Here is a 68,738-nt window from a genome sequence, read left to right as displayed (position 1 = left end):
GATTCAACCATCACTCACCAAATAAAAGTTAATCATTAGTCTTCTTCTTCCTTCTGTCAAATAACATGATTACCCCACACACACACCTCATGCAAGCACACATACACACATGTGTAATTCTTGAGTTCACTACCTCTGATAAGGGTAAGTATAGTTCCTTTGTAGACGCTGCGGATCCCCTGCTCCTTATAGAGACTTATGGCACAGTCAAGTGGACCTGAATAGCGAGGATGGGCGCTACTGGCCTGCACCTGGAACACACACACACACACATGCAAACACACACTCATACAGATTAAATCAAATTCAGCAAATAGAAATATTTAAAATCATGAACATATCACATTTTCTTTTAAAATCGCTGTCAAAGAAGAACACACACCAACAAACTAACAATACCTGTAGTAAGCATTTGATCCTCTCCCCTGGAGCCACTATCACTGTGGTAAACACCCCTGCTAGACAGCCAGAAAGGAATATTTGTGTGTGCCTGGACAGAGAAAAATCTGAATTATCTTGTGTGTGTGCATTATAGAGCTAAAACATTCTCCCAAGCAGACAGCAGAGGGCGTGAAAGACGGACGGCTTCTTGTTCTTGCTTATTCCCTCTCTAGTAATAGAAAACAAATGCACATTCCAGGATTGTACATTTGTTTGATTGTGTGCCAGAAGCATTTCCAGGAAACACGCCTCCTCTTTGCAACAGAATCCTGCTACAGTCTGGTTAGTTCTGTTTACACTACAATGTTTCTGAATGAAATAGACAACACTGTGCCTATACATGGAGTAACAACATGTGGTAGCTTTATGAAGCAGAGAGGGTCAAAGGTGATAGAGGGGCTGTCAGGAGACATGATGGGAAGTGGCGTGGTAATACGAGGAAAGAGGTGTGGAGGTGTGGACGAATGGCGGCTGAGGGGAGGTAAACATAGAGCTCATTTATATATAGAACTCATAGCTATCACGGACACCTTGACAGGAACTCATACAAAGACACAAGCAAAAGCCCTTGGAGCCCCTTGGTGCTTTGGTGCTGAACCCTTCATCTAGTTTTAATACAATCTCTGTAAACACTTATCCCTTTGCAGGCCAGTCTGACTTTATTTATTTATTTTCTGGCTCGATTCCTCTTACAGTTAGAGTGACAGTCAGCTTTCAATGTTGACAGCTGTCGGTACAGATTGTTTTACTCACGTCAGGGGTTTGCCAGTGTCCTTCTGTTGGAGTTGTTTTCCAAGACCGAATCCAAAGAAACTGATGGCCATCATAGGAGCCACACCAGCCAGGGGAGCCCCCATACCTTTATACAGACCAAGTACACCCTGAACACAAACACACACATACACACACACAGTTTAAAATGAAAATTGTGACATGAAGTGACCCCTCAAGGATCTGCAGGCATTGTGTGTGTTTCTGTGTGTGTATGTTCACCTCTTTGGTGACTGTCTTGCGGAAACAGTCATATGTTCCTGTATAGAGCACATATCGACTGCGGGAGGCTTTGGGCTGCGTCTGTAGTCTCACCTACAACAAAGGGTTTAATTATCAAGCTGCTTCACACACACACACACACACACACACACACACACACACACACACACACACACACACACACACACACGCACACCCATCACTGATCATACACAAGATTAAGTTTAGTATTTGAGATGCTGGAGAACATTTTCGGAGGAGTTTTCTTAGTGAATTGAAAATAAAGTTGTAGCCATGGTCACACACGCTGTTTCTGCTTTTTTAATGGTTAATGGAATCATTCTGCCAATGTGAGAAACTGAGTTTTTTCAAATAACAAAAGGAATTGTTTTTTTTATAACAAAGAGAGAGAGAGAGAGAGAGAGAGAGAGGGGGCAGAGGATCATGTTTTGGAGGGAAGAATGAAGAAACAGTTACAGAGCATGATAACAAGGGAACACCCATCAGTGTTGCTGTGTCCTTGATAAGGACCTGGGTGTGACTGTAAGGTACAAGTTTACAATTGATGAATGCAGCCTTAATCCCATATAAACATGACACGCAGCTACATCAATTACAAAATAAATACAGTAAATATCACAAGCTATTGGAAACAGCTTATTGGTAGTTGTTTATTTTATGCAGGGCAGTAGTTTGCTGTAACTGCATTTGTCTCAGGTACAAACCATGGATGTAACCCCCTGCCAGTCACTTCTGTTTGACTTGTCTTGGAACAATCCCACCTCAACTACTGACGTCCTGTGAGCAGCAGACAACGGCTACTGTATGAGAAGCACATGGAACGTGTAGCTATATATAGAAACCTGCCAATCAGTCCCTGATGACCCCTTAACTACAATTTGCTGTTATATTTTACCCGTCTTTCTCTTTTTGGGTTTTCCCTGGGAGTACAAATGAAGTGAGACACTGCATGCTCACATCTCTCATACTGTACCTTGATTCCTTCACTCTTATCACCTCCTGGTACAAGAGATCAGTATATCTTTGCAAACAAATTAACAAACTTGGAGTATTTTCTTTTATCCATCTTCACAAGCGTGTCACACTATGGCTGAACACACACGTGTGAACAACAAAGACTGTTCCACTTTCAGAGATCAAAGTGCAGTGGATTGCTCCACTTTTAAACAAGTCAGACTTTGAAGTCAAATGTAGGCTAGAATTCGACTGGTTAACTTACATTAGTTGTTTTATAATACTATATATTATATTATTATATAAAATGTGTTTGACTACATTTTAGTTGGCCTTTTCTTATCTTAAGTCAATGTAAAGGGCCTAGTGTGGACATGGCATGCTTATTATCATGTTACTCGTTATGTAGGAGACTTGCTTGTGCGAATGTCTCCCTGCTTGTCCCTTTAATTGAAGTAATAGTCTTCAGTATACTGGTGACACTACTTCAGAGTCAGATACTTAAGAAGTCAGTGTGTGTGAGTACCGGGCTGCACTGTGACTTTTTAAGCTGATTTAACTCTAATCCCCCCCTAACGTCTACATTAGATAGCACGACGTTATCAGTCTGAAACTGTCATGCACATTTCGGAATAAGTTCTAAACGTCCACACGTTCCATTTCAGTGTTACCATAGTGATACTCACCTTGATGGTGTCAAGCGGGTGTCCAGCCAACAGCAGACAGGCTCCTGCTACTCCTCCTGCAACAAAGTTCTTGAGCGGAGAAACTGTGTGTGTGCTGAGCTCTCTTTCTCCCATCCTCTCTCTCCCTGCATGGCCTGACACACAGGCCGGACACACGGCGCTCTACGCCGGCCCCGCAGAGCTCACACACCGCTGCTGCTCCGCCCGAGCCGCTACAATGGGCGTGGAAAAGTTTACTCGCTGCAATAATCTCTCTCTCTCTCTCTCTCTCTCTCTCTCTCTCTCTCCCCGCGCCCCCCCCCCCCCCCCCCCCCCCCCCCCTGAACTGCTTGTTCCGATCTCCCGATCTCTTTCACCCTGCCTCCCCGAGATTGTATTTATCTCCCTCTTGTTTTGTACAACTCTTTGATCCTCGATAAGGGTACAACAATTTCATCTTCCCCCATCATTGAGCTTTGTCGCCCTCTTGTGGTAAGAGATCACACGTCCATCACCGTTGTCTGTTACATGTTCAGTTTCACAGAAACTATTTGTGTTCTGTACGTTATAGCTTTTATAACATTTTTACAAAAACATTCTACCGTGTTCATACAAATTAAACCTTAAAGGCCTTTAAGCCTAGCTATTTGATGTTTCTGAGCGCACTTAATATTTTTGGAGAGTATCTTGCTTTCAAAACTCCTCATTGATCAAAACATGCAACTGGTAAATAAAGATATTAACTTTTTTGAGCCTGTCAGGCATCCATGAAATATTTTATAATGAATATTAAAAGACAGCAGAGTGGCTAAGTGGTACACAGGGTAAACAATAGATGGATGAATGTAGCCTTTTTGTTGTTGTTTTTATAGTAAAAATATGCAATTTGGCAGATAAAAGTTCTGCATCCTTTGGACAGCATCTTACGAAACGCCTTAGTTAAATGTAGTCTCCAAAATGGGCATTGGATGGCAGTATTGTACCATAGAAAGCCTCTGATTATCTGAGCCCTGCTTTGCTAATTCTTTAAAAGGAACAATGAGCTCATATCTAAACTCTGGTTAATGCAGAACAAATGTTGTTCTCTGCCCGGGGAATGTTAGGAATCCTAACCTTGCTCTGACTCTGCTTGAGCTCACATTCACTCCAACATCAGGTCAGTTAAACATCGTAGGGGCCCTCAGGGATTCGTTGAGGTTATTTGTGCCAGTTTCACTATTCCAGACATCATACTCCATGTCCTCATACTTGATTGAATTTTGTCTGGATCTTAACACTTTACACAGTTTTGGCTGTCAATTTTGAATTTACACTCAAGGCAAGTAAGGCTTGTAAGACAATGGCCTTTTATAGACTAACACTATATTTAGTCTGTGTGAGTTTGTCTGTGTGCTAGTAAGCAGCAGAAAGTCCACAAACCACTCCTTGATAAGTGACTCATACACAAACCGGATATCTCAGTCAGGAAAAGCTATTGAATTTCAACAGAGATTGTCGCAGAGCCTCATAGAAGGTCAGCTATCAGCTCGGCAACACCTCCGTGTCTTGTGTGTTGTCTGAACCTCCTCCAGACTTTCCTGTGTCTAGGATGAAACACGGCGAAGGACAAAGAGCAACACGTGATAATGGAAAATGAGCGAGACACACGGAAGTCTGTGGTACATTTTTAGTGATCAGTGACAGACAGTGACATGAACACACACATTTAGGTCAAAAAGACAAGAACGGGGAAAATTAGGCACACTTACTTCTAACTGTCATGGGTCATGGTCATCAGCAAAATGTCTGACAGGGATACAATATTATAGTTCTTGAATACATGTGAGAGACAGAGCAGAACAAATGGAGTTAACGGCAGTGAGGATGAGGATGAGGATGATCCTGATCATGACAACAGTGACCTTGTGTAATAATATGTGGCACTATTGGCAAACTAAATACAGACACAAACATAGCACATCATTGACATATAGTAGTTGCTCATGCAACCTACACAACCCTTACACAAGAGCGCACACACACTCACACAGACACACACACACACACACACACACACATAGACCCACACAGAGCAAACTACCCCTTGACCGGTGTGACCCGTGTGAATGAGGGTGTGGCAGCTAACACCCTGTGTGACATTCTGAAAACGGAAGTGTGTGTGGTAGGAGTGTGTGCGTGTGTTAACTGGACTATGAGCATGGTTTATGCAAGCTTAACAGTTTAATAAATTTTGAAGTTGAGAAGGTTTTATCTACTTCCTTATTCTGGAGAGTGGAGCCCAGAGATTGAAAGTGAAGAGACAAGAGAACTCTTCCTTTTACACAGATCTGAGTGCTGCCTAAGTGTTTGTTTTAATGTACTTTGAATACCGGATGGGTGGGGTTACACTGCAGTTAGACATTGCAGATTGTGTCAAGTAAGCCATCAATTGCCGCGCTTTGCAAGAAATTAATTTGCAACTTGTCAAACCATTGTGACGTTTATTGTAATGTCCCACATTGTTAACCCCGCCCATCCGCTACCTCAAGCATGTTAAAGCACATGCCAAATTAGTGACATGACATGATTTTTCTATGCTTTTAAAGAGAAACCTTGTCAAAAGTGAGATACTGAGCCACACACTGTTATGTCAGCACTTAGAGCAAGTTATTCTCTGCATGGCATTCTGCAACAGGCCCTCAGCAAGTTAAGACCCTGTTTACATTTCACTCATTTTTCCCAGAATATCGTCTCCAATCTAAACAGTCCAGCCTCCTAGTTACCATGCAAACACACCTCTGATAGGATCAGGGCAGTTTGTGTGTGTGTGAGTGAGAGAGAGAAAAAGAGAGAGAGAGAGAGAGAGAGAGAGAGAGAGTGAGAGAAAGTGAAAACAGAATGCATGATTATCTACGTGTGTGTTTCTCTGCGACTGCCAGTAATTTTGTGGATGAGTGGGGACAGTCTACATTTCTGAATTAGGTGATTTGTTCCTTTACTCCACCGAGGAGAAGCACAGATGACCAGAGACACGCTTGGGCTATACCTGGATAAGACCACCGAACAATATCTGGATGATTAAGGATGGCACTGCTGGCACTCCAGAGTGATTCACTGATTCAGAATGTGCAAAGAATGGGATTTTTGCTGAGTGGGCATTTGTTGCCCGTATTGTTGATCAGGAAGTGAGGAAGTGTGTAGTGTTGCCATAGAGACAAAATGCCCGCATGAACAAATAAAACAATGGTGCGCGTGTGTATATATGTGGGTGTGTGTGTGTGTGTGTGTGGGGGGGGGGTTCCCATTGGGTTGATCTGAAGTGTGTACCGAACAACTTTTTTTTTTCGTTTGATTTATTGACATTAAAAAGCTACATTTCCATGTTGCCAAAGTACAAAGTAGTGGGAAAAGTGGGAATGAGCCAAGCACGGTAAATGAAAGTCAGCAAAAACAAAACAGTCAGCAGCCATCAAGTATATAATAATTAAATCTTATATCCCATAGTTTTTAAACCAAATCCAGTATATAAATGAATAATGTAGTTTTTCATTGTATTTCTCTCTCTCCGTCTTTCTGTCTGTCTGTTGTTCTCTTCCTCCTCAGGTCGTGTCTCTGCAGGTCTGTATGTCAGGCTCAACTGCCTCAGTCATGAGATCATATGATGTCATCCCCCTTCGCACAGGAGCAGCCTTCCGATCAGTCTGGCTGAACTCTGGGAAGTGGGTGCATGTGTGTGTGTGTGTGTGTGTGTGTTGGTCCAAGAAAGAGAGAGGAAGAGGGGAAAAAAGAGAAAGCGTTGGTGAAAGCAGAATGGGCCTGAACAAGAGTACAACTAATACATAATCTAATAAGTCAGACATTTCCAGTAATAATGTAATGCTGTACAGTAAACTTCCTGTCTGTTCTGTTCCCCCTGTTACAGTCCATCTAATTCAATCAGTCTTATACCGTATATATATGGCCATGCCTCGTAGGAGAGCACAGCAAAGTGCAAAAGCAACAGTTTTGGGGGAGTTGAGTGTAAAGAGGTGCAGCCAAAGGACAGAGTGACGCTCTAGAGAGGAACAAACACATTTTCTAGATCACCTTTTCCTCATCCTCCTTTTTCCTGAGCTTGGAATGGTTTCTGCTTTCAAGTCCCCCCCTACACACATTACTCTTCTCTCTCTCTCTCTCTCTCTCTCACACACACACACACACACACGCTCAGGCACACAAGGAATGCATCATTTTCAGTTGCTTTAGGCTGGTGCTCCTCTGTGGTGACATCACTATTTGTTTCCTTCGCCATCTGTTTCCAGTGAATCCAGTCCAGATTCAGGTGAAGGAGACGAGTGTCACCCAATATTTCACCGCAGGAAGCAGGGAGGCAGAATGGATGACTGACACAGACAGAAAGCCGGCCCAGAATCATACACACAGGCACAAACTCGCACACTCTCACACTCACACAGTAAATCTGTTACACTGGTATGATTCGTCCATGAGTGTGTGTGTGTGTGTGTGGTTGTGGTACCTGAGTTTGTTTCTTCAGAGGGTGAGGTAATGCTTAGAATTCACACCATGTCACCTGGATGAGCAAGAGGCCCCCTTCCCTCTCTCTCTCTTTCTCTGTCACACACACACACACACACACACACACACACATACACACAGAATACATTTAGACAGACACACACACGTACACACAATCCTTCAGACGTGACTGATGAGCGAATGAGCCAGGGAAGGTCATGATGATGTCACCGGGCTCACACAGACGACTCATTTGAAACACTACTCTCTCTGACCCAGAGGTGACTGTGTGTGTGTGTGTGTGTGACTGTGTGTGTGTGTGTGTGTGTGTGTGTGTGTGTGTGTGTGTGTGTGTGTGTGTGTGTGTGTGTGTGTGTGTGTGTGTGTCTTTGCATGCGTGTGTGAGTATGCCTTTGTACAATGTGTGTATGTTTTTGGATGCACACGCAAGCAGGCAAGCTTTGAGATGTGGGATTTGATTTGAGAAAAGCAATTTAGTGAGGGGACAAAAGAAAATCTGGAAATGGATTAAGAAATGTTATTGAGAGGAGGATTTAAAGTGAGAGAAAAAGGGGAGTTAGAGTGGGAAAGAGGGCGTATGGAGGGAGGTGAGGGGGAGATCAGTCATTCATAGCTGCTCTCTCCACATTCCTCCCCCCTTATATGGACAAAACTACTGGAGCCCATCTCTCCATCTCTATACCACACACACACACACTCACACTCACAAATACAGAACCCACCAAGCTACAGTAGGGGTTCTTAATATTTCTCAGAACTTACTAAAATCCATTATAATGAAATCATGTTGGCCCTCTTGTCACGTGACCACGCAACCAAAACTATCCCAAAACCCAATTTACATCCTGACTCATGACTCAACTCTAAAACTCGCTCTGTTGTCGCCTCCTTGGCCACTGTTATTTGTTTTCCTTCCTCTTTTCCTCTTTCCCTCTGTTTGCCTGCATGTCCCTCTCAAGCCTCCTCTCTCCTTCTGACGTCCTACGAGTTCAAGAGAGCGAGAGACCCCAGAGAGACGGGCCAGTCACGAGGGAATCCATCATCGCTTGCTTTTCATGGCAGCCTTGTGGGGCAAACGAAAAAAGGGTTAGACAAAATAAGAGGGAGAGAAATACAACGTTGGGGGAGGCAGGCTGGAAGAGATTGGAACAAGCAGTTCAGCCTGAGAGAGAGAGAGAGAGAGAGAGAGAGAGAGAGGGGGGATAGACACTATGAGAGACAGAGGGGAAGGGAGAGCTTGCCTTAAAAGGCTGTGTTTGTGGATGGAGAAGGGCGCTCAAAGTGTTTAAATATACTTGCGTGTCTTTTCCCAGGTTCTTAAATGTCCCCAACGTAGATGAAAGCATCAGGGGATGTAAGCATTTTAGAACAGGATACAGACAAAACCTGAGATGCATTCATTTGCGTTCATGGTACTGCATTTAGAGACAATTACAAGTGTGTTTGGACATGGATGTGGATGTCCAACATGTGTAGATGCAGATGGATGTCTCTGCGTGTGCCAGAGGAGCCGGTAGCTACTCGTGTCAGATTCCTGTAGTCTGATTCATTCAGTGTAGCCAGGTCTCCTTTTAAAGCCTGTGAGTGTGTTGTCTCAATGTTAAACACCCCCACCGTCTCATTTCAATATCCATTTGGAATGCATGCACACACGCATGGACTCTACATAAACACACACACAAGCACAGATACGGTATACTGTATACACACATATATACACACTGGCACGGATCCAGTCTAGACCCTCAGGAACATCATTTTATAACTTTCAAAGGAGCACATGTGCGACGTTCACATGCTCGGGAACACACTCCTGTGCGCTCATCCTGCCTCAACACTGAGTGCTCATTACTCAACAGCAACTGAAGGCCCGGGAACATGTCCAAATCTCTCTCTCTCTCTCTCTCTCTCTCTGTCTCTCTCTCTCTCTCTCTCTCTCTCTCTATTTGTCATTCCTGCTCTCCTCCAATCTATGTGATTTTCTTAATATGGTCAGAGAGGGAGTGAAGAAAAAAGAGGGCGAGAGCTGAAAGTTTGGAGCAAAGGCAGCAACTTGCACTTGAGTTCTACATGGAAACACACCTGTGTCCTGTTTGAGCGTAGAACCTATGGAGAGAAAAAACTTAAATCACTTAATTCTTTTGTTTTCTGTCATTGCAAAATAGACTTTTGTTTGAGTGGACAGACGGAGGAAAGGGAGACCAGATGATGATTTTAATTCTGTGTGCTTGTGTGTGTGTGTGTGTGTGTGTGTAGTTTAGACCAGGTGAGGTCATGTAGCTGGTTTCTGTTAAGACACCTTGTGTGCCTGTGGGCCATGTGGCTTTGACCTGTCCATGTTGCTACAGCTGACACACACATGCACACACAGACGTACCTTTAATTCACAGATTTCACCTTCAGGCTGTTAAAGGGACACACTATCACACAATGTATGATTACATCTCAAACAGCACACACACACACACACACACACAAACAGCACACACACACAAACAGCACACACACACACACACACACACACACACACACACACACACACAGGCCTTTTCCAGATGCAAAACATTGCAACAGATGTAACACAATTTCTGGTGACATACAGCTACACACAAACAATATGCAGAACACCAACCCACACTTGTACACATATGCACACCCACCTACCTACACACACAACACACTTGCAAACATCTGATGATTTCCTGGAGTCTTCCTGACGTCTTGAGTGTGTGAGTCACCGGCCGCCCGCAGACATCAGAGCCTGCTGCACAGTGACTCAGTGTGATTAGTCGGCTCGGCCCTGGCTGCCTTTTATAAGTCCAAATCCTTACAGTATAGTTTACCGTACTTGTGGTAAGTGCTGATACCACATATTAAGTGCGCTGAAAGAATGTGTGTGTGTGCAGGTGCTGTCTTATTTAAGTGGTGGTTCGGGGGCAGAAATGACAATGGGTTCTTGTTCCTCTGCAGTCTGGCTGTGTGTGCTGAACAATGAGGCGTTTGCTGCTCACTTTGTCTCTCTGCTTTGAACACTATCGCTGTCTATCGTCGTGGTTCATTTTGTGCTTTGTGCCTTTCAATTCCAATGACAAATCACATCCGGTGGTGTTTGTGGTGTTTACAGTCCTCGCTGACAGAGTTAAAATGTTTTTGAGTCTAAATTTGAACCTTTCTAAGTGAATTCCTTCAGATTAGATTGTTTTTCAGCTATTTTCAACCACAATTCCCCAGATATTTGTGCTCTTTTACCAAGTTAAGACTCACACTATATACTGTATCTATACTATGAGTAATGCATGTTTATCAGCCACTCCCCCTTTGCTGCCATCAGTGTTGGCTCACTCTTGTTTTGGTCACGTGTACTTTGTGCCCATGCATTCCTCAAACCCTCCGTCCTCTCTAAAGGTTGTTTTCTGTGTTTGTCTGCTTCAGCTGGTCATAAAAGACACTCCATATTTTCACATGTCTAAATATGGCCTCCATTCCACTTAATGAGGACCGGTTCTCCGTTTTTACTCCACTTTGTAACATGGGAGCCACGTTTATAAGCGCGAGTGTCGCAGAGTTTGAGTCAGATGGGGGATTAGAGAGGGAAGAATGTGGATATTTGTTTAACTGCCTGCAAGAGGTGGTTTACGTCTTGTTTTATCTAACCGTTCATTGTGTGTGTGTGTGCAGTGAGATCATGTGTGCGGGCACTTTGTTTCGGAGAGCGAGTGTGCGTGAAGACCCTTTTAAACAATTTACCACTTTAGCTCCTTAACTGGCTAACAGAGACGAGCTTTGTTATGAGGCAGTCGACTCCACCGACTCCCTGATTTCTCTGAAACTGTTACTCTCTCTGTCATTTTCTTTGACCCTTTGCGTCCCACTTTGGTCTAATAAAACCTGCCTGAGTGCTGCGTTCTGTCATGACAGTACAGCCTCATTCATCACGTCTTCATCACATCTTCATCATCATTAGTAGCAGATACTGGTTCAGCCTCCTTTAGCCCTCCAGCTCATTCTGGATTGGATCAGATCACGTTATCGTCCTCAGTGCACTTGTCACATTATGAAAACAAAGTGGAGGTGTGAGAAGAAGAAGATGTGATGCGGGAGGAGGAGGTTCTCTTCATCGTATCTTCACTGGCCTCCACCCATAGCTTTCCCAGGGTGGATACATCCTGGATCTACATGACAACAGCTGGGAACATGGTCGCTATGAGAACCTCAGACAGACAACCACACTGTTTACCTGTAACTGAGAGTCATTATCTTCATGTTACATACCAGCTACATGGCATACAGTGACTTTAACCTGTATGAACCCTTGTGCCTTCACTTTAAATCCATTTATTTATGATTTTCTGTATAAAAAGTCCCTTTATTTTCATTCTTTGTGCACTGTAGGTCTCTTCCAAGTAGAGTTTTCAGCTATCGTGACTAAATGGCAAAGTGATCTTGGCTCCTCGTCCCTCATTTGTTTGGGAGGCATGCTGCGGTTCAGAGGAGACGAATGGGAAATCGAACACCTTGCAACGCGAGAAGACAAAGGCAGACGTTTGTACCATCTGCTCCGTTAATGGCTGGTGGGAGGCGCCATCTTTCCTTAAACCAAACACCCCATCTTTGATCTAAAAGATGTGAGATAATGTCTGCAGGAAATCGTCATCTGAAAACCATCAGCCACCCATTTTCAGAATCTGGTATCAGGATTATCAGCTGGAGCTTTTCCCAGCATGCACTGTGCAAACTGCAGGGAGGAACCTCAGACAGTTACTTTATTATGCTGCTGTCCTATTTGTGTCTTTGTTAAAAATCTGACAGGAGATTCATTTCTTGGTGTGGATCCCTGGATTCTGCAAGGATTTTGGAACATTGTGAAACATTTGGTTTTTGAACATTTTCTTATGAACTATTGCACTTACTTGAATGAAAAACATCTGGCACATGTATCCACTGACTGTGTGTGTGTGTGTGTGTGTTTGGATGCTGATTTAGATTCAGATGAAGCTTTTCTGTTTCATTTGCTGGTGTGTGATCTGGCCTGGAGTTCTGTCAGCACTGTGCAAGACCGTGTTCAAGGTCTTTCCAACATATTAACCGTCTCCAGCGTTTCTATAGAACAACAACTGCTAAGCACATAGAGACAGTTCAGTGGGATTCGGGGATCAGTTTCCTCCTGTGGAATACAAGCATGTATTCAAAGCCTACAGGTCAAACATTAAACATAGTGATTGTTGGCAGGATCTGATGAGTAATAGCAGAGTCCCAAGATGGAAGACTTCAGATGCCAAAGAATCAAAACCAGGATCTCCCCAGAATGTACATGCCAGCAGCTAAACTGTCTCGCTCCCTGTCTTAGGCTGTAATCTAATGAATTTTAAATGGTTCTGTATGAGTGGCGTAGTCGTGTGAGTCTTTGTCTCTGTGTGCGTGTGTGTGCTTGTGTTCCTCTGTGCTTATATCCCAACAAATCAGATTTAATGTGAAATGCAGGAAGATGCATGATGTCACTGACTGACTGGCCGGGCTCACGAGCGGAGCAGCAAACAGCTGGCTCTAATTAATAGGGAAGGGAACACACACACACACACACACACACACACACACACACACACACACACACACACACACACACACACATCTTTATTGCTCGCCTCTTTGTTGCTAAATCAAATGGAGATGAAGGAGATGAACGAGTTGATTTTTACAATGCTTTTACAAAGACATACCAACTCCTCTCTCTCCTCCTCTTCTCTCCTCTGCCTTTTGCTTAGCCCACTCTCATCTTCATCGTCATCCTGCTGCCTCCTCACTTTGATGTCTCTCTTTGCACTGCGCCCCTTGGGCAACAATATACACCATGTTTTAGTGAAAAGGTCAACATCAGACATTTTAAACATCAAATTGAGAGCCACAAACTCACTTAAACGTAATGAACTGAAAGGGATTTGTCTATTTTGTCTCTGTCTTCCTTCTTCCACTCTCCCTTTTCCCTCCACCCCCTCCACCTCCTCCTCCAGCACCCCCTGCACATCCTCTCCTCCCTCCTCTTCCTATCTACTCCCAGCAGACTGATGAACTGTGAGACGAGGGCACAGCAGAGGCCGAGCATTTTTGTTTCCTGAGCCAATACTCAGCCGAACTGTGCTCTCTCTCTCGCTCTCTCGCTCTCTCACTCTCTCTCTCACATAAAGACACACACACACACACCCACACACAAATAAAGCCCTACAAATGACTCCGATGTTGAGTCACAGCATGTTTGACATAAGAATTGCTTCCCGCGTTCAATGACCTGTCTGAAAAACAACAGATAACAGGAAAAGAGGAGGCAACGGGAAGGGTGCAGGAAGATGTGGGGGACTACACACACACACACACACACACACACAGCTGCACGGAGAGTATGATACAGGGGTTGAGTAGCCCACTGACACACCAACGAGGCAAAATGAAACAAAATGGAAGCGATGGGGGAGATAAGGAGAGAAAAAATATGACATCAGCGGCACCCATGGGCCGCTGACATCATACCTTTAAAAATCCCGAAGGCGCGGTCATGACGTCACCGGTGTAAAAACAAGTACAGAGAAGAGCGAAGGAGAGTAACACCCCACCTCCTCTCTTCTGATGCTTTACCCCTTTACCAATTAAGGCTCTCACGGCAGAGGAGCGAGAGAGAGAGGGAGAGAGAGAGAAAGAGAAAGGGGAGGGGGAGAGAGGGGGAGAGAGAGAGAGAGAGAGAGAGAGAGAGAGGTAGAAAAACTCCACAGAGCGGAGGGACTATCTCTTTCTTCCTTTACGCTTTCAGTACAACCAATACACCCTTTCCCCACACCGAGACTGCGCATGGGGAGGGAGGTCCGGGACAACGGTGCACACTCACACCCACACACGCGCGCACACACACACTCTCTCTCTTCTCTCTCTCTGATCAAAAGTAGCTGCTGGCTGTGTGCGCACTGACTGTTCTGGAGCGAGGAGGCAAGCGGACGCAGTGACCACAGCGACTTCACAGGCAACTACGAGTGTTCACGTAAGTGCGACTTGTTGCTGCTTTCTGTTGGTGTGGAGTGATGCTGAGCGAGAGGAGAGATGTGACTGAGCTGTGTGTGTGTGTGTGAGGGGTTCAAGTGGGAAACGTAATACTGACATCCAGGTGGTTAGATCAGAAAGATCCCCGGTGCGTTCAGGCTCTCACAGCCTCAGAGATGATGCTTGTGTGACGTTATAAAGTTTGGCGTCATGTCGGAGCTCGTATAGCGGCTCTCTGTGTGACTCCCCGCCGTTGGTGCGCACTGGCTCCCCGGAGGGTCCTCGGCTCTCAGCGGGTGGGCTGCTGCTGCTGCTGAGCTGCGGTGCGGTGCGTCACACCTCACGCCCACGCTGAGCCTAGGTGTCGTTCAGGTCGGTGTGTGGCTGCTGTGACCCCTCGGCGGTCAGGACGCGCTGCACTGAACCTGATCCATCCATCACATTTCATTCCTACACTTTGCGTTTGTTTATGGGTTATCAACCACGAACGAGCTCTTTGACGCACACACACTCACTCACACACGCGCAGCAGCAGCACAGTGAAGCATCTCCCCGTACAATTAGGGGCTCCGCACCAAATATGGTAAAACACGGACGCGGGATTGATTCAGTTCCAGCTTTTTTATCAGGGGGTCTAACTCTAACCGCTGGCGCCCCCCTCCGCCTACAGCGGGGCGTGCAAAGGGCTCACGCGCACCGAGCGCGCACATACATCCCAGTCCCTCTCTGGTGGAGTTATTCTCTTTTTATTTAAGAACAGATGTAAGGGACATGAAGTTTTGAGGTCTTGTAGACTCTTTTATTCTGAAATTGGATTGCTGATATGTGGTGAAATAAGTTCCTGTGAATACAGCTCATTCATCATGTAAAGGAGGAGCGTCTTAGTGTCACATTTAGTTTCCAAAGTGACTGCAAGTTGGAAGAAGATTACTTGTTTTCTAAACTTTTATGTGAATTTATAATGAAGTCATTAAATTCCATTACAGCCTTCATCATCAAATTGCAAAAAAAATTCTTTTGATGTTTGCCACTCTGTAAGGTCATATGTTTGAGGGAACGTCACCGATCTCACTCATCCCACAAAACTAAAGACTCAAAGAAAGTAATGAAGTGTGTGAAGGGAGCAGATAAGAAAGGATCTGACAAGACTGAGATGTGGCATTCCACTTACCGTGTCCTCATTTGACACTTGGCCTACCTTCGCTACACAGCAAGTGCCAACTACAGACACACACTTACTGCAATCTCTGTATTTCACTTTATGCCCATGTGTGTGGTTTGTGGCCTCGTTTGCAGCGCTGTTCTGACTTCCTCTGTTATGTCCTGCTCTGCTCGGCTTGTGCCTGATTGGGTGTGGTGGGTGTTCATGAGAAACTATGTGTATCTGCATCACTGGCTGGTACTGACATAACACTAATATCAGCAGGGGGGGAGAGCCGCTTACTCTTTTATGACCCAGTTGTTATTTCAACAAGTCTAATGAAATCAAATTGTGTTTAAATGAATATGGCTACATCATAAACTCTCAGCATTCCTGGCAGTAAGAGATGTTCTAATCCTGCTTGTGACAATCTGTATATATTAGTAACAAACAGGAAAGAGGACAATGTTCACTCTTTGTATTAAACGTACAAATTAGACCATTATTGTCAGAACAGAAATTTTCAAAGGACACTTCACCATCACCTCAAATGCCTCATGTGGGCTAAAGCTGAAATGAAAGTAATGCACAAACATAGTCCAAGTCTGAAACCTCTTTATCAGTATTGGCATTGCATGGCCATGAGCGCACATAGGCTGAGGAAGGTAGATGCCAACTTGCTCATTGTCCTGACCCCTGACCCCTGACCTTTGTTAATGGTTAGTGCGAAAGCCGGCCTGACAGTCCCGAGCCGAAAGTCAGCCGAAAAAAAGTAGACTTTATCTTCTTCAGGAAACACAGCGGAGCACACGTTGTTGATGTCTCAGAGGAGTGTCTTCAGTCCTTTGAAAAGTTTCTCATTGTCACTACATCCATTCTGGAGGTCAGGGAAGGTCTCAGCAATCAGAGACTTCAGATCCTTCATCGCGTGATTTAAAGGAATCCTGACCTCAATCTTCATGTTCACCTTCAGCTTCAGGGGCGAGGTCTGAATGCAAGCCTCGACTATTTGAGTCTTGCCTGCTCTCTTAACAGCTGGGAGTGTCTGCCTAGGTTCTCCACCAAGCAGTACAACTTTGGTTAGACTCCATCAGGTCCTTTATAGTTCTTTCAGCACACTCGACATTACCTTCCAAGTAAAGGTCTTTCTGTAGCCTCCAAAGAGAGCTCAGATGAACATTCTCGTGATTTTGTCCTCTTTTGGTGGATCCACTGCCTGATAGAGAGCTTCACTTAGATCCTTCTGTTCATCATTCAGCTTAGGACAGAGCAACTCGAGATGTTTTCTTTCTTCTTCTATGTTAAACCTTTCAGCTTTTCCTCCTCTCTGAGTTGCCTTGGCTGTGGCTTATCCAATTGCCTGATTACCATGGCTTGTGCATTTTTGGGAGTCATATAATGAAGATAAGGGCCAGGGGAGCTCAGTGATGGTTTGAGGACGGCAGAGGGGGGAAAAGCCTCTGTCTGGCATGTGGAGATCACACACAGAAAATGGTGAAAATACTGAATAAATTGTAATATCGTGAGATCAAATGTGAAGAGAGGCTGTGAAAGGTGGCAGTGCAAAGAAAAAAGGAAAGAGACGAATAAACCGAGAAAGTGCAGTACCGCCTATGATCACTAGATGGAGCCAGAAACCAACACAGAGCCATCAGTCCAGTCCTCTGTTACTGGGACGTTTTCTATGTCTTGGTCGGCTCCTCGTCCCCGCCCTGTGTGTGTTGTTTCCTGTTTGTTTGTCAGATTGGAATGAGACAATGGAGCCTGAGCAGTGAACCTGAGAGGTTTTCACATGTTTTCTCGACTTTTTTTCACCTCCATGCAGTGCTTTCTGAACCCTGGCATGTAGGAGTTTAACAGGACTCAAATTCTGTGTGTAACTGGTTCTATGGGTGGATGAATTGACATTAAATGTATTTTGTTACAGTATGCCTTATTTTGTGCCTCAATGTGTTGTAGTTTGTGCCTTGTTTCGCCTCCTCTGCCACTAAATGCCCATGCTTGCCCAGTTATTTGAAGTAATTGTGGCCCTGGAGTGTTGAGGTTGAAGTTTGTGTGTCATGAAAGTTGTGAAATCGAGCCGATTATGCTCTGAGGGACCAGATCTGCATTCTTACAAACCTGCCAAAAGTCTGTTGTTCCATTGTTTTTAAATGGTCCAGCGAATACATGAGCATGCTGCTGCTAGAGCGAGTGTGTATATGGTTGTGTGTGTTCATGATGGTGTGTGTGTGTGTGTGTTACATTAATGGGTTCATTTATTGAGGGGGTTATTAGGGATGGAGACTGCAGCGTTGTTATGGGTGCAGGGGGCATTCCTTAGATTCTCCCTTAGCCACACACACACACACACACACACACACACACACACACACACACACACACGCACACACACACACACACACACACACACACCCACACACACATTCTTAGTTGGCTGACGGCTACACTGTGGCTCCTGGCACTGGGTTCCTTATTTAGTCAAAATAAGTTCTGCCCAGCATCTCCCCATGTCTTCACAGCCGTTACTCCATGTCTTCACAGCCGTTACTCTTCTGCTTGTTTAAAGAGAAAATTCAACCTCTACAATCCTGAACTTGTTTTATTTGTACATTAAATTTAATCAGATAATCGTGCAAGATTTTCCTGGAGCTTTCTGTTAAGTGACAGCAGGAACATACAAAGGGGCATGTTGGGAGATGTTGGATCATAATCTTAATTACACTATCCCCTGCTTGCCATATGAAATGATGAATGGAAAATCTATCAAATAATTGAAACACATCCACAAAACAAAGAGGGAACATAAACGTGAGGTGTCTGTCAACAGAGAGTATGAAACACAGACGCAGTGATTGTGATGGAAAAACATGTGAGTGCCTGCAGGCGTTCTGTGGGCCATAAAACACTCACAGTCTGTCAGGTGTGTGTTATACAGCGCATACTTAGTGTATGATGTTATCCGAGTGTTTGGTCAGCACAGTTATGACGATACATCGGGAAAGTGCAAGGCTGATGTCTAGACACACACACACACATCTGGCTGAAATACTGTGATGTATTTGGAGATAAGACTTCCTCCAAAGGCCCGATGTCACACAGTCAGACAGAAATTAGGTTATATAATCTGAGAATTCTTCCAAACAAAACACAAATTCAGAGATGCCTACTGCGCATGTGCGTCGGCATGAACAACTACACAAAGGACACAACATGGATGAAACAACAGAAACAACAGCTACATGCAGCCCAGCACCGTAAACACAGGATCGCTTAGCAGAGAGGGAATATAATGAATGAAAGAGATTATAATTTGAGTATCAATTTCAAAGTTTGACCAATAGAAATCACATCCTTTGCTAAAGCGACATTTGTGGACTGTGTTTGAACCTTTAGTGTTTGTTTGTTTGGGGATTCAGAGAGAAAAAACAAGGGAATGGTAGGAATGTTCACTGGAGGCAAAGAAGAGAATGAAGATGAGACCATTGCTGACCTCTGTATGTGTGTGTGTGTGTGTGTGTGTGTGTGTGTGTGTGTGTGTGTGTGTGTGTGTGTGTGTGTTTGTGTGTGTGTGTGTGAGATAGGAGGAAGAAACGTTATAAATAAAAGTGAAAACTGATGGGCAAATCATTTCACTCTCTAGCTGTTGGACCTTGTTTGCATTATCCAGACTGTGCAGCTTTGTTATCTGGTAAGCAAACATGAAAAAAGGATCAAACTCTCTTTACTCAGGGTCACTGGCAAGTAACATCCACGTCACACACCTCTACCTCCAGTGAGTGGATACATGGATCAAATCAAATGGATATTAAAGTACATGAAAGCAAAATAGGACTTTGCCGGTCTAATGTTCCTCACTGGATGAAAGAGAATCTACAAGGGTGCTGGTTTCCTCACTGCTGCATTTCTTCTTATAATGTAGCTATACTTAAATATCATAATAAAAGTCAACTATGTTTGTTTGAAGGATCTTTGCGAAATCTGTACCTCCAGGCTATAAGTTACTCTCTCATGTTCACTCCTTTCTTTCTTTCTTCTCTTCTCCTGTACACAGGCAAGGAGAAAGTGAGTGAGAGAGAGAGAGAGAGGGAGCGGCCCTGCGAAGTTGAGCAGACTCCACCCTAAACTGAGCCAGCGAACGGAGAGACAGCCGAGCCCATAAAAATGAGTGGTTCCCACCCCCGGCTCCACCAGAGCGCCGCGCCCGCTCCAAACACTCTCTCCCAGGACAAGGACGCAGAAATGCCCTCCACGGAGAAGGACCTGGCCGAGGACGCGCCGTGGAAGAGGATCCAGCAGAACACCTTCACCCGTTGGTGTAACGAGCACCTGAAATGCGTCAACAAGCGCATCGGCAACCTGCAGACGGACCTGGGCGACGGGCTGCGGCTCATCGGGCTCCTGGAGGTGCTGTCCCAGAAGAAGATGTTGAGAAAGTACAACCAGAGGCCCACCTTCCGCCAGATGCAGCTGGAGAACGTGTCGGTGGCTTTGGAGTTCCTGGACAAGGAGAACATCAAGCTGGTGTCCATAGGTGGGTGACGTTCTTGGCTTCTGCACGCTACAATAAGTTGCATGTTCTGCCCGGATGAATGAGCGCCTGGCTGTGCGCCCTAATGTCACTGCTACAGGTGGGTGCTGCATTCACGGTCCGGCTTCATGTCTTGATATTTGCGCACGCGTGTTTTCTCTTGTGTTTGCGGCCGGATAGGAATGTGACGCAGCGTTATGTGTGTGTGTGCGCGTACATGTGTGGCTGTAGCGGACAGAAGAGGAATGAAGTTGTAGGAAAGGTTTTTAAAAACTCTTGACGCGACGGTAATAATAGGGGGCATTTAAACGCGCTAAGACGCCATGTTGGTCCGTCAGCGAAGCCGCTTCCCGGACAAACTCCCGGTTCCGTTTTGCGTGTTTTCACTGAGTTTCCTCGGGTGTTTTCCTGCGCTGTGGTGTCCAGGGGCGCAGCGCTTTTGTCCCCGCTGCTGTGCAAGAATTGAGGCGGGTTGTTATGGGAGGCAGGGCCGGGGGGGCCGGTGTTAAGGGGGGCGTTAGGGGGGTCGCTGTACACAGAGAGAGAGAGAGAGAGAGAGAGAGAGAGAGAGAGAGAGAGAGAGAGAGAGAGAGAGAGGGTGGGGGGGTTTGTGTCTCTCCTGCCTTCCCGAGCCGAACTGTGCCGGGCCAAGTCAAACTGTGTGAGCCGGGACGCAACCCAGGGCCTACTGCAAGCAAGGAGAGCTGATCACACACACACAGACACACATACACACACACAGGGCTATTGTCTGTGCTCATGCCGTGCAGTGGGCTGGGACTCCACAGTTGGACAGTAGTTGGCTTGCAGTCTGTGGCAGAGAGCTTGTAGGTGTTAATAGCTTTAGCCTACACACAGATGCTCCTCAACACAACACTTGATTGTGTTAATTAGACCGAGCAGAGAATCAAGTCATTGTAGCAACAAAGGCCAAAGATGCTCCAGGGTCCTTTAGGCTGGACTACATTGCTCAATCTGTCTTGTAATCTCTTAGTCTGAAGTGGTATTGCGCAACTCCCCACACCTTATTGAGTAAAGACAGACATCAATACGGTTCTATTAGTCTTAACCTCCGTCTGGCCTGAAGCAAAGGAGGAAGTTTGGTGACTGAGCGAGCTGTGAATCAGACATGAGTCCCCATCTTCCCCTGAGGGAGCGTCTGCCTCATCGCCTGCTTCATTACTGTTTCCACATGCACAGTAGAGAAGAAACAGGTGAACTGCTTTTATTGGATTGAGACACACACACACACACACACACACACACACACACACACACACACACACACACACACACACACACACACACACACACACACACACACCCAATGCCCTAAAAGTGCCAGTGAACACACAGGAAGAGGCGTGACGCAGCAGATAGATGGCATCAGTGGAGATTATGTTTATCAAGGTTGTGCCCAGCTTCAGTGCCACATGGCGTTTCTGTGGTAACGCACGTTTTTGGAATATTGTATGCGCGTGTGTGTGTGTGTGTCCACATTCCCACTTTGTGATGCAGTGAACATCCATATGTGTGTGTCTGTGTCAGCTATTCGTGTTTTCTGACGCAGTCCCTGTAAATGCTGAGTGTTAGTGTGTGTGTGTTTGTGCGTGTGTGTGTGTGTCCCTCCGCCTGATTCACCCTCATCCTTTGAGTCATGTAATCTGGAGATGAGAGGGGAGGCCACTCTCCTCTCTTACTTCCTTCTTTCATTGCAGTGAGAGGACACACCCAGCCAGCAACCCACACCACAAATTACCAAACTGCCATCGGTGCTCAACATGATGCAGGAACTTCCCACTCCATTTTTCTAAATTTGACCCTGTCCAAGTCACTGCTGAGTCTTAAACTTTATATCTGGAACAATTCTTTTCCTTAATCTTTTACACAACAGATGTGTTTTGTGTTTTTTGTCATTATGTAAAAGAGCACTTGCACTTTAATGCCTAACCCTTTTTCATTTCTTCTTTTTGCTCCGTCTGTTCTTTCGAGCATCTGTCTGTTTCACAGTCCAGTAGAGTAGAGCTTATTAAAGGCTCTCTATTCCAACATAGAACAGAAAAGCATTGGCACGTATTGATATGTGGCTGTGTGCAGAGCCAAGGGGAGATTCTCAGGATGAGAAGCCAAACGGGCACAACAGACTGAAACACGACTCGGACTTGAAACCAGACTCTGCAAACTTTAAATCAGCAACGTTTAAGCGCGGCGAAACAAATCGTTTTGAGCGAGAGGAGTTCAGTTGTTAACTAATGCGACTTTGCCCTCCAGTGTCCCAGAGCGACAGGCACTCGCTGGCCTCTCTCTCCCTCTCATGGTCATGCGGTGTAGAGCCTGTGTGGCTTCGACACAAACCCCAGCCTGTCCCTGATCTGGCACCGCTCGAGAGCTCAAAGTGGCACAGCTGAGGTGAAACAAACCAAAGCTCTTAATTTACCCTCTTTACTATCAAGACTCTGCAGACACTGTGACCCCCTTTGTGCGACTCCTATCTCCCCTCGCATTCTATCTGCTGCCGTTCTTCTCTTGTCCTCATTTTCCCGTGGAGAATGAACCTCTCTGAGGACATTCCTGCTGATGTGTACAGATGATTCCTCTGAGTCGTCACGCCCTTGTTTGAACAAGCTCATCCTCTGACTTGGCATCATCACGGTACATGTTCTCCTCAGCGTTGTTGATGTGGTGTGTGTGTGTGTATGCGTGCTAAGTTTTTACACGCCGCCAAGCAAATTAAGACTTGCTGACCGTTTTATTGACTGTCAGCCCGGCCTCAGCAGCATCTTCACACCATCAGCAGCCCAGCCCGGTGGGAAGCGTTCACGTTATCTGTACTTGGCTGAGCCTGCGTGCCACGTATTGGCCAGGTAAGATGGAAGTATGCGGTGCCAAAACCTCTGGCAGTCGATCCCGTCCTTGCAGACACAGAGCTGTGGTGTTACTCTGTGCCTCCGAGCAGAGCAGGCAGGTCGAGACACATGACCGTCTCCGCCTGTTACATAAGGGAGAAACATGTTGTGTAGTGGCGGTGGCACAGAGTCGAAACAAGGAGAGGAAGCTGGCTAGAAGAGAAGGTGACCCGGTGCCCACGTCGCACTAACACGCTACATTCAGACATGTATACGCTCAGTATTCAGTCACAACTCTTCCCAAGAAATGTTTCAATTAAGGAAAATGGGGCTGCTTAACTGTGACTAATGTGAGCATTGAAAGTTTCCCTGGATGTTTTCTCTCTGCTTCCATTGTGGTAATGCATGCATACTTAGTTGGCGTATAGCAGATGAGACTGTGTGTGTGTGTGTGTGTGTGTGTGTGAGGGTGCGGTGGGGGAAGGTGTTGGCCGGTTGTCTGTGTGGGTGGGGATGACATTGATTCATCATGAGTTCATTCACTTTGACCTGCTGTGCTCATGGAGTCGCAGGGGACTTCTGACAGGATTTATTACATTTTTATTTGTATCATAAGCTTCATTTATTTGCCCTTTTCTGCCCAAGAATCAGACACACTATCACATCGCACTCATCCCTGTGACGCACCGGCAAAAAACTCACTCTGACATCACTATGTGCTTTGCATTACGAGTCAAAGTCAAACATTCCTCCCCTGACATCAGTGAGTGGGTGTTACCGCAGCTGCTCGGCCCAATGAATGAAACGAGACAAAATGGCATCACGTTCTCTACTCTACATGATCCTGCAGTACCTTAGTGAAGTTGATGATCTTCAGTTTGTCTGTTTACACCAGACTGAATTGTATTTCAAGGTGTTTCTAATATTTTGTCCAACCCAAACACAATGAGGGAGATTGAATCCCCTCCCAGTAGTATACAGTGTTATGTAACTGTGCCACTACCTATGGCCGTGACAGTTGCCATGGAGATGAATCAACACCTCTCTCAATGTCAACAAACGCTGGACACTATCAGCTTTACAATAGAAGCGTGTATAGAAAGTGTGCATGTCTGTGTTCTGCGGTGCAGCTGAGCGACCTGAGCTGTGCTTTACTGACAAAGACCTCGGATAAGAAGATATAGAATATCTATTTGATATAGTGTGTTTACAGTCTGTATCTGGGACGTCACGCTGCATCAAACGTAATCGTACATTTTCAGAAGCAAGAAGATGAAAGCCAGAGCGTGTGCGGAGTGTCGTGGGCCGGAGAGGAATGTCGGCCAAAAGAGAGCGATAGCGGAGAGGTTAGGTTAAAATGGATCACTTCCTGCCAGCTCATTATCATTAGCATAACTTCCTGTATGCACAGGTCAAATGGATACCAGCGTGAGCATTCAGCTCGGTGCAGTTGTATTCCGACTATTGCGTCACAGCACAGGGTTAGAAATGGAGCACAAGTATAATCAAATTAAAGCTCAAAAGATGAAGAAGACGGTGATTTAATTACTTTTAGTACTATTGACTGAAACGTTGAAGATCCGTGTATTAACTGATATTTTAAAAAGCCAAGAGTAAAAACCACTTGCTCAGTTGATTATGTTGTTTGTTTTATTTTGATATGTAAAATAAGGGCGTGGTTTTGAGAAGGGCTTAAATTTGGATTTGATGAGTTAAGAAATCCTAGATGAAATCCAAATCGCAATAATTTCCAGACTAATCACCAGATGACTCAAAGCTTGTGTTTACTTGACAGTTCCCATCTCTGCGTCTGTGCCCGCTCGCCTCATCCACTCAGAATCGGCTACATGTTGTTTATAAAACACTAATGGCACAGTGACCATTACATCCCTTCATAACATGCTGTATTCAGTTTTATGAGGACTGCCTGTCTGCTGAAATGAGCTGGAGTCTCTCCGGGTCGCTCCTGGAAGCGTGACGACAGATGTTTGGGCTTTTTGTCCATCTGCTGTGGTTATTATTTTACAAGCTTTTTTTTTTTTTACCTACAAACAGGAACAACCAGCGTTCCTCTGCCAGAAACACATCTGCGGGGGCTTCTTGCTTCTCCAGAAACCCTACTTGGTTTTGCCAAAACAGAAACCTAAAATTGCTTGGAAAACTCAAACTGCTCTCAATCCAGGAAATGAAGTGCTGATGAAAGCCGAATGCTATCAAACCTCCCCGTTCATCATCTAATGCTTTACCCATGTCCTCCGCTCACCTCCCTTAACCTTCTCGCTGCTCCCTTTTCCTTCTTTCCCCTCATTTCTCCCTCAGCCTATCCCGTCTCAGCTTGCATGAGCATTAAGTCGGCCCATCCTCACTGAGAGCTGTTGTCTGTGGGCTTTAAAAATGTCCCATGCAGCACTTTTTCTCTGGCTTTTTTTTTCTCTTTTCTTCCTTGCCCCTCCACCTCGCTGCCTCCCTTCCCTTCCCCTTGTCCTGTCCTCCCTCCTCCCTGCATCTGTAACCAGAGCCCAGGGAATGGGTGGGCTGCCAAGATCTAGTTTGCTTCTGCCCTTTTAAGGCTAAAAAACCAGGAGGAACTTTTCCAGCGGAGGGAGTGAAGAGAGGGAGGGAGGGAGTGAGGGAGGGATGACTGGAAGGCACAGAAAGGAAGAGGAGGAAGTGTAGTAGCTCGAGTGTTGCTTGTTGCTTAGAAGTTGGAGGGAGGAAGAGAAAGAGAGCGTCAGGTCAAAGCTTCTGAGGCAACCAGCTGAATTCAGATTGGGGTTGAAAGGCAGAAGTTACATCAAGATCAAGAGCTCCAATTCTTCTTTAGTGTTTTCTTCTGTAGTTCTTCTTTGGGTGTTACACAGGGCACACAGATGTATGCTGAACACGCCATTCTGTTGGCCTCTACAATGTGTGTATGTGTGAGTGTGTGTTTGTCGGTGATAAGGGCAGTATGGAATGTGTGACATTTCCTCAGAATGTTCTGTCTGACCAGCTCTTCGGGTGGTCATAACCCCCTTTTCCAGCCCTGTGTGTGTGTGTGTGTGTGTGTGTGTGTGTGTGTGAGAGAGTGAGTCTGTGTGTGTGTGTGACATTGTCCTTCTTGACCCTATAGCACAATTCGTCGATCTTGACGTCTAAGGAGTCTGCCAAAGCTAAATTAGTTCAGCATGTAGAGTCTAAACACGATGGCGTCCCTCTGAACACTTCCTTCATGAATTCATTTAAAAGCTCTAACTTGTCGGTAATGTAAGATGAGAGATTGTTCTAAAAAAAACGTATAATTCCTTCCTCTTCACTTGCCAAGGCCTCATATGTAGAAACAAATAGACAAGTTTAAGTTTTATGATTGAATGTTATTGATCTTCTCCCTTCATTTTCTTCATTTGTTATCAGCTTTAGTCAAAATGTTAAAGTGGGACAAAAGTGGACGGGCGGGACACCAGGAATGTTCCAAATGAACTCTGAACATGGAAAGATTGGCTGGTTTGTCCATTTTATCAATTTGTACAAAAGTGATAGACAATACAGATAATCTGCACACGTTGGTCCTTTGGGTCAGAATGTTAGGAGTCTAGTTCAGCCTTGGTGAAGGTATGTACCCGTCTGTCACTCCATTCTTTCTCGGAATAATGAGCTCCTCTGTGTGTAGTGTGACCTGGCAGGTGACTGGTGTAGAAATGGTTGACTTGCTGGCAGAAATGTGTGCGTGTGACTGTGTGTCTGCGTTTGTTTCCGTGTCCTCACCAGACCTGCGTTTGAGTTCTGTATGTATTTATTATGCAGGAAAACATGGAGATGGTATGAGTGAAAGGCAGATGATGGTATTCAGCTGAAGTCTGACGGGATTTTCGACTTGCGTCATGAGTCTTAGGTCTTCTGCGTCCAGACCTGGAGGCGATCAGGTCGTCCCGCGCAGACGTGCAGCTTTGTCCTTCGCATTACAAGATTTCAGCCTTAATGCGCTCCAGATGTTTGCTGTACAACCGGAATATTGTCCTGAACCTTTCCTCCTCCTCCTCCTGCCATCGTTTTTCCGCACTTTATCCCGTCTTCCTTCCCTCTCACACCCGGCGTCGCTGTGCTCGGGTCAGGGTTCGGGGTCGAGGGTTAGGGTGATGTCATAACAACGTCACGGCGGCGGCGGGGGGTGTTGGGACCAAGAGCCAAAGAGATGAGTCATGGGAGTTTTGGGGGTAAAATGAGCTCAGCACCAGACGTGCACACACAGTAGCCTCTATGTTATGTTGGCGTTTTCCGCTCTCTCTCTCACTCTCTGTCTCACACAGACAGACAGACAGACAGACAGATATACAGGGGGCATGTGAGTCAGCAGAGGGGGAATGCAGCAGTCTGTGTCCGTATATGGGCCCCTGCAGACTCTGCACTGTGGTCTGCCGGGAATGCTGGCAGATTCCGTGCGTGTTTAGCGGCTTTCTTTGTGTGCGAGAGACATGAATCAAAGAACACACCGACGCTCATTATCAAAATATTTGAGTGTTTGCTTCCCATAATGCCTGCTCTACTCTGACTCACTAAACCCTTTGTGACTGAGAAAACTCTGTCCACGCTTCTGGTGCTGTTGTGGTCGCGTGTCGGTGTCATCGCGGCTAACGGGCTGCTTGACACACCCCTCTACCCTGCACTGCATTCCTACTGCAGGTACCAACCTGCGGTACAAACACACACACACACAAGAAGCACAAATTCATATCCGTATCGTGTTTTCCTCTCCTGCCTTATATCTTCAACTCGTCTCCCGTTTCCTCTAAGATGAACGAGTCGACGCTCAGGCGCTCTGACCAACAAGCCCAGTCAATGTTCCCGTGGCAACAGGTTATCCAAACACGTGCTTTGTCTCACCCCGCTTCACTTCTTCACAACACCCAGCGTATTTTCCACTCCTGACATGGAGGCAGCTGACCTTGGAGCACAAACAGGAAGTTGACGCACACGTCGCCGTGCTCGTAGGCAAATAAAGATGGTTGGTGTTTTGCATCTTAGAAATTTAATAGTGATTTATTCCAACCTCAACCGCTGCCGTCTTTGCTCCTCTTCTTCATGAATCAGAATCTCTTCATCGTTGACTCTCATCCATCCCGTCCCCGTGCTTCTTGGCCAAATAGCGTTGGGTCCCTCCTGCTGCAGCCCTTAAATATTCAGCCTCTTTCATCGGTCCCCAGGCCCCCCAAACCGCAGCCCAGCACCGTATGCAAAAACAAAGAAAGGGGGGAACCACAGAACGCTCTCCCTGTAGAACCATTCCAGACCTCATTGTTGTGGAGGTTTAGCTGCTGCTACCGTGAATTATTCCAGTCTAGACAACTATGACAAAACAAATGCTGTTGACATGGTTAGACTGTGTGGGTGCAGAAGCAGAATAAGTCTTAAAGTAAGTGGGCACACACAAACACACACATAAGCCAGATATGTTGCTTTCCTGTAGGATTCAGATCTGTGCGTGTCCACTCGCACGCCGTGACGACTCCGATGTGCTGCACACCTAACAGCCTTCAGCCTCCATCAGAGGTTTGATACCCCAGACTCAGCCCACCAGACTCGGGCTCTTTGACACAAACCACAACACTGACCTTTGCTTTTTCCTTTTATTCTGCTGAGAAGCCTTTCAGCTAGAGGAGGATCAGGCCCCCTCCTTTATATACACACACACACACACACACACACACACACACACACACACACACACACACACACACACACACACACACACACACACACACACACACACACACACACACACACACACACACACACACACACAGGCTCCACCCTTCCTCAAGGCTCCACCCTTCCTCAAGGCTGGACCCGAGCAATCTTCCTCCCGATCAACTGCTGTTTGTGCAACATGTGTGTGCACGCTGTAGAGTCATTGCTGTGTGTGTGCGCGTGCGTGTTGGCTTCCTCATGCCCAGGCTAGCTGGTGGTTGCATCACATCGTGTTGAACATTCGGGGCTGTCTGAACACAGCCACATGCCCTAAATATCTTAGATCAGCCTGGCGTGTAGTGCCGTCATGTCGAGCGGCTGCGATGTGACTCGCCTGTGAGTGCAGTGGAGGTTTATACTGTGAAGATATAATCAGAAATCCTGCTGCAGAGGAGCTCTAATGGGAACCTTTACTATCGTGATATGATTCATCTGGAAAATTCCCTGCACAGTGGCCACGATGCTGTTTCTTTCATTATTTGTCACCCTCCTCCTCTTCCTCTTACTCCTCAGCAGTGCTGTAAGGGGCTGCCAGCCTAGATTATGGCTCAGAGAGGGAACATTTAATGCCTCTTAAGTTTTATGGCTTCTATCGTATGTGTGTTAAAGTAGAACTCCCGAAGTACCATGTTGAATGTCAACATGAACCATCACTAACTCGCCCCGGACTAGACCGCGGCCTATAAATCCTTGCCATGCATTCCTCCTCCCCCCCTTACAAGTCTTGAAGCCATATTTCATCATTTGAAGCACAAATCATCACAGAGCTGAAGCCAAAGTAGTAGATAAACTCTGGAACTTCAACTTCTCTCTCTTTGGTAGATCTGAGCGTCAATAAATTGCGTTTTAAAGGAGGATTTTCACACAACGTCCCTCCATATTCATTTGTATTTTGGCTTGCAGATAAAATTGTCCGTAGTAATATCACATTACCTCCTGTCAGCCCTTGTGGTTACAAAAGTATCTATTGTTTCAAAGCACAACATGATCTCAAACCTGCTCCCTTCTCTCTCCCGCTGCACTCCAGACTCTAAAGCCATCGTGGATGGGAACCTGAAGCTGATCCTGGGCCTGATCTGGACCTTGATCTTGCACTATTCCATCTCCATGCCCATGTGGGATGAGGATGAGGAGGCGACGGACGGCGGCAAGCAGAAGACGCCCAAGCAAAGGCTGCTGGGATGGATCCAGAACAAACTGCCCGAGCTTCCCATCACCAACTTCAGCAGGGACTGGCAGAGTGGCCGCGCCCTGGGAGCGCTGGTTGACAGCTGTGCCCCGGGTTAGTGTGTGTGTGTGTGTGTGGGTGGAGGGGTTGTAAAATGATGACAAAACGGTCATACTGGCCGCTCTACAGGTTAATACGAACTTTAATGGGCTGAATAACTTGAATTCTGATGCTATTTTATCAATTTTAGATGTTAGTGAGCAAGTTCATAATGAATAGCGACTGTGCACAGGTGTGTGAAGAGGAGGAGCGCTTCACTTCTTCATTATGCTCCTGATGATAAATGGGGGATAAGATGAGAGAGAGAGAGATATGGGATGAGGGAATGCGTAGGATGAAGGGGGGTGTTGTGTTTACACGCTGTGCATGTTTGACATACCTGTGCCTCACCATCGGGCTGGAGCCGCAGATAAGGATGAAAGACAAGCTTTAATTTCTCTCCATTTCATTTAACCTGCCTGTTGAGAAAGAACTAGTTGAAAGTGGACGGGCAAGTAAGATGCGTTTCAGGTTTTAAGTTTGCGTGCATGAAGGAACATTGTGACATCGAGCAGGTTCACCTTCATATCTGCTGCATGTCATCAAGGCTCCAGCTCCTCTAACCAGCAGTCTAGTCTATACGTCTGACCTGGATCATACAGAGAGAGAGGCCACTCCATTTTCATGTTCCCTTCACCACCATGCCAGTACAGCCACTCACTACCTGACACGCCTTTAATACTAAAATATGTTGCAATGTCGTGGATGAGCAACCATGCGAGGACGTAGCCGCAGGATAACTGTAACAAGGTGATGAAGGATGTATTCAAGGATGTTCACATGCCACTATGTCTGAGGATAGGGTTATTTAAAAGAAAACACTTGCAGGACTCTATAAAAAACATTAAATGCAGCTTTAAAGATGATTAAAAGGCATAAAATACCATAAAACATTGACAGTAGAGGGAGTTTTCAGTGGATAGCAGACTACAGATGATGGAGTGTAGCCGCAGTTTGATATGACAACATTCCACTGTGATGTGCTGCATATCCAGGCAGAACACACTTGTTTGTCTTTCATTAGAGAATCCACAGGAATCTGCTATTGTGAATTGTAAACCAAGAAACCGCGACGACGCCAAGTGATAACACAGAGTAAAGTCAACTGGGCTTTAATTAAGTTATTAAGTTTAGACAGTGGAATTGTGTAGATAGTGTCACCGGTGTGTTGTTTCTTTGCGTTTTCTTACCTGTGCTCCTTTCCCACAGGTTTGTGCCCTGACTGGGATCAGTGGGATCAGACCAAACCGGTGGATAACGCCCGTGAGGCCATGCAGCAAGCTGACGACTGGCTGGGCATCCCGCAGGTAAGACTGGCTCTGGCTCACTCTTACACGGAGCCAACTATGTGAACCAGCCTAACCTCATATTAACTGATTCTTTGGATTGACCTGACCAAATGAATCACTCGCGGTTGAGCTCTTGGTGTAATTCCAGCCAAATCATTCGGTTTCCCTGGCTCAGACTGGTAATCTTGGATATTCGTCGGTTGCCAAGTGCTTGCTCATGAGGGAATGTTGGGCTCCTTTAAATGCTGTGTATGTAAAGTGCCTCTAGATGACGTTTGTTGGGATTTGACGCCTTATGAATAAAAATAATTTCACTTGAACATCAGTGTGACCCAGGTTTCCCCCGCCGTCCAGCTCACTGAACACACCGTCTCCTTTATGATGCTGTAAAGTGTAAAGTAACGGTCTTCTCTATACTGTTGACAATTCCGATTATTAACACACATACAGTACATAACATCTCAACAAAGTAACCGAATTTGACAGACGTTCTTAAGCGTAACTTAACTGAGCTGTTTCCTGTGTGTGGCAGTTCTGGTAAATCAATAGGACTGTGAAGTGTTGTGTCGGCACGATTGGCACAGGACTGGCAGCTGGCACAGAATAGCGTGCTGGTGGTTGCTACTGTGGTCGGCGCTGTTTCCGCCCTCATCTCCCCCTCTGCGAAGAAACTGTCTCTCTCCTTTTCCCCTCCTGTCTCTGTGGGTTGTAAAACCAGACAGTGAATCTGTTTGCATGCTGTTTTGCATGCGTTTGTCTCAGGTGCTCTTTCAGGTTTTGAGTAGATGTTGCTATGTGGTTTCCATTACTGTGAAATCACAGCATTAGTTGATCTGTGTGGGTAACGGGTGCCATGGTAACTAAACAAGCACACTGTACCTCCAGCTTCCTTTTTTCTCTTTTATACCCTTTTTGTTATGAGAACTCATTCCTGTCTGTCTCTTAGGTGATAACCCCGGAGGAAATCGTTGACCCCAATGTGGATGAACACTCAGTCATGACCTACCTGTCGCAGTTCCCCAAGGCTAAACTGAAGCCTGGTGCACCGCTCCGACCCAAACTAAACCCCAAGAAAGCCCGCGCCTATGGGCCAGGTACACACACACACAAACTACTCTATGAGGTTGAGACTAGATTATAAGAGGGACTGCTTCACCTATGGAACTCATTAAGTCATTCGATCACATAATGCTTGTGTGGCATCCCTCACCTCTCTCTCAGGTGTTGAGCCTCTCGGTAATGTTGTGATGAAGAAGGCTGTTTTCACTGTGGAGACCATCAGTGCTGGAATGGGGGAGGTGCTGGTCTATGTGGAGGACCCTGCAGGACACAGAGAGGAGGTACAATACTCAGATGTACTCTTGTCGTTCTGGGTCTAAATGTTTAATATGTGAAGTGTCTGTGTTGTTGATCTGTCTTCTCCTTTTTTTATATTCCACTCAGGCCAAAGTAACAGCCAACAATGACAAGAACCGCACCTACTCTGTCTTCTATATCCCTAAAGTCATGGGCATGCACAAGGCAAGTCTGTAATTCAAATATAAATATAAACTAAAACTAATCCTTTGATCGTATTGATTGGTCTGATGTCGTGCTTTCTGTCTGATCTTTAGGTCACCGTGTTGTTTGCCGGGCAGCACATCTCTAAGAGCCCCTTCGAGGTGGAGATCGGCATGGCTCAGGGAGACTCCAGCAAGGCCACAGCCCAGGGACCGGGCCTGGAACCCGCCGGAAACATCGCCAACAAGTCCACCTACTTCGACGTGTACACAGCAGGTAATGGAAATGAAATGACATCAGAGAAATGGAGAGGCTGATGGTTATTTCGCTATGACCAAGAAGCAACATATGCAAACAATGTGCCTTTTGCTCTTTGCTCTCAGGTGCTGGTGTCGGTGAGGTGGAGGTGGTGATCATGGACCCCACTGGCAAGAAGAACACCGTGCCCTGCACCACCGAAGACAAGGGCAACAGTAGCTACCGCTGCACCTACAAACCCACCCTGGAGGGTCAGCACATCGTCTACGTCACCTTCGCCGGCGGTGCGATCAGCAAGAGTCCCTTCACAGTCAACGTGGGAGAGGGTGAGCTTGGTTTCATACCCTGTCGCTCTGTGCAAGGGGTTAGGAGGTGTATGGGAGAGGGTCAAAAGTTCCAAAATCATATGAATGGAAGATCACAAATAATTGCTGCTTATGGGATGTGTAACAATTGAGCGATTGAATAAAAGGTTTGTAGGGTTTGGTGTCGGGAAAAACATGGAGAGTGGAAAAGATGAGCTAATTCATGTTAAACTCACTCAGGAAGAGGCATTTACGTCTGTTGTTGATTGATCTGAAGATGAAAGCAAGAAGAGAACGTTCCATTTTCTACACTTAAAACATTTGTTCACTCTGCTGTTTTCTCTTAGGTGTTGTGTTATACTTGTCTGTCTTTCCTGCCACTTTACTGGACGTTGTGATCTCCTCTGTCTCTCTCCCGACTTTACTTCTTCCCTTCTCTTTCTCAGAGGTCTGCTGGTATCTGTCCTCTCTCTGGAACAACAGCTTCCTTCTGCTGTCATTTCCTGTTTCCTGGGATCTCTCTTGGGTACCCTTTTTGTGTGTGTGTGTGCATGGGTGATTTGAGTTGATGTGCTCAGACGTTTGACTCAAAACGCAAACCTTAATAGTGTGTGTGAGTTCTGAGCTGCATGTCTTCTCTTGGTGTGGCTATCTTCCCTTTGTGGCTTCATGTATGTCATCTGCCAGTAAACACTCTAAACTCGTTGTAGTTTTAGCAATGTTACATCTACATAACCCATAAAATGAGTATTTGCATATTGCAGAGTAAATTGTTTTAATTATGCCAAAGTATATTTAGTAAATGTTTCTGCGTCCTGCTTGTTCCTGGACACTCCTTCTGCCATTAGATAACATTTCATTTTCACATCATTACACATTTCCCCATCTTTTTAAACTATCATTTGTTATTATAGTGGTCCGGCCATGAATGTTATGTGTAAATGCATAAAAGTCATGGCGCTATTTTGTAGATTTATACTTTCAAAGGCATTAGAATGCTCTGTAGCACTGGCGGTTCCCTCCCAGTGTTTGGATATCTTGTGTCCTGTTCCAGTCGTGTGTGTGTTCCTGTGGGGTTTCCTTCGCTTCCTGCGGGGCCGTCCAACTGTGACTCAGCGGGTCCTATTTTATACACTTTTAATCAGCGGGTATGAACGGTACTCCACTTCCCTTTGTGGGGATGAAGTCTCACTTCCTCCGCGGTGTTGTATGAATTTGTTCCTAATCTTCAGACTGACAGAAGTAGAGTGTCAGGCGGGGGGGGGGGGGCAGAGCAGAAAACACAATAGAAAAGAGCTGAAGGTTTTCCAGCAGTCATTCAGTGTGATGGATGCACCGCTTGTATGGAAACTATTTTGGTTTCATATCATTCACCCGACACCTCATTCCTCTTTCTCCCCGCGGAAACCACTGAAATTACATATGGTCATGATTTTGGAAGACAAACCCTGAAAGCTGTCCCCCTTTGTCTCCGTCTCTACCTTTTTTTTGCAGCATGTAACCCCAGCCTCTGCAAGGCTAAGGGTCGTGGTCTGCAGCCCAAGGGCCTGAGGGTGAAGGAGACTGCAGACTTTAAGGTGTACACCAAAGGAGCTGGCACAGGAGAGCTCAAAGTCTCCATCAAGGGCCCCAGTGAGTAACATCACAAACACCAGTGGGAGACATTATACCACTGGCAGTTCCATACATGCTAACATGTCATTTAGTCAGAGTTGTGATGCATTACAGACGGATTATAAGGCTATTAGAAACATAGATCCACTTTTTCATAAATGTAATCTGCAGAAAATCAGGAAATTCTATTCATGTCTCTAACCAAGCATGAGCCTCGTATTCATTTCATGTTGCGGTCATTATGGTGCCCTGACTGTAGTGATTATGCCCTCCCACTGTGCGTATGATGTGGTTGCCGTGCCTTAGCAACAAGAAATGATAAACGGAACAGAAACTGGAGTTTGAAATGACCCGTTTAGCCCAACAGCTGTTTTGTTTTCCATGGGGATAGTGTGTCAAATGTGAGCGGGGGAATAAACGTGGCACTGATGTGTTTGCAGAGGGTCTTGAGGAGCCGTGTAAGAGGAAGGATCTGGGAGATGGTGTGTATGGGTTTGATTATTACCCCACCACACCTGGAACCTACAGCATTACCATCACCTGGGGAGGCCAGCACATCCCCCGCAGGTAAACACACACACTCGCTTTGAAGCACTACAGGTGAATTACATGGAGTTGTCATTGTGACTAACTGTCCTTTGCTCCGTCTTAGTCCCATTGAGGTCAAGATTGGCACTGAGGCAGGCCAGCAGAAGGTGAGAGCCTGGGGTCCAGGGCTGGAGGGAGGCGTGGTTGGCAAATCGGCTGACTTTGTGGTGGAGGCTGTCGGCGACAACGTAGGCACACTTGGTGAGTGAGACGGACAAATAACGGAGATCACACACAAAGTGATGGGTTTTAGTTTTTACTAAGCTTCCTTAAGTAGCACCTTCAGTTACAGTAGATTCATGCTGACTTGGGACTTCGTGCAGATCCTCTGAAGCGTTCTGTGTCTACTCAGGTTTCTCTGTGGAGGGTCCGTCCCAGACCAAGATCGAGTGCGATGACAAGGGCGACGGCTCCTGTGATGTGCGCTACTGGCCCACAGAGCCCGGAGAGTACGCTGTGCACGTGCTCTGCAACCAGGAAGACATCCAGCACTCCCCTTTCATGGCTGAGATTGTGGCCCCACCAGGGAAAGATTTCTACCCAGATAAGGTGTGTACACACCCCAGGGCCACACATGGAGTTGGCCCAGCGGTCAGCACCATCCCACCCTAACGATTACAATCTCCCTTTTCCTGTTAAGGGCATTACTATCATTAGATTCAACTGCTGAACAAATTTGTACATATTGGTTTACTTTTAGTGTGTTTCATTGACTGAAATGCTGCATGAATGTTTCCTCCAGGTGAAGGCTTATGGTCCAGGCCTACAAAGCAGTGGTTTGGCTGTTGGAAAGCCAACTGAGTTCACGGTCGATGCTAAGCAAGGAGGGAAAGCTCCTCTGAAGGTCATGGCTCAGGTAGGTGTTTACTTAGATAGGTGTGCTGTGTGTGTGTGATTGCACGGCCCCTTTATTAGGGCCAAATACTTCCCTTCCCTTCATCTTTGCCTTTTGATCGACAGGATGGAGAAGGTGCTTCCCTGGATGTCCAGATAAAGGATAATGGCAATGGGATGTATACTTGTACTTACACCCCACGTAAACCCCTCAAACACACCGTCATGGTTTCCTGGGGGGGAGTGAACATCCCTGAAAGCCCCTTCAGGGTGAGTACAAACACACTTCTAACAACCTCAGCTTCTGATTTATCACGTTCCCACAGAGAACTCACTTTGCACAAATAATAATAATATGATTTTGACCACAGATGACTATCGGGCCAGGCTGTCATCCAAACAAGGTGAAGGTTTCAGGACCAGGTGTGGCCAAGACCGGCCTCAAGGCCTTCGAGCCAACGTACTTCACCGTCGACTGTGCAGAGGCTGGTCAAGGTAACGGACACATCTCACGTCCACGATAGATTTATGACAGCAAATATGGAATGCTTGTGGACGGACTTGATTGAGATTGTCTTTTGTCTTCAGGCGACATCAGCATTGGAATCAAGTGCGCCCCTGGAGTGGTGGGACCCGCAGAGGCCGACATTGACTTTGACATCATCAGAAACGACAATGACACCTTCACTGTCAAGTACACTCCTCCTGGAGCAGGCAGCTACACCATCATGGTCCTGTTCGCAAACCAGGTATGTGTGTTTGCTTCTGGTTTCATTGGATTTGGTGGAACCTGTTTAGGGAAAAGAGGTGTTTGACTGTATCCTGTATGTTTCTGGTGTGTAGGCTATTCCAATGACGCCCATCAGGGTCAAAGTGGATCCTTCACATGATGCCAGTAAAGTGAAGGCAGAGGGACCAGGACTCAGCCGCAGTGGTAAGAACACGCAAAACATATTTTATAGATTCGTCATTAACGGGGAAAAAACATCTCTTCTCCAGACTTTAGATCGGCAACTTCCTCCTTTCTTTTGATATTTGTCCAGTTGTGGTGCTGTAGCTCATGGCAACTACAGTTCTATTTATGTCAGTTATGGCTTGTTGGCTGTGAGTCAGGGAGACATTTTCCAGAAACAAATTGGTTGGTCATTAATTGGTTCAACCAACAAGCACAAACCAAAGCAGTTGGCAATGGAGGACGACGCTCACTCGTTCTAATCTCTCTCTCTCGCTCTCAGGTGTGGAGTTGAACAAGCCCACTCATTTCAACGTGAGCACTAAAGGGGCAGGAAAGGCAAACCTGGACTGCAACTTCAGCGGCTCAGCCATCAAAGCAGAGGCCGTCAAAGACTTTGAAATCATCAATAACCACGACAACACACACACTGTCAAATACACACCTGTTCAGCAGGTTTGTTAATGTTTGTCAATGGTTCTGTAGTGCCACAGCAATGAACCTGCATATTGTTGCATGATCATCTCCATGTAACTCCTCCCCTTCCTGCCTCAGGGTCCCTTGGGTGTTGCTGTGACTTACGGAGGAGATCAAATCCCTAAGAGTCCCTTCAACGTTGCCGTGGCACCCACACTGGACCTGAGCAAGATCAGCGTCACCGGCCTGGGAGACAGTATGTTCTTCTCCCATCTTTAATAATCCAATTCCTATTTTTCTCCCATGTTTCCGAGTAGAATTCTGCAGCAATTCTTTGTTTTCTGTGTATTTGCAGAGATGACTGTTGGCAAAGACAAGGAAGTGACTGTGAAATCAAAGGGTGCTGGCGGTCAGGGGAAGGTCGCTGCCAAGGTGACCGGTCCATTAGGGAAGCCTATTGCCAGCAAGGTATTATTTATTTATTATTAATTTGTGTTTGATTTGTGCCATTTTCATCGTATTTTTTCTCTTACTTAAATTTCTGACATCTTAAAATGTTGAACAAAACCATACTGACAGTGCATGATGTATTTCTTTTTCTTTGTTCCAGGTTGAGCCGGGACTCAGCCCAGAGACGAGCCAGGTGAAGTTTATCCCTCGGGAGGTGGGGCCATACCAGGTTGAGCTGACCTATGATGGAGCTCCCATCCCAGGCTCACCCTTCAACCCCACAGCATACCCAGCCACAGACCCCTCCAAGGTCAGCCACAGATAATACTCTTTCATCAAACATGTACCTGAATATCCCATATTAATACATACTAAATACTGTTGGTGTAGCAAATGTGTCAATAATTGATTTGGAACAACATCTGATGTCAGTTGTGATGTTTCTTGTTGTTGTTTCTTAGGTCCGGTGCTCTGGCCCAGGCTTGGAACGCGCCAAGGTCGGGGAGACAGGGGAGTTCATCGTGGACTGTACCAATGCCGGTCCAGCCGAGTTGACCATTGAGATCATCTCGGACAGCGGGACGGAAGCCGAGGTCCACATCCAAGACAACGGAGACGGGACCTACACAATCACTTACATCCCTCTGTACCCCGGCTCCTACACTCTCACCATCCGTTACGGAGGCCAGGATGTACCAAACTTCCCCGCCCGGCTCACCGTGGAGCCTGCGGTCGACGCTAGCGGAGTCCGTGTGTTCGGCCCGGGAGTGGAGGGCAAAGGTAATGAATTGTGTATTTAATGTGATGTTTTACATTTCATTGAACCTCCTCCCCAACAGGCTGAATCATCCCTGTTGTTTTGTTCTTTAGGTATTTTCCGTGAGGCGACTACAGACTTCACTGTGGATGCTCGCGCTCTCACACAGAAAGGAGGCGACCACATCAAAACCCTCATCAGCAACCCATCTGGCAGCCGTACGGACGCCCTGATCACCGACCTTGGAGACGGAACCTACAGCGTGGAGTATACTCCATATGAGGAGGGTGAGTTTAAAACATCAAGATCTGTAGTTTTCATGTAGTTTGGTAAAGATGTCACAGGCCAGTTTGTGGTGCCTCATCTTTGAGCCATCATTGTTCCTCCGTGTTTGCATCAGGACCACACAGCGTGGAGGTTGCCTATGACGGCTCTCCGGTGCCTAAAAGTCCGTTCCGCGTCGCTGTGACTGAGGGCTGCGATCCAGCCCGCGTACGCGTTCATGGCCCTGGCCTGAAATGTGGCATCACTAACAAACCCAACAAGTTCACAGTAGAGACCCGGTAAGTTCTGTGCTGTCGTCAAAGATGATCGGCAAGTGGTCTTTGTCACAACTCAGGATGGCAAACGACAACAAGTCTTCTTCTTCTTCTTCAGGGGAGCAGGCACTGGTGGTCTTGGTCTGGCAATGGAGGGTCCATCAGAAGCCAAAATGTCCTGTACTGACAATAAGGATGGCAGCTGCAGTGTGGAGTACATCCCCTATGAGGCTGGCAAATACAACCTCAACGTCACCTATGGAGGACAGCCCATCACAGGTATGAGTTCTGTTATTGCCTCCATGTTTAAAGTGTTGTTTGTATAGACTTTAGCAGCAAATGATAATGTTTTGAGAGTAGAAATGGCAAGATTGCTTCTCTGCCAGTTTTCTCACCTTTGACTAAAGTTCAGCAGGTGTATAAATTGTGTTCATAAAAAGAGGAAAATCACACTAACATATTGTTTTCCAACCTTTCTGTCTTTGTGTGAGCAGGCAGTCCATTCTCTGTGCCAGTCAGTGACACAGTGGACAGCACCAAGGTGAAGTGTCAGGGTCCAGGCCTGGGCACCAACGTCCGGGCCAGTATTCCCCAGGCCTTCACGGTGGACGCCTCCAAGGCTGGCGTGGCCCCGTTGCAGGTCCGCGTACAGGGCCCCAAAGGTAACTGTGTGTTCTGACGTTTGTCTCTGCATGACAGAAGTAGAGTCGGTCATATAAAAGCTTATATAAACACTTATTTGGGTGTTTGCGTAGGTGTGGTGGAGCCGGTGGAGGTGGTGGATAATGGCGACCAGACACACACCGTCAACTATGTTCCCACCAGAGAGGGTCCCTACTCCATCAATGTGCTGTATGCTGATGAGGAGATCCCACGCAGGTAAAACACTCATACATACACACCCACACGCACCTCAGCTGTGTGGTCTCTGACATTCAGCATTCTTTAACCTCTTGCTCTCTTCCTCTCCCTCCATCAGTCCCTACAAGGTGAAGGTGCAGCCCACCCACGATGCCAGTAAGGTGCGTGCCAGCGGTCCGGGCCTCAACACCACCGGGGTGCCCGCCTCTCTGCCTGTCGAGTTCACCATCGATGCAAAAGATGCTGGCGAGGGACTCCTGGCTGTGCAGATCACAGTGAGTACCGACATAACAACACGCTGTACATGTAGTAGTAGTAGTAGCACCCATTTTAATCAGTCATACTAAAATGTTGGACCTTTCCCTCAGGACCCCGAAGGGAAACCTAAGAAGGCCAATATCCGTGACAACCAGGACGGCACATACCTGGTCTCATACGTGCCGGACATGACCGGCCGATACACCATCCTCATCAAGTACGGCGGGGACGAAATCCCATATTCTCCCTACCGCATCAGGGCGCTGCCCACCGGAGACGCCAGCAAGTGCACTGTCACAGGTAAGATGGTGATGGAGTCTGGGGACATGATAGTGTAACATGAGCTGTGGCTACATGCAGGAATTGACAGCAGTTATACCGTTACTCAAGGGAACAGTTCTCACCTGTTTTCATTGTTAGTGTGACTAGAATTGAATCAGTTCTGTTGGATGAAACGTCTGATTCTGCATTATTTTGAATGTCTCAATGCATTTTAACCAAGAGCAGAGGTCTGATTGACAGTATGAAGGTCCTAAGCTCTCCTCCTAAGCTTGATGTGCCATGACATACAGGAAGTTGAGCTTTTCCTTAGTGGAGGACATCTTGACATTCTACTCCTCGACATATCTGCTGCTCATACCGTGTCATTTTTCGTGCATTGGTGTGTTGTTGTGTTCTTCACGCTGTGCTCCTCAGTTTACACCCCTCCTAGCCCCCCACCCCACCCCTCCCAAGTCCCCTGCTGTACACACACACATATACACAATCCCCCCCTCAACCCCCCTCCTGCTTCACACTCCTCCGTCACCGTTTGTTTTTCATCCGAGTGTATGGAGCACAGTTATTGCCTCCCACCACCCCCACCCCCACCTGACTTGTTTATTATTTGTCACTTTTTTTTCTCTCGCTCCGCTGCTTCTCACCGTTCCTTTTATCAGTCTCAATCGGCGGTCACGGTTTAGGTAAGCCCACTGAACGACTTCATACTGTAGAAGAATTGTTCTGTTCTCTCTCTCTCGTCTCTTGGCATGAAGGATAGTGGCACCAGCTTTCATCCCCATCTCTCTCTCTCTTTCTCTCTCTCTCTCTCTCTCTCCCACTCTCTCTCTCTCTCTCTCTTGCTCTCTCTCCCATCTCTCTCTGTGTCTCTCTCTCTCTCTCTCTCTCTCTCTCTCTTGCTCTCTCTCCCATCTCTCTCTGTGTCTCTCTCTCTCTCTCTCTCTCTCTTGCTCTCTCTCCCATCTCTCTCTGTGTCTCTCTCTCTCTCTCTCTCTCTCTCCGATTCCTTCTTCTTCTCTCTCCCTTTTCTGGTTTTCTGCTTCCTCTTGTAATAACTCTGTTTCCTTCTCTCATTTGTAATTGGACAGACTAATGGACTAACAGTAGGTAAGATGGCATGGTGGTATGGCACGTTGGCTAATGTAGCTTTCAGTTGTACATGAAGAAGACTGTATGACAATAACATGAAGTCAATGGTAACAACGTGGATGGAAATAACACGGTCATGACTTGATCTCATCTGACTTAAACCAGGTCTCACAGTTGGCGAATGTGCATGATTAATTGTTTTTGTGTCAAGTACGTGGGTGTGAGCAAGAGAGAGTGCGTGTGTGTGCCCGTTTGTGCGTCAGTCATCTGTGTTTGAATGTGCAGATTCTTACTGCTGACTCCTCAATTCCTTAGGTGCAGGCGTCGGTCCGACCATCCAGATTGGCGAGCAAACCGTCATCACGGTGGACGCCAAGGCTGCTGGGAAAGGCAAGGTGACGTGCAGCGTGTGCACGCCTGAGGGGGCGGAGCTCGACGTGGACGTGGTGGAGAACGAGGACGGCACGTTTGACATCTTCTACACGGCGCCGCAGCCCGGCGAGTACGTCATCTGCGTCCGCTTTGGAGGGGAGCACATCCCCAACAGTCCCTTCCAGGTCACGGTGAGTAATGGACACACGGCAACAAACAAACCTGTTGAGTTGGAATCTGTCGGTCCCAAATCCAAACCAATGCAACCGTGGATTTAACCAGTGGTCACCCAACACATTTCTAGTTGTTTCTCCTGATTGGTTGTGTGAAGTGATGGTTGGTGCAGCTGTGTGAGAGTGTGTGAGATGTTTTGTCTTCCAGATGTCCTTGATCTTATCCCTGCAGACAGAAACATCCAGCGTGGCTCATGATAAAGCCACACTTTTGAATTCACCCTGTCTATTGTTTTATTCCCTTCCATCTTTTGACCCTCTCGATCCCCTTTACCACCCATCACCACCTCCTCCCCCGTCTCCCAATCTGCCCCCTCCCCCCCCCTCCCCCTCAGGCACTGGAAGGAGCTCCGTCAGACCAGCTCATGCAACAGAGCCAAATGCCCCAGTACTACGCTCAGCAACCCTGGGTACCTAAACCTCTGTCTCACCATTCACGCCATCCTCTCCAGTATCCCCTGGGTGCTACCACATTGTCTCTCCAATGCTTCTCCATCCTTCCTCTCGTCCATATCATCACACAGTCTCCCTTTTATCGTCCTGCATCAGCGTCTGTTGCTTCTCATTCCAGGTGTTTTCGTCCGTGAGATGTTTTTCTCTCCGTTCCCCTCCCATCTCACGCAGGGTTCTTTAAACCCATGGACACTGCAGTAGAGCCGCACAATGTTGACAAAAAGCTTTTATATTTATCTCTTGATGTGAAGTTATTACTCAGAAGTATTTGTTTTCAGAAAGGAAATATATTCTGAGCAATTTGGTTAATTTGGTGGTAAAATATGACATGGAATCCTTGTCCATCACTCATTGTGCAGCTCAACTGTTCAAGTGTTCCATGTCGACTCCTCCAGCTCGCTTAGGAGACAAAAGCAGCCATTTTGAGAAACATCAATGTGGGCATGTCAGCCGATCATTCCACATTTTGCAAAATGGCAAAAGTGGGTTTGTCCTGCATTTCCTCAGTCTCTCCCGACCTACTTATGTTTTTGTCCTCATCTCCTTCCCTCTCGCAGTTGGTGACGGTGTTGTCTTCATGATTACCATTACCATCCTCAGTGTCGTTATCATTTCATCTCATCATTGTCTCATCACATTCATGTTGCTGTTAGGAGCCCTTTACTCCTCCCTGCACTGTGTTCACTGCATCTGCACTGTATCCTGTTGCTGACATCATCGGGTTTTGTCCTCAAATCATTTTCTACTGATCAGAATGCCCCTCATACCATTACTTGTGATGATAACATTAAAATGTCTATCATCACAACTCCTCACTGCACAGTGTACAGTACGTGACCTTTGCCCTCTATCCCACAGGCAACAGACCGACCAATGGGAATGAACGGTCTGGATGTGGCAGGGCTGAGACCGTTTGACTTGGTCATTCCCTTCACCATCCAGAAGGGCGAGATCACAGGTTTGTGCTGGATTCAAGCAGTGATTGACAGTGTGCGTACAGTTCTGCCTGTATCTCACAGTGCGTGTGTCTCACCCTCACGGTAGGCGAGGTCCGAATGCCATCGGGCAAGGTGGCTAAGCCTGACATCACAGACAACAAAGACGGCACTGTTACTGTCAAGTACGCCCCCACTGAGGCTGGACTGCACGAGATGGACATCAAATATGATGGCATCCACATCCCTGGTAGGAAATAGTTCACTATATAGTCCATATTAATTGAGCCAACAAAAAAATGGTGAAGGAAATAAAATTGCAATGTTTCCCTTCTCTTCCTCTCGTCATCCACAGGCAGTCCCCTGCAGTTCTTTGTGGACTATATGAACAGTGGCAATGTCAGTGCTTATGGCCCCGGCCTCATCCATGGAACAGTCAACAAACCTGCTGTCTTCACTGTTAACACTAAAGATGCTGGAGAAGGTAGGGAAAGCTCACCTGTGTTCATGGAGACAAAGCAAAGAAGACGCTTATACTGAAATTATATTACTTACACTGGCTTGCTTGGTCATTTGTTCAACCAGTAAGACTAAGATCAACAGCCAGAAAGTAGAACAATCACACCACGCATCATCTGACCACATTATGTCCATCCAGGTGGTCTGTCACTGGCAATTGAGGGTCCGTCCAAGGCCGACATCAGTTGTATGGACAACCAGGATGGGACCTGCACGGTGTCCTACCTGCCTGTGCTGCCTGGAGACTACAGCATCCTGGTCAAGTACAATGACAAGCACATCCCTGGCAGCCCCTTCTCTGCTCGCATTACTGGTAAACATATTCCCACCTTCAGTTTGAGTCACAGATTTAAGATTTTAAAATTCCAACAACAAAACATTTCAATCTCTGCAGTGTGAGGAACCCCAAAATGCTCTGTCTTAATGTTGTACCATTACATAAGTGGCAGACCCCCTGACATGATGTTACTGCTGTGTTTCCAGGTGACGACTCTTTGAGGATGTCTCATTTGAAGGTGGGATCAGCTGCCGATATCCCATTGGACATAGGCGAGATGGATCTCAGTCAGCTGACCGCCTCCCTCACCACACCGTCAGGCCACGAGGAGCCCTGCCTGCTGAAGATGCTGCGTAACGGACATGTCGGTGAGTGTTTACCTGCGTGGAGAACACCGATCTAACCAAGCAGCAGTCAACTGATCACATTGTTTGCGAAACGATTTTCCTCATTAATCGCATGCGTTTCTTCCTCACAGGCATCTCATTCGTGCCCAAGGAGATCGGAGAGCACCTGGTGAACATTAAGAAGAACGGCCGCCATATTCCTAGCAGCCCCATCGCTGTTATGATCAGCCAGTCCGAGATAGGCGATGCCAGCCGCGTGCGTGTGAGCGGCCCAGGCCTGAGTGAGGCCAGGACCTTTGAGCCTGCCGAATTCATTATCGACACCCGTGATGCAGGTACACGCCATATGAACATCGATACTGAAGTGTTTGTTGTAGTGATTGTTGCTACAGTATTTATTAATACTCTCATCTTTCCATCCAGGCTATGGTGGCCTGAGCCTTTCCATCGAGGGTCCCAGTAAAGTAGACATCAACACTGAGGACCAAGAGGACGGAACCTGTAAGGTCACCTACTGCCCTACTGAACCTGGAAATTACATCATCAACATCAAATTTGCTGACCAACACGTGCCAGGTACTTCCCTCAGATGATCACATACATACACACATTCTACGCTTTCATGTTTCATATGACTGTCGGTACGTATGTTCTCCTGGTTTCAAATTGTGAAGGGTTAAAATGTGTGTCTGTGTGTAGGGAGTGCATTCACGGTGAAGGTAACAGGTGAGGGCAGGATGAAGGAAAGCATCACCAGGAAGAGGAGAGCTCCATCTGTTGCTAATGTTGGCAGCCAGTGTGACCTCAGCCTGAAGATCCCAGGTTAGTGAAACAGGAAGTAGAAACAATGTTTTCTGTCCTTCTGTATAATTGAGGATTGGCCCCTCTGAGTGTATTCAGCGTGTCTGTCTGCCTCTCCAGAGATCAGCATAGCAGACATGACCGCTCAGGTGACCAGCCCGTCCGGACAGATCCACAAGGCTGACATAATGGAGGGAGAGAACAACACTTACTGTATCCGCTTCGTCCCCACCGAGACGGGTGTGCACACTGTGTGTGTGAAGTACAACAAGGTGCACGTGCCCGGCAGTCCGTTCCAGTTTACAGTGGGCCCCCTGGGAGAGGGAGGGGCACATAAGGTCCGTGCGGGAGGTCCCGGCCTGGAGAGAGCCGAGGCTGGAGTACCAGGTTTGTCTCTTGGCCGGATTGTGTACTGTGTTTGCTTTCAATTCTCCCCAGTATGTGTATCTGACTCTTTTCTTGCCCTTTGTGTTCAATGTAGCTGAATTCAGTATCTGGACAAGGGAGGCTGGAGCTGGAGGCCTCAGTATTGCTGTGGAGGGGCCAAGCAAAGCTGAAATCGCCTTTGAGGATCGCAAGGACGGCTCCAGTGGAGTGTCCTACATCGTGCAGGAGCCAGGTGAGGGCAGAGACGGGAATGAGTTCTCTCACATTCTCAGTATACTGCACATGTAGTTTTACTGCAGCATTTTGCATTAGATGTGTATTTTAACAGGCAATTTCAGATTTAGAATAACTGATTGTATTTATTTGTGTGTTTTTCTGACTTTGTGCCTCTCCATCCACTCTGCAGGAGACTACGAGGTGTCAATCCGTTTCAATGATGAGCACATCCCTGACAGCCCCTTCATCGTCCCTGTGGCCTCGCCATCAGACGACGCTCGCCGCCTCACTGTTGCCAGTCTTCAGGTGAGGCTCTGAGACACACACACACGTCCGTGTGCGCACACACCAGGCCAAAGTACACTACCCATAGTGCAGCAGCTGCTCATCCATTGAATAATATATATGGTATTTGAGATAGAGAAGTTTAATTAAAGGGCTTGAATATCATTAACATGATTAATAATAAAAACTACTTGAAGTTTCTTGTGTTTAATTTTGTACTAGATTGTTTCAACTTCAGTGTAAAGCAGAATCCTATGAAAGTGCCAGATTGAAGGTCCTGGTAACCTGAGGTGGTTAGGGTTGTTATGACTTAATTTGTAAAGATATGATCAGCTGCTGCTGCATTGATGGGGCAGTGCAAGGGCTTCTGGGAAACTAGAGGATTGTGTGTGTTTCTCGTGCCTCATTCTAAAGGCTCCCAACAGCCACCCACCTGTGCAAATCACACCGGCCGCTAAAGGGTTAAAGAGGTCTGACATGGGCTGTTTCTTTCCTCCCTTTGTCTCTGCACACACACACACACACACACACACACACACACACACACACACACATACATACATACATACATACATACATACATACATACATACATACATACATACATACATACATACATACATACATACATACATACATACACACACACACAGTGCTAATTCTTCTACATGGACGCACAAGTACCTTCACATGCATCCTGAATACTAATACACTGCATTCACATGTACGAATACAAAAACATTGCCAAACCTTATATATACTTATTTCTCTGACCTTTCTTTCTTATTTTCTGTCTGTTTAGTTGCACAAAAATCTTCTTTCTCTGCCCTGTCCTCTGCAGCCCTCCTCTTTAGCCTTGTTAGCGACCCCCAGGTAAGGCGAATGACTGCAACTGTTGACTAAATGTGACATTAGTCGGTAGCGAATAAGAATCTTCTGTGGCTGAAAGGCAAAACGACGTCTGGTTATTGGGTCAAATGTTAAATAGAGCCGCAGCGTTGAGTGTGTGAGTGTGTGTTGTCGAGCAGGAGTCGGGCTTGAAGGTGAACCAGCCAGCATCGTTTGCGGTCAGCCTGAACGGAGCAAAGGGTGTTATCGACGCAAAGGTTCACAGCCCCTCTGGAGCCCTGGAGGAGTGCTGCGTCACCGAGATCGACCAAGGTAACCACGGAGACGCCATCCGACCGTGTCTAGTAGAGGGTGTGAGCATATGACACTGGAGTGATGTCTCACGTTGAGGGGGACTTATTGAACTGTACCTCTGTGTTGGTTTAGATAAGTACGCAGTCCGGTTCATCCCCAGAGAGAATGGCCTCTATCTGATCGACGTGAAGTTCAATGGCAGTCACATTCCTGGCAGTCCCTTTAAGATCCGCGTTGGAGAGGCAGGCCAGGCCGGTGACCCTGGGATGGTGTCTGCTTATGGACAGGGGCTGGAGGGAGGCACAACAGGTAACACACTGCCTCACACACACTCTCTCTTAGCCCACCTTGCCTTTTCTTGCATTTTTCTCATTCCCTTTGTATCATTTTTGTCCCCGTCCTGCTACTACTATTGTTGCCTTCCAGGAACAGCATGTGAATTTGTAGTGAACACGAGTAAAGCAGGCCCCGGGGCTTTAGCTGTGACCATCGACGGGCCCTCCAAGGTGAAGATGGACTGTGTGGAGTGCCCTGAGGGTTACAGGGTGACGTACACCCCAATGGCCCCTGGCAACTATCTCATCTCCATCAAATATGGTGGACCTTACCACATCGTTGGAAGCCCCTTCAAGGCCAAGATCACTGGTGAGGAAAATATTTTATTTAGCGTTGTGATTGTGTTGGAATTGCGGGCCCAGGAGTGTGTGTGAAATATAGGGTGGCTGCCAACCTTAACCCAAGATCCATCACTGACTTGTAATCTCACCTGTCTCACCTCTTCTTTCTACATCTGTCTTCACCAGGTTCCAAGTTGGTGACCAGTCACAGTATGCATGAAACCTCCTCTGTGATGGTTGACCCTGTGACCCGCGCCATCAGCTGCTCTCAGCAGGGTGCTCCAACTCCGTCAGATGCCACCAAGGTTCTGGCAAAGGGCCTGGGCTTGACCAAGGGCTTCATCGGACAGAAGAACAGCTTCAGTGTTGACTGCAGCAAAGCAGGTGTGTGTGATTTGTCAGTCTTTCCCACCTAAATGTGATAGCTGTAGTATTTTATCAGTTAAATATCACATACGGATGCATTTTACATTATGTGTCATGTGATTTCTGACGGTAAAATGTATTTGACATTAGATTCATATTTCCTCACCTGTGCTCTGTTCCGTCTCTGTCTTCAGGACGTAACATGCTCCTGGTCGGTGTGGACGGTCCCAAGGTCCCTTGTGAGGAGATCCTAGTGAAACATTTGGGCAACCGCGTGTACAACGTTAGCTACCAGCTGAAAGAGAAGGGAGAGTACATCCTGGTGGTCAAGTGGGGGGATGAACACATCCCTGGCAGCCCCTATCGCATCACTGTCTGAAATGCAATATTCATGAAAACAAATAAGTTTATCATACCACTGTTTAAAATAGACAAAATGTCTGTCTCCAATCCAATCATTGTTTACAGCTCCAGTCCCACCCATGTTCAAAATCGAACCAATGCCATTTCTGGCTATTTGACGAGACCATCAACTATTTAACCAAATAGAAACGTTTCAGTCTGTGTTTACCCTCACAGAGTTCTATGTTGTCCACATCTGAATTTTTAAAGCCAGCTTTTTAAAAACCTGTTGAAGATCTCCCATAGATGATTGCATACACTGTATATCCCTCCCCTTACCAGACGTTCACTCTGTTTCTCTCCATCCCTCCTCCATTTACAGCCTTGAGTCAAGTGACAGAGGAGAAAGATGCACCTTTTTATTACTGTAATCTAGCAGACAGTTGTGCCTTAGGCTTTTTACATTTTCCAGTCATGAGCATAAGTGAGCATTGTGGCCTGATCAGTGTGTGGCTTCATCTGAGCTTCGTCTACTCCTGAGTGTAGATTCGAGGGACAGCAGCTTAGATGGAGTGTTATTGTTTACACCCAAGAGCTTAGTTATAATTAACGGCTGCAGTTTTGTTCGGACTTCAACATGAACAATCACAGGATCTAGTCAGAAAGGTTTTGACGATTAATTGCTTGCGTTCCCCGACATGCATGACTCCCACGCTACACATGTAAAGGTCTGATGAAAGGCTCATCTGTTGCACAGTGCTAGTGTTTAGTTCTGACCCAGTCCACTCCAGTTCATGATTCCCTTTGACTAACCTAGTTGTTTTACCTGCTGCTAGTGTGATCCTGTTTTAGGCACTGCTGTTCTTAAAACCATAATATGGATTAGAGTAGAGAAAATTTACATAAAAACATAAAGGGTAGGGCGAAAGTAGTATCTTACCGTCACTTGTGGTTTTTGTCCCACACATGCTTTCTCAACACTGCTGCTGGAAAATGATGCTTTGGCTTTCAGTGTGTTAAATGTGCGACGCAAACATGTGCTCTGCATGTGCATTATAGGTGGCAAAGGTCTTCAGATACAGAATGCCTCTGAGTCAGAATTGGATCATATAAGATGAAACTGAACAAGACATGTGGTGTGAGTGATTCACTTTTAAATAAGGAATTGTTGCATATAAATTAAAATGTTTAAAAAGGGAAGTTTCTAAAGCTGTGCTGGACAGGAGGACAGAAGATGATGTTGTGAATTGTCTTGTTCTTTAACAAAACACAAATGACCAAAAAATAAATGAGAAGAGCTGTTGCTTTTCCTGCCTCATGTCTTAAAGTCGCCCATCAACCATGCGTCTGTCCCTACATGCTCCCAGGCTCTGTGCGTTCTCACTATTTGAGAACAAAAAAATGATTCTTGTCCTAAATAAAAAAGGCTTTAAAAGTGTTTGTAAGACTTACAGTATTTTGATACACAATAAAGTTGTCTAAGTATTTTTCTGTCAATCTAATGGCTCTTTTGTTTTATGTCTCATTAGAAAAGAATGAATGATGAATGACAATGTATGAATGGATAAACTGTTAAAAGAGTTTCCTTAATTGTAAAGTCAGCCAAAGACATATGCTGGTATTCATAACATGAACTTTAATGTCTTTCATTTGTCTTCATTGCATTTAAGTTATTTGTCACAGCATGTATTGTATTCATCATTGACGCAAAGCTTTGTATGTATACCTAGTGTGGAAAAGTGGTAGAGCGCTTGTATATACATTGTGGAGTCTGCAGCCAACGCCCATCTGGGAATCCTACAAGGCAGAAAACTCCTTATTTAGGCCTGACCGCACACAAATACACATGCACACAGGCTACCTCCAGGGGGCGCTGCAGGATAGGAAATCTCATGGAAAATCTTACATAATAGCATCATGATTTCAAACGTATACAAGTCTGGACCCGGTCTTACCTTATTAATACAGAACACGGTGCGTATTGTAATGAACACACGGCTGATAAAGTCTCATATGAATCACCAACTGTCGCCTCAATTTCTGCTGGAATAAATATAAAACACTTTTGAAACTAGAACACACACTATGCTGCTGACCCACACCACAGAACAGTAATACTATGAGAAATCTAAATATAATATAAATATAAATCATCTATAAATATAATATAAATATAAATCATCAATGGACGCAGCTTGTACTTATTTGAATAAATATATAATAAATGAATTGGGGAGGTTGTAGGTTCTCCAGATGTTCCCAGTTACGCCCACTTTACTCTGCAGCTCAACCTCGCCCTGCGTTTTATGATCCGGCTCAGCTTTTGTCTGTTTCTAAGGTGAGAAAACATTTATATTCCACGGTAATAAGGATGCATTTGTACTGCGGTGTGTTGTTTTAAAGCTCGTCTTTGTTTAGCACTTGTTTGAAACACGACGCGTAACTCGTGTTGTTCCCTTTCGTGTCTGATCGCAGCCGTTGGAGAAGATCCACGCGACTTTTAAGTGTCGACAGAAAGTGAAAGTGTGTCACTTCTGTTACAAGTGTAGTTAAGTTTTGACTTTGACGGTATTGAAATAATGTCTTTATTATTTGGACAAAGTACATGTTGCGTTTGATTCGTTTTTATTTCGACTTCCCTGCTGAGTTTGAGCAGGTTGGAAAGCCTGGCGGGCAGAATCTTCCTTCCTCCTTCACTCCTTCCCTGTGTCTGTCTGTCTATCTGTCTATCTGTCTGTCTTCAGATGTCGCTAAGTGTCAAAAGTGATGACGAGATCTCTGAGCTGCTGAATCAGTATGGCATCCATCATGGGCCTATAGTAGGTAAGAGTGACACACATAAACACACACAAACACACACATCCTTACAGCCTATCCTCAGGGTTGCATTTACACAGTCAAGTGACCAGATTCTGATATTTTTACTCACATGCAGTTTCAGCTGTTCTCTTGTTTATATGTGACATGATGCATATCAACAACAAAATAAATAACAACAACAACAACAACAAACAATAAAATGCAACTTTGCTATTTTACATGAATGATAAACTCTCTAATGGAGGATGACTCTCCATCAATAGACATGAAGGGTAAATGCTCAAGTCTATGAGCCTCTGTAGAAGTTGTTTAGTCTGTAAACACAAAAGCGTATGTGTTTTTAGTCATGGTTGAAACATTTCTCATTGGGTGAAGGTACAAATTGCATCACTTCATGTGTAAATCATGTAAACACAGGTGACACACATGGGCACCTTAAGAAATAGGAAACTGTTAATATCTGATTTAGGCGTACAATCTGAAATCTTACAAACACCTGTAGAGTGAATGCATCTTAAGTGACTTTGTTTAGGTTCTTGCCAGGCTGTGCTGATGTGTTTGTGTGGACAGGATCAACTCGCAGGCTGTATGAGAAGAAGCTTCAGGAGGCCATGGACAACGCTCCAGTGAAGACCTCCTCTGATAAGACCTACTACAGAGAGGAAGGTAGGACACAAGCTTGCTGCTTAACCTGCTGGGCCAACTCTCACTCTGCTCCTTCATTAGGCAGGAAGATGAAAGATATTATCCCACATAATAGAATCAGCTGCAGCAGTAGACTGTCTTAAGGTGGACAGTTTGTCAATCAGCATTCCATCAAGGTGTGTCAATGTCAGGGACCAGTATTGTATTGTTGATGGTGACAATACACAATGGCACACCCACATAAAGTAGCAGCGTAATGAATTGTTTTTATGAGGTACAGACGTGTTTTTCCTGTAAGTTATGATAAGTTGTTTGTATTCATTATCTACACAGTGGAAGATAAAAGTACAAACCTTCATTTTTAAATAATGCTAATCAAACCGGGGGTGGATTTCCTTCATCTGATTTTATCGACTGGGATCCTTAGCCAGGCCTGCCACGCCCCCTGGTGGACAGCAGGTTGACAGGTCCTTGGCTGCAACAAATGGCTGTAATTGTATAATTAAAAAAACTCCATTTACACAGAAATTGACTCAGACGCTCAAAATGCCTTCATGTTTCAAAAAAAACCAATTAATCAAATACAGAATGTAAGACTTTTGATTGATATCTTCTGAGCCTGTAACATAGAAAAGTGTGACATTGAGGCTTATTCATCTACAAGCACTAATGAAGGCAGCAGGTGTGCAAAAACACCCAGGGAATTCTATACTACAGTTAACAATTCCAATCTATTATTATTTAAATGCATTCCAAGTGCAGTCTTGCTAGTATTGATGTTGTTTTCTTTCCATACAGAGGAGGAGATAACCTACATAACGTACAACACACAGGTGAGTCCCGTCTGTCTCCTTCTGTGTACCCACCTGCCTTATCTGATCTCTAACAGCTTTGTACCTTTGCATAATCCCACTGGAAGCTCCTATTACCCACTCTTATACACACTCTCATTTGTGGAGAGGGAATCTCTACCTTTTTTCCTTATACCTACATTAAGGTTTTCTCTGGGAGACATTGTAGTTGATATTGTGCTATACAAATACAATTGACTTGACTTGACTTGTCTGTCTGCTTTTCTCTCCACAGGATAAGCATGACAGTTATGGGGAAACGTGAGTCCACCTTTAACACAAACACACACTCACACAGACACTCACACAGACACTTTCAGTACATCTTGTCTTAATTTGGAAGTGAGGGATTTGTTGACAGTAGTGGCATGTAGTACTTAACTGCATCATTGAAACGTTTATGTGCAGTTCTTCTCCATCACTTCCCACTTACTCATAATTCATAGACAATTCTGAATTTGTACCATTCACTCATCAAGCTATTATCCTGACTCTCTTCTGTATACATTATTTGACAGCAAATGGAAAATGTTGGCATCACTGTGTGTGTAGATAAATTTGAAAATGGTGAAATCAGTGTGAAGTAAGCATGAGGTGCGTCTCCATCAGGTTGAAGTACAGAGGAAACACTGAGCCAGTTGAAGATGAGGAGTCAGAGCACGATGCAGAGTGAGTCCTCCCTAATGAAGCTGTGTTATGAGCCAGTGTGGCTGTGGCAGTAAAAGCCTGACCTCACATCTTTCCTCTTTCCTTCCAGGCCTCCCATCAGGAGTGCCAAAGCAGTCACAGCCAATCACAGCGCAGTACGAGCCACAGAACCAGTCAAAAAGTCTGGCGGCTGTGTGTCGAAGCTGATCCGGCTGCTGCTGTTGGCTCTGTTGGCAGCTGCGCTCTACTACATGTACTGCTACATGAAGGACAGCGGGGAAAATATTGATAAAGTTGAATGATGCATGCATCTACCTAATCTGTCAGGATACTTCAGGTCACATCTCTATTAATGTCTTAGTGGAGATGATTGTTTACTGTTTTTTCATCATTCCAATACACCAAAGCTAGAATAAAAGTGCCACACTCTTTAAAATGTAACAGTCTTTGCTTTCTTGCACTATTGCGCTGTGTTTTGCAGGCATGTGAAATCTGCATGTTCCATTGCTTGTTTGCAGCTTCGCTCCAATTGATGTGATTTGTTCTCACTTGTGGCATTGACATGTGTGTGTAGAAGAGCTGATGTTCTCATAACCTGTGAGCTTACTTCAAGCTGTCTCCCACTTCATGTCCTTCATGTCCAAAAAAAAAAGACAAATGATTGTGTTTATGTGAAGCGTTAATAAAACAAATCAAAACATGAATCCAATCTTCTAATATGCATCAGAAAATTAATTCAGCTGGGAAGAGAAACAGACTTAATTCTGCAAATGTATTTAATACACTTATTTGCATTGCATTTGCATTTGAATTGCATCCATTCTATCACTCAAACATTCTAAAAAAATAAAAGATTGACATTCAACTAATAGTTTATAAAAAAAGCCTAATGATGTGCATTTGACAGATGAGACATTTGTAACAAAAGTGTGGTATCAAGATCAGAAGAGCAGTGAGAGATGAAACAGTCTGATGTATTTGATTCATCTTCAGTTGAGTTTCAATGGCTGTGACAGTGATCTGGTGTTGATGTTGTGGTCTTAGATGAGGTTTTACTCAGGAGTTCCTGCATCAGAAGAAGTTAGAGAGAAGCCACTGATCCACAGTCTCATCTAGAAGATACTGGAAATGTTGTGGTCCATCGGTACAGGAGCAAGGTTCTGTGTTGGTACTTGAGTCAGAGGAACACTGGAGAGGCAAATCAGAAGGAATTTGTGTCTCCGTATAAAGTGTGTAAAGCAGTTTCGGTACACTTTGCTTGTTACATGGCCTACTTGTGTACGTGTCCCTCGAAGCCGAGCACTGTGATGAAGATGTTGATGAGGACAGTGAAGAAGACAAAGACCGTTGCTACATTGTCCATCTTGTTCAGCTTGGCTTGTTTCCTATCCTCATCCAGGTCATACTTCACTGATGACACACATGCCCAGAGGCAAAACAATAAGTCAGCACCAGGAAGCAGAGAGGGAGGGACACAACTAAGCATGTGAGGAGTTAATAATAGAGACAAATGACCAAATGTAAATGTACAATGTACCCTCTGGACGCTCATTCTCCTGCAACAAGACAAAGAAATATCGCCTCATTCATTTACCTGAGGCGGTACTTATTCAGTATTTCATTCACTTAAAGTTTTCAGTTAATACAGTCGGGCTGCAGAAACACAAACATCACAATAATCGTTTTCCCAACTTTGCAAAAGACAAACAAAGCTTGACTATAAATTATGGCTAGAATGAATTCAATAGTAGTGTATTGTGCACTTTGGGGTTACTTGCCGATGAAGACGAGCATCAGCCCCACTGCCACTTGTAATGTGATGGACAGGGACAGCAGAACGATGAGGGGATGAAGAAATGATACTGAGGTCCCTCATACAGAACCGTCTTCAGCTGGGAGGAGTTGGCAGCAGTGCGACGTCCAGCATGCTCTGAACTGCAGTCTTCTTCATGGCGAAGTGATTCATGTTCCCCTTTTTAGATTCGGGGACACCTGCCTGTCAGTGCAGGGAAGAAAGGATAGAGCTCCAGCTATGATGTCATCTCATCATCATCTCAACATCTACATACATCATCTGAGTATGTGTATGTAGTATATGTGTGCACTCAGATAGGGCTGGTGTTTGTGTGAGTGCGTGTTTTTTTTTCCTCTCTGCTTGGGTTGAGTCACCTGTGCGGGAGGGAAAAAGCAGAACAAGACACGGCAAGCACTGGGACATTTTCTCACATTCCACTACAGGAATACAGACACACAAAAGGTCAGAGGTCCGTCTAGTAAAACAGTCAGGGTGCAGGGTCGAAGACTCCCCGTCTTCAGCTTACAGAATGAATCACTGTTTGCTTTGTTCAGGCTTTTACTTCAGGTTTTGAACAATCCTGTGGAGTTCATAATGATTCACTTTTGCGTCCTTTTCTGAATTGTTCATATTGGCACAAGTGGTTTCAGTTGTTCCGGAACCTGTAGTAACAGCTTATTAATCGAGAGCATTAACAGCCACTGTAGGCTGCTTTACCTATTAATTAAGAATATAAACGTATTCATTAAGAATATAAAAGTTTTAAATTCGTGTTTTCTATCATTAAAATAAACTTAAGTGTTCATTTTCATCGGAACACAGAAGAACACAGTGTAACATGATGCATAAACACATGGGCAGTGGTCCAGCTGAGTTTGGGTCTGTTTGTTACCTCTGGGTCATTCGAAGGGTCTTCTTTTCTAGAAGTTTTGCTCATTCTGACGCCGCTGATCCTGATGAAAGTTGCTGCTAAATTATAGTTCCAAGCCGAGGATCGCTCCCAGAGAGAGAGAGAGAGAGAGAGAGAGAGAGAGAGAGAGAGAGAGAGAGAGACCGCCGCCGCCGCCGTCTTTGTAGGAAGCTTTGTAACAAGACATTTATCAAGATAAATTGCAAAATACTGTGTCCACAAATACATCAAAATAAGGTACAATTGTACATTTTGTATTCTGAAAATTCAAATAAGATACATTTTTATGTGACCAGAAAATCTAATCGTTTGTCTCAACTCCATGAAGTGAAAGAGGTGTGTTGCACATATCTGGTAATAAAATAAATAAATAAAATAAAGCTCTTCTGTTTTGTACTGGGAGTTCAGACTCAACCAGGGTGGAAGGGATTTGAACACAAACAGTCATGCAAATGTTTATGTAAATAAAGCCTTTGCCTATAAAGTGACAGAAGGAGAAGTGGATGGACACATATCAAAGCAGACTCATACATCCAGTTGTAAGTTATTTAGAGGTGACTAACGCTGTGATACGTTTGATTTAGTCATGGCAGACAGCTCCTGGGAGCTTCAGTTGCAGTATATGAGCTCCATGCAGACACAATGAGACTGTCAGAGAGGGAGTGGTCCTGTGGCTTGATGTGGAGCAGGAAAAGTGGAGGGAAATAGATAAAAATGTATGTCTGACGCAGGAAAAGAACTTCTAGAAAGGCAGAAATACTGAAAAGAATGTTGTTTTGTGTGCACACTCCTTGCCTCAGGGGACATATAAAGAGAACAGAAGGGAGGAAGTTAAGACAAATGGAATAATACAGACTTCTAGAGTGGGCTCAGGCAGCTAGAAGCCTTTCACGTGTTTCCTATTCTCTAAAATTGAGGTAATTCTACATGTTTAAATAATATCAATACTTTGAAGGGATTCAAATTACCAAACTTTCGAAATTGTTCATCAACTGTTAAAGCCCCACACTGCAGTACAGCACTGTCCTGTAGGGGGCAGCAACATCGTCCCTTAGGCTACCGGAAATGATCAAGTATAGCTCTTCCGACTGCTCCTCACTGCACAACATGGCGGCGTACTGCAGCACACAGATGTCACTGCTCCACCGGGCACTGAGAGGAGTCCGCAGCCTGCACAGCCGGACACCGGGGACAGCTGTTACCGCCGCAGGGTTTCGGAGCGTCTGCACCGCTGCCCCAGAAGCTCCAAAGACGCAGATCTTGGAGTCCACGGAGGAATATAAGTTTGTCGAGCGGCTCATCCCTCCATCGCGGGTCCCTGCTCCGCCACACCACGACGGCCCCGCTCCGTCTGGCTGGACGCCCCCCGCGGACACGCCCCCAGCTTTACCGTACATGATCCGCCGCTCCCGGATGCACAACGTCCCCGTTTACACAGACATAACTAACGGCAACCGGAAGACGACGCTGGTACGGAAAGTGGAGGGGGACATTTGGGCTTTGGAGAAGGACGTGAAGCGGTTTCTCCAAGAGGTGACGGGCAGGGAGCTCCCCACGCAGGTCAACGAGGTCACCATGAGTCTGCGGGTCAAAGGTCACTACGATCAAGAGCTGAAGGAGTGGCTGGTCAAGAAAGGGTTCTAAACAAGTGGGACTGTTTGCGGGCAGCAGCATCCGGGCCCCGTGAGCCGGGCTGGGAGGTCGAGGAGAAAAGTGTGTACACTTCATGTTTGGGCTGAAACCAATGAACTGTTAAGACACTCTAAACGTGTTGACATTGTGTTGCTTAAAACAATAAATCTGTAATATAAAGTGTTTGATTCCTTTGCTACCTTTGCTTTAAACTTCAAAAACATTTACACCATTCAAAGCTGTTGCATTTAGATAATTATTCAACCCTCTGCTGTCCCCCGAGTTCGCTCTTCACCTTCCTGAACGACTCACACTGTTGTGATGTAGAATACTAAGATTGAATTGAACACAACTGCACTCTCAGAGTTCATGATGTTTATTCATACATATGCATATCAAAGATCAGTATACAGTTACCTTGGTTACATTGATTGATTCAGAGGCGTGTTTCCTGTGCTGGATCCCTTTGCTGTACACAAGGAGCATAATTCGACGCTGTTCTCTTCTTTTAAACAACAAATAAAAAAGGTTAGATGGTTCAGTCAGTATTGTCCTTTCCAAACAAATCCCGGCTCAGTCCAAACACCCCCTCCGTCCATTTCTTCCAAAGCTGCTGACATGAGTACCAGCAGGTTTGGCACTCTGGTCGGCATGACTACAAATGCAAACTTACTCAATCCTGCCAGACGTCGTTACGAGTGTAACCAGTGATGTGACGGGTGGAGCCTGGGTCAAACGTCTCACACTGGTGCCCTGATGGAGGCAACGCTGGGTGGGGTCCATTATTCTGCAAGTGCTCAGTTGATTTCAGCAGTGGGTTTGTATTCACCTCAATGGTTTCAGGTGTGAAGTCTGTGTTTGTACAGTTTGCAGCGTTAGGAGTGAAGCAGAGAGAGGAAGTCTCTGTATCGCCTGGAAAGTTCTTCCAGCTGGTCGGCTAACAACATTGAAAGAAGAAAAAGAAAGAATGAAATATGAACAAACTGCAAACTGCAATGTGTGTGTGAACGTGACAGAGTCAAGGTTTGCGTACGTAATGTGTGTTTCTCAGCACCGCTCCAGTAGCGAGGCTGTGTTTGAAGTTGCCTAACGTCCTCAGTCATGGACACAGACGCCTCAGACACCTCGTTTAGCATTTCCAACTCCTGACAAACACAGAAGAGTGAGAGGAAAACACATCAGTCTGACTTGAGTCCACATGTTAGGTCATGAATGTGTCAGAGTGCTGCTGTACCTACCGTATTGCAGGCCAGGAGCAGCTGGTGCACTCTCTGAAAGACCTCTGTCTCTGTGCTGAAGCTGGGGGCGTCTCTGCTGCAGTAGGCTCTGAAGTCTGTTTCATAGACGTGGCTGAAAGTGGCCATCAGCTGTTTGAGGTCACAAGCTGCCACACGCATCGAGTTGGGAGAGAAGACGCTGGGAGCTTCTTTATGCAGGAAGTCACACTGAGGTAGTAAATGGAAGTTGAAACGAGAACAAACCCGTTAAGAAATGTCTCTTATTGATACATCATACAACAAAATGCAACTTCATCTTGGTGGTCACAGCCGCCGTACCTCTGACTGCAGCTGCTGCAATGCTGACTGAGTCAACTCCAGAAGGGCAGCGACATCAGTCTCTCCCCTACTTGGCTTGGAACAAGAAGTCTTCTGACCCTTGTGTAAGGCCCTGTGAGGAAACGCATCATCACAGGAACACAGGCCGTATGGAATAAAGGTTAAGAGAGTGAACGGAAGTTGCAAAACATAAACAAACTATCCATACTTGATGTGTGCAGGCCAGGGGTCAAGTGCAGGGTTGAGCATTTTTGTGAGGTGAGGCAGGTTCTCTGCTGCATAGAGTTCATTCAGTAGGATCTCATCATCCATTTTGTGCTCGGGTCTGTCGCAGCCTGGGAGTAGAGTTAAAAGCTGCTCCAGGAACTGAAGCTGTCGGTGAGGGCTCGCATTTCCCTGGAAGGACAGAAGACGGCATTTTCCAATCAGAGACGTGAAGTATGACACATGAATGTAAACGGGGCTGTGTACCATCGACTCTCAAACACCATCTCACCATAATCAGGTCCAAGTCGTCTGCTTTACACAGCAGCAGCTCCTGTCCAAGCCCAGCAATGTCTGCATGTGCATCAGAAAACAACAATCATCAAACATGGACCTTTTTCAGTCTCGTAGAACTGCAAACAAACCACTCTGCGCATGCGCCCCGCCCCTATAGATCAACCAAGTAGCGGATGCAAGTCATGTTACCTTTAGTCAACACATCAGGGTCTTTGGATCTCAGTGATAACCCCTTGACATTGGAAAAGTTTGGATTGATGCTGTAAAGTGACAAGACAGGACAGAAGATGAGATCGTTGCCGTTTTAACAGCTGACTTGCGTGTGCTGTGTGTGTGTCTGTTGTGACCTGTTACAGATCCATGTCAGTATGTCTGTGCGGTGCTTAGAGGGAGCACACAGCAGCCGCAGCATGCTGTCCGCCTCCTGCAGGTACAGGCCGTCCAACAGAGGACAGGACGCAGCCTGGACCGAGACAAACACACAGACGACATTTAAATCGCTTTATAAGGACGCGGTTCCAACTGTCGGCTCCTACGCTACGTTACGCACAAACAAAGTACGTTTCGTTACGTTTCGCTTGTACATAAACCTTAATTACCAACTTTAAAGTTTCTTTTATGAGGTTTTGAGTTGTCTTACCTGTAAATCGGCGTAAATATTTCGTACAAGTTGTTCCTCTTTCAAAGCGCCCGCCATCTTCTGAAAAATTCTGTGTCGACCGGATGTCCTGTATGTGATGACGTGCATGTCAGGGCGACGGCTCTCTGTGTCATTTCCGTGATGCGATATCATTTGTGGACGTGCGCGTTTAAGCTGCGTGTGCTGCACGTTGCGTGATTTATGTTTTATATTTGTTAACTAGAGATAAATACAGCAATTCCTCGACAAACATATATAAGTGCAGTGGACGCATGCGCGAATCGACCTTTCGTCTCTACTCCCATTTAAAATGAAGAAGAAGAGCTCGGGGAAGCAACGCCATGTGGTGGCGTGGATCAACAAAGCTGAGTGGGACCAGGTTCTGGAGTATCTGTACTCTCAGGACTGCTCCCTACAGAAGTACGCTCTGCACCGGATCTCTGCGTGGAAGGCCCGCTATGCCAGCAGCACCCCGGTGGCGGTGGACTGTACGGCGGACCTGGTGCGGTGCCAGGTTCTGGACAAGTCCCGACAGCTGGACGGGGAAGACCTGGTTCTGCTTTACGGAGCCGCGCTGGTGAGGTTCGTCAATTTAATCACCGAACGGCAGCAGGGGAGAACCGCTCGTCCGCTGAGGAGGCTGGCCGGGAACCTGAACATTCCCGAGTGGGTGGTCGACCTCAGGCATGACGTCACACACCGTAAGCTCCCTACCTTGAAATGGTGTCGAAAGGGCTGTAAGGCAGTGTTGGAGTGGCTCCAGCAGGAGTACTGGTCCAGACAGCTGGGCGGGGGGCTGAATGACGAGTGGAAGGCTCAGTCTGATGGAGAGGATGTGGAGGACGAGTTGAAACGGCAAGAGGATGAACTCCTCTCAAGGCAGAGAGAGATGGAGCTCTACAAGAATATACGAGAACTTGTGATATCTTTTGAGAAGGATCAGTACCAGACTTTTCACGAGCTCCCTGGAGGCAACACAAAGAGTTTGTGGCCGGCGCCCTTTGCAGACATGAGCTGGATACTTGGTGAGATCAAGCAGTTTGCTTTAGAGTCCAGTGAATTGCTGATTGATGTGTTGGTTGAAGACGGATTTCTGATTCCTACTGTTGAGCAACTCGAGACTTTAGGCTGTAACACATCTGACAACCAAAGTCCCACTGAGCCCAGACTTCCTCAGACGTTTCTGCGCTTTTGGCTGCCCCTCCTCAAGATGCTCAACTCGCCGGCTTTCATTCACCTCCTGCTGGAGAAACTCTTTGCTGAACTCAAGCAACATTCCAAAGAGCCCAACAATCGCAGGGCTTTCTACGTGTCTGCCTGGATCTCAGAAGTTCTCCTCTGTAACAGCAACAGATATGAGTACCATTTTGAAACCAAAGTTCAGAAGAAAGCCAGGATGAAGGACAGGGTATTTGTAAACCGCATCCAGCTGAGGTGGCAGCAGCTGTTGTCCGCCTGTCTGGATGCTCCCTGTACGAGCACGCCGCACTTGCTTCAGTTGATCCTGGACGACATGGAACACCCGCTTCCTCTGGAAACCCGGCAGAGGCTGATCCAACTCTGCTCCATCTACACACAGACTGAACACTCGGTAGATGATCCCCCCCCCAGGCAGAGAGAGCAGCCCATCTACACACTGGAGAGCTTACACGAGAAGCTGCAGCATTCAAGACGCCACGAACAGACTTTGCGTAGGAGGGCAGACACTGACGGCAGCGAGTCCTCTCAGGAGCACACGCACGCGGGCGCTCTGGCAGAAAAGGCCAAGTTGCTCCGGGGTTCTCCGTGGCAGGTGTGCACAGATAAAGTTTTGTGGAAGAACTTTCCTCTCGGTAAAGTCCCGGGCCAGTCAGACGATCCTTCATGCCTCATGGTGGACAACCACTCGACAATGAGCGTCTACGATCACCCGGTGGAGTTGGAGAGCGCCGCATCACACTACGCCCCGGGAAGCTCAGCAGCACCGAGAACTGTTGATGGACTTGTTTGGACACAGAGCGACGTCGCCAAGCTGAAAACTGGACTGCAACTGTTTTGAGTCACAGAACCCGCTGCCATCTTGTGGAGTTCTAGCTTTCTGTTGATATGCGCCACTTCAAAATTATAATGCTTCAGTACAAAACATACAGTAGCTTGTTGTAAAAATGTACTTTGTTGCTTTATAAGAGATGGTCTTTATGTGAAGCATCTGCTAAGACCTCCATGCTCTGATTTCTCTATACTGCACATCACGAGCCAAGATTGTTGTGTAACACTGATTATGGTGACATTGTTGACGGTTTGTTTACTGTGCTATTGTTTTCACTCCTTCACATAATGAAAGATGTCTTTCAGTGTTCATACAAATTTAATTCTCAACTGAATAATTGGAACTGCTGACGTTTCAGTTGAAGACCCTGCCAAAGGAGGTGGCTTTGTTTCATAATGTCTGCTACGCACTTATGTGTTCAATAAAACCCTTTTTCTCCTGAAGGAAGATGGTGGAGATCATTGAGAATGAACCTTTTCCCAGGTGTCACTATACTTAATAACTAAGGGCCAGAGATGAATTGGGTGATTGGTAAGTGGCTGTACGATGTGCCACAAGTGTTATTGTATGACGTCGCCTTTGTTGGTTTGGCGATGTCACCTTAATTCGATGGTATCACTATCATTTACGTAATTTTGGAGTCTACTGTTGGAAGCAAAATAGTTTTTTCTGACTTTGTAGGTATTTGGTGTTTTCCAAATAAACAATATAATGTTAGGTTATTTAGTCTCCTCATGCTGTGTGCCAGGCTGACCCAAGAAGTGATGCATCTATGCTGCAGAGGAAACAAGACAAAGTGCCACCACACTAACCGAAACCTTAAAATGCTCTCCTAAGTAAATTCCCAGGGTGTCATTGTGATTTCTCTACATGAGTACATTTTCATTTTTAGGGACAAAAGCATAATGCAGCGCATTGGCTCCTATAATCACATCCAATTAACCATATATGTATTGAACAAAGTATACTTGAGAGCCATTTTGTAAAAGAGAACTTTCTTTTAATCTGGGGCTCTAATTTTACATTTTTCCCCCCTCCCTACCACGTGGCATTCAAGTGGCACTGAGTTATTGGCATATATATATATATATATATATATACATATGTATATATATATATATTGTTAAACAATAGGCAATAATCTATCACTTAAGAGAAGAGTAGAATTTTTTGTAATTAACAATAGGTAGCTACCCTCTCCACACAGTACAGGCTAATGTGGCTGTCTACATACTCCGGTACAGTAGGTGGCGGTATTCACAATCTAAGTCAAAGATTGAACACGCCATATAGAGAAAAGAACAAGTGTTGTGGAGGTCGGCGCTCTTCTCGGTTTAATCCTTCGCGGGGTCGCGTTGTTGATATTTTCCACATTAGAGCTGCGTTGCGACGTTAAACATCACTACAGATCTCTCTGAGGACTCGACCCCAAGAGTTTATCCTTGCATTTATGTGTTTTGCTACACGGTAAGTACTTAAAGTTGAAAGCGTTCGTTGGAGTTGCTGCGTCATTCGTTGCTTTTGTTGGCTCGCGCCACATGGCCTTGCGCTAAATTACTGAAGCGCTTGCTGAGCTAACGCAAACTTTCTAATAACTTGGTTTTCTGTATTAATGCGAAGCGAAACTGCAAAAGTACCCACAGTTAGATTTGAGTCTGAATATTATCCATTATAAATTACGTTTAAGCTGCTGCGCGCTCTTTGACAGCTCACTGTCCTGCAGTTGGCGGGGCCTAGTTCGTTAGCTACTGTTAGCTGCTAACAATTTGTTTACCGTTGTCACTTGCATTAGTGTGCAAAATTAATAATCGTAAATGGAGGCAATGGGTGGGGGGCAGGATTTATAGTGTAGAAAACGATGCAGAGTGAAATATCTCGCATGTTATCATATATGAGCTATGGCTACTCCGTAGTTGCGTTGGTGAAACGTTTTGACTCCAACCTCTGTCTTGTGTAAGATGGAGGCTGTTGTGAGCAGCAGGTTACGTCATTTAGATGACGCCAGCCAAACATATTTAAGGAGCGGTTAAGAGAGTTAAAAAATATTATTGATACACACTAGGGGTGCTGTTTCTTGTAATGTACAGTAGCTAATTCACGCATTGTTGTTTTTACTTCGTGTAATGTCCGAAGTCTAGTGTAACTGTCTGATAATATGTATTGGAGAGTTGAACTTATTCCTTATCCGATTGTACTTTATCCTTGTGACAAAACCTCCTGAATGAAATACTAACAGAGTGATTTGTTGTTTTTGTTCGTTTTCAGCCGAGCAAGTTCAAGATAATTTCTGGTCCACATTCTTGAGCGCCACTAGACCACAATGATCACAAGAAGAAGAGGGCGCACCATGAACAAGACAGAGGCTCTGTGTCTGGAGGTGGAAATGGATCCAGAGGACATAGAAGAAGTCCTGTCCAGCCCGTCTGAAGGCTCTCCTGCTGAGGATATCGACAGCGCTGGAATAGACCTGGATGACCTTTTTACGATTGATGATTTTAATTGGACTTTAGAGAGAGATCTGTCCTCTCCGCTCCTCGACGTTGAGTTGAGTGAAATGGGTATGTATGGAGCCAGGGGCCGTGATTCTGGGATTGAAGTGTCAACAGCCTCCTCTCCAGAACGGATATCTACAGGCCTGAAGATCAAGAAAAGCCAAAACCTGTCCAGCCACGTGATTAACAAAAATGCCATCGCTGCCAGATTGAATCGTCTCAAGAAGAAAGAATACGTGGAGAGTCTGGAGGGGAAGGTCGGCATCCTGGCGACGGAAAATGACGCGCTCAAGCAGGAGAATTGTCAGTTGACAAAGCGGGTGGAAGAGTTGGAGGATGAAACCAGGTACCTGAGGGCCGTGCTGGCCAATGAGAGCATGTTAGCCCAGCTCTTGTCCAGGCTGAGCGGTGTGAATGGGATGAAATTATCTTCCTCGCTTTTCCAGGGGCCCGACTCAAACGACCACGACTATGCCTTACCGAGGAAACGCGTGAAGCTGGAGGAGAAAGAGACATCTGCCGGCGTGTGTCTGCACGTGGACAAGAACCACGTCTCTGTGGAGTTCTGCACCAAGTGTGCGGAGAGTGCGAGCACATCACTCAAAATGTAGGGTCAAGTACTTATCTCTGTTATTCCGATTTTGAACCTGAACTTGATATGACTGTGTACTGAACGTCATGAGGACAGAAGAACTCTGGAATTTGTTTAAAATTTTCAGTAGGAGCTGCTGACTATGCATGTATTTGTAGAAGTGTGATGACACTGATGTGAGTACACGTTACTGTTAAACCTTGTTGCCAGTTTCTTCTAGGTAATGGTTGATCTGCCATGCGGGATGAGTGGCTTTCTGAACACCTTTGCCTGCTTGACTCCATGGTAAGGATCAAACAAAAGATGTTTGCTTTCTGCTGCACAGGCTTGAGCCGACCAGCAGCGACCTCAGTGCATATGTTTTGTTTTTGTAATAGACCATAATTTCAAGATTTTGAGTACAACAAGATATTTCTGTTCTATCTGATATGATTTGACCTTAGTAAACAAGATAACTGAAGTGTAGAATGAAGAATCTGTTAAGATTGAGGTGAAGGTCCACAAAGAGTCTTCTTACATTCGGCTTTCAAACTGAAAATGCAGTCGACCCATCCGGAGGTCTTCATCCGCTCTGACCAGAAACTTGACTCTTTGTGAACCGGCACCATTGTGTCAAAGAATACGTTTATTTAGCGTCGCTTATTTTTCTTAAAGCTAAAGTGGATTCTGCAGTTGGGAGTGGAAGAGGCTGGACAAGCTGCCGCCACCGTGGCCTGGTATTTTTGTAAAGGTAGTATCGGTAACATGGTATACGTGACTTTTTATTTTTCACCAATGCTCCACAACACCTTTAGATCTTGTCAGCATTGCTTACGCAGCATATGTTCCGGGCATGACTGCCGCTGCTCCATTACCTGAGGTGTAATGTTCCCACAGTTAGGCCTTTGTACATACTGATAGTTTGGAATGTAAGTACTAAACGCATCCAAAAAGACCTGGTAAATGATGCAATTTCCAGTTTTGAATGAGTGTCATGAAGTTAATGTGTATATATAAGTTTGATCTGAATAAGTATTGTTTGAGGAACATGAGTATGGGTAATGTTTGACAAATAAATCATATTTTCTCTTTACTTTTCAGTTGCAAATATCTACTCAGTGTCATGTTTGTGTGCTGTTGATATTAATGCATCTCCTTTTTCTCTCTCTGAACAGCAAAAGCTCTCTGCCGTCTTACTTTCCCTGAACATTTGGGTCGAGTCTGGTAACGGGTCTCAAAACAAACGGCCAAGACCTCATTTGATGGAAGTGCAAAGCGTGAAGCTGTAAACGTTTTAGACAATTTACTGCAGATCAGCCCCACGAATTGACATCAGCGAATAAGGCCCGCAGTCTTATGTCACATCAGTGATGGTGTCATTGTGTGGTAATGCAGTTATAAACCAGACCTTTCCTCTGGGCGGAGTTCATGTCCGCCTCCTGCACATGAACAGGAAGGTGAGGTAAATACACAGCAGAGTTCTAGAACACGGTAAGAGCAAGGATACATGTAGAGAATCAAAGATGGGATTTAAACAAGATACCATCAGCCTTGGTGTCTCTCTTCCTTCCTCTATCGAGTTCAAGTCACTTTACAAACATGAATTTGTGTTTAGACGACGTAGGGCTCTGAAGGTTTCTGGGGTCAGACCTCGTGTTGAAGATCGTCCCAGCTGCACTTGCAACCGGCTGAATGGAGGAGCGGCCCAGCAGTCTGTTTATAACTGAATTACCACACAATGATCACAGGGCTGCTTTTGTTCTCTGTGAAGGCCTAGTTCTACCAGGTGAGCCCAGTTAATGCCTGTGGAAGATGCTTTCAATGTGTGTGTGACTTGTAGTAAATTGGCTAAAACAAGCATCAACATCAGTATGATCTTAGTATGATCTTAGTTATTCCTATAGTTTCAGGGTTCTGGTGTTACTCCACTAGCTTCATTAAAGAGCCATTGTGGACTGATTGAATAAAGACCCCCTGTGTCACTGATGCATGGAACTTCACTAGAAACACTAGATGTTACATGTAAGGGTATGTAGTATAGATGAACTGAAGCCAGCAGCTATGGAAGTGATGCCTGATGTGTGTTTGTGAACAAAACACTTCAGGATGAGATTTGTTTTTCATCACCACTGTTTCAGAGCCATAGCTGAGCTGGAGATCTCTCCGTTGCTCCCATGTGCCTCAACATGCTCATGCAGGGGCGTTGGCCTGGTTGGAGATCATTGGAATAACGCTGGAATGCTG

General features: G+C 45.8%; 8 protein-coding genes across 11 annotated transcripts in view; 5 read left to right on the top strand and 3 right to left on the bottom strand.

Moving 5' to 3' along the window:
* LOC143012821 (mitochondrial carnitine/acylcarnitine carrier protein) overlaps positions 1–3,328 on the bottom strand; it is a 4,617-nt gene extending 1,289 nt beyond the window's left edge. Inside the window, exons 1-5 of the mRNA XM_076166143.1 lie at positions 3,096–3,328; positions 1,435–1,527; positions 1,195–1,322; positions 400–490; positions 134–251 (exon numbers count right to left, since the gene is read on the bottom strand). Of these exons, the coding sequence (XP_076022258.1) occupies positions 134–251; positions 400–490; positions 1,195–1,322; positions 1,435–1,527; positions 3,096–3,209 (544 nt within the window). The 5' untranslated portion in view covers positions 3,210–3,328. The remainder of the gene's footprint in view (positions 1–133; positions 252–399; positions 491–1,194; positions 1,323–1,434; positions 1,528–3,095) is intronic.
* An 11,020-nt stretch (positions 3,329–14,348) lies between these two features.
* Positions 14,349–50,810, top strand: flna (filamin A, alpha (actin binding protein 280)). 4 transcript variants are annotated; one of them, XM_076166861.1, is made up of 49 exons: positions 14,350–14,613; positions 19,808–20,287; positions 29,882–30,136; positions 31,331–31,428; positions 32,357–32,504; positions 32,632–32,750; positions 32,854–32,931; positions 33,024–33,186; positions 33,294–33,494; positions 34,968–35,105; positions 35,528–35,654; positions 35,740–35,876; positions 36,028–36,224; positions 36,418–36,531; positions 36,636–36,779; positions 36,881–37,004; positions 37,098–37,258; positions 37,353–37,443; positions 37,745–37,917; positions 38,017–38,134; positions 38,234–38,346; positions 38,489–38,638; positions 38,790–39,108; positions 39,199–39,372; positions 39,486–39,648; positions 39,743–39,903; positions 40,119–40,286; positions 40,380–40,503; positions 40,604–40,760; positions 40,854–41,043; positions 41,682–41,705; positions 42,427–42,674; positions 43,052–43,126; positions 44,028–44,127; positions 44,214–44,354; positions 44,460–44,588; positions 44,763–44,936; positions 45,107–45,268; positions 45,379–45,582; positions 45,671–45,823; positions 45,947–46,069; positions 46,169–46,435; positions 46,530–46,667; positions 46,842–46,957; positions 47,965–48,097; positions 48,212–48,388; positions 48,506–48,724; positions 48,883–49,080; positions 49,257–50,810. In XM_076166861.1, the coding sequence occupies exons 2-49, from the start codon at positions 19,918–19,920 to the stop codon at positions 49,439–49,441; spliced, it is 7,641 nt and encodes a 2,546-aa protein (XP_076022976.1). In that variant the 5' UTR covers positions 14,350–14,613; positions 19,808–19,917; the 3' UTR covers positions 49,442–50,810. The 4 variants fall into 4 exon arrangements, with proteins under 4 accessions (XP_076022978.1, XP_076022976.1, XP_076022977.1 ...); XM_076166863.1 differs by lacking the exon at positions 43,052–43,126 and having other exon boundaries at positions 14,349–14,613; XM_076166862.1 differs by lacking the exon at positions 41,682–41,705.
* Positions 50,811–51,665: 855 nt separating this feature from the next.
* Positions 51,666–55,077, top strand: emd (emerin). The gene is made up of 7 exons (XM_076167111.1): positions 51,666–51,742; positions 52,149–52,227; positions 52,795–52,890; positions 53,668–53,702; positions 53,956–53,981; positions 54,330–54,389; positions 54,478–55,077. The coding sequence occupies exons 2-7, from the start codon at positions 52,149–52,151 to the stop codon at positions 54,668–54,670; spliced, it is 489 nt and encodes a 162-aa protein (XP_076023226.1). The 5' UTR covers positions 51,666–51,742; the 3' UTR covers positions 54,671–55,077.
* A 354-nt stretch (positions 55,078–55,431) lies between these two features.
* Positions 55,432–56,334, bottom strand: LOC143013473 (ninjurin-1). The gene is given in 5 exon segments (XM_076167112.1): positions 55,432–55,556; positions 55,643–55,778; positions 56,147–56,218; positions 56,221–56,277; positions 56,280–56,334. Coding segments are annotated over 5 exon segments (396 nt in total). The 3' UTR covers positions 55,432–55,480.
* A 1,789-nt stretch (positions 56,335–58,123) lies between these two features.
* mrpl49 (mitochondrial ribosomal protein L49) lies at positions 58,124–59,088 on the top strand. Its single transcript, XM_076166733.1, has one exon. It carries the CDS (start codon positions 58,139–58,141, stop codon positions 58,715–58,717), a length of 579 nt encoding a protein of 192 aa, XP_076022848.1. The 5' UTR covers positions 58,124–58,138; the 3' UTR covers positions 58,718–59,088.
* Positions 59,066–61,555, bottom strand: haus7 (HAUS augmin-like complex, subunit 7). Its single transcript, XM_076166732.1, has 9 exons — positions 61,403–61,555; positions 61,110–61,225; positions 60,952–61,022; positions 60,758–60,819; positions 60,470–60,657; positions 60,262–60,373; positions 59,944–60,150; positions 59,739–59,850; positions 59,066–59,642 (listed from the first exon to the last, which is right to left on the bottom strand). The coding sequence occupies exons 1-9, from the start codon at positions 61,553–61,555 to the stop codon at positions 59,581–59,583; spliced, it is 1,083 nt and encodes a 360-aa protein (XP_076022847.1). The 3' UTR covers positions 59,066–59,580.
* An 84-nt stretch (positions 61,556–61,639) lies between these two features.
* On the top strand, positions 61,640–64,066 carry las1l (LAS1 like ribosome biogenesis factor). The gene has a single exon (XM_076166731.1). It carries the CDS (start codon positions 61,713–61,715, stop codon positions 63,438–63,440), a length of 1,728 nt encoding a protein of 575 aa, XP_076022846.1. The 5' UTR covers positions 61,640–61,712; the 3' UTR covers positions 63,441–64,066.
* A 663-nt stretch (positions 64,067–64,729) lies between these two features.
* crebzf (CREB/ATF bZIP transcription factor) overlaps positions 64,730–68,738 on the top strand; it is a 4,634-nt gene continuing 625 nt past the window's right edge. Inside the window, exons 1-5 of the mRNA XM_076166797.1 lie at positions 64,730–64,898; positions 65,697–66,269; positions 66,370–66,530; positions 66,726–66,800; positions 67,170–68,738. The exon at positions 67,170–68,738 is cut by the window's right edge and continues 625 nt beyond it. Of these exons, the coding sequence (XP_076022912.1) occupies positions 65,752–66,269; positions 66,370–66,418 (567 nt within the window). The 5' untranslated portion in view covers positions 64,730–64,898; positions 65,697–65,751 and the 3' untranslated portion in view covers positions 66,419–66,530; positions 66,726–66,800; positions 67,170–68,738. The remainder of the gene's footprint in view (positions 64,899–65,696; positions 66,270–66,369; positions 66,531–66,725; positions 66,801–67,169) is intronic.

Source organism: Genypterus blacodes, unplaced genomic scaffold (genome assembly GCF_046128005.1).
Source record: "Genypterus blacodes isolate CSIRO-AG114 ecotype Tasmania unplaced genomic scaffold, CSIRO-AGI_Gbla_v1 ptg000156l_1, whole genome shotgun sequence".
Taxonomy (NCBI): Eukaryota; Metazoa; Chordata; class Actinopteri; order Ophidiiformes; family Ophidiidae; genus Genypterus; species Genypterus blacodes.
The sequence above is the reverse complement of the archived record's forward strand: the minus strand, read 5'-3'. Positions and strand labels throughout refer to the sequence as shown.

Excerpts from the sequence above, each read along its gene's own strand:
- flna (XM_076166861.1), top strand. The coding sequence starts at position 19,918 with ATGAGTGGTTCCCACCCCCGGCTCCACCAGAGCGCCGCGCCCGCTCCA. Across the intron at positions 36,532-36,635 it reads CTCTGAAGGTCATGGCTCAG|GATGGAGAAGGTGCTTCCCT; the intron begins GTAGGTGTTTAC and ends TTTGATCGACAG. Across the intron at positions 44,937-45,106 it reads CTTCTCTGCTCGCATTACTG|GTGACGACTCTTTGAGGATG; the intron begins GTAAACATATTC and ends CTGTGTTTCCAG.
- emd (XM_076167111.1), top strand. The coding sequence starts at position 52,149 with ATGTCGCTAAGTGTCAAAAGTGATGACGAGATCTCTGAGCTGCTGAAT. Across the intron at positions 53,703-53,955 it reads ACATAACGTACAACACACAG|GATAAGCATGACAGTTATGG; the intron begins GTGAGTCCCGTC and ends TTCTCTCCACAG. Across the intron at positions 54,390-54,477 it reads GAGTCAGAGCACGATGCAGA|GCCTCCCATCAGGAGTGCCA; the intron begins GTGAGTCCTCCC and ends CTTTCCTTCCAG.
- mrpl49 (XM_076166733.1), top strand. The coding sequence starts at position 58,139 with ATGATCAAGTATAGCTCTTCCGACTGCTCCTCACTGCACAACATGGCG.
- haus7 (XM_076166732.1), bottom strand. The coding sequence starts at position 61,555 with ATGATATCGCATCACGGAAATGACACAGAGAGCCGTCGCCCTGACATG. Across the intron at positions 61,226-61,402 it reads ATATTTACGCCGATTTACAG|GCTGCGTCCTGTCCTCTGTT; the intron begins GTAAGACAACTC and ends GTCTCGGTCCAG. Across the intron at positions 61,023-61,109 it reads CTGACATGGATCTGTAACAG|CATCAATCCAAACTTTTCCA; the intron begins GTCACAACAGAC and ends GTCACTTTACAG.
- las1l (XM_076166731.1), top strand. The coding sequence starts at position 61,713 with ATGAAGAAGAAGAGCTCGGGGAAGCAACGCCATGTGGTGGCGTGGATC.